Raw genomic sequence first — 69084 nt, 5'->3', positions numbered from 1 at the left:
CTATAGAGGAAAATCAAAAAAACTTTTATTTTGATGATGTACCTTTTTTACTACAGTGTTACATCGATTTGATTTCTTTTAAAGTTTTGTAAACCCACAAAACCTTTACTTTAAGTCTAAATAAATCCTGTTTCATTAAATAAATGTCTGAATGAGTTTTGTTACGGTCGGATTACTTAACTTCTCCGATGTTATAATAGCTATCTAAATACATATTATGTTACGCACGTAATTTTTATACTTGAGCACATTTATTTTTAACTCTTGCGTAAGGTTTTATTTGTGTTAATTTTTTGTATAAACATAAGCCTAATTTGATAGCAGTTTTGGCCCAGTGATAAAAGCGTGCGAATCTCAACCCTGCGAATCGCTTGCACATCATTCTATGGTGTAGGTAAACTTAGTGAGCAAATGTCTTAAATCCACAAATCGACGACATGTGTATCTATTATAGTGTAATAGTGTTGACTCAATTTCCGCTGTTAGACTTAGGTCCAATGTGCGTTATCCTGGCTAATTAAGCTAGACTAGCTCCTTGAAGAAGCTCAGAAGTTTCTTGGGCACTTGGGCTTCACGACCTCACTATTCCGATGATTTCTGTTGGTTGGGAAGCCACAGCCACAAATTCCAGGACTACCTCGGTGACTGATTCTTCTGCGCTGTAACAGCATCTGCATAAGGAACTGTCTGTGTACGCCATGTGTCAGACACAGGCTGATCACCTTGTCTATAACTTGGCTGTAATGGATGCAATGAGAGGCCAAGACTCAGGGATGTAAAGCCAATGAATATATAAATATATATATATATATATATAAATAAACTAATTACTCTTTTAAATTGATTTTTTTGTAATATACATAGTAACATACATTTAATTCTCTAATCAATATAATATATATATATATTTATATATAAAGACAAATAATAGAAATAAGAAGTATAGTTATGTGCATTTAGACATTTTTTTGCTGAAAAGCTGAAAATGTGTGTGTTACAGCTTATCGTTGATTAATCACATGTGAGCGCAGCCTTGTATTCCGGTCCAGTGAGAAAGTAGCGCTCTGGGTTGCACCGAGTAATCCAGTAAACTGTTGCATAACTTAAAGCTGTGGTACACTGAGCGTATATAATGTGTATGAACTGTCTGCATGTATCACGCAAAAACAAATGATTTCTTTTTACCTTACGATGGATAGAATAGCATCTTTGCGAAGTTTTTTTCGTATTAAATGTCGTCATGGTAACGTCAACTCAAATATTTTGTCATTTGCCTTACCTATATACATACGCGTTCAGTTTAATGATGCGGGAGAGCATTCTGGCGGTAATAGCGGGATGGCTGGATTGGTCATAGCAATGCCTTGTTTATTTTTATGATTTAATATACTTTAAAGCTAACCTACTAGTATAATATTTAAGACACACACAAAATTAACCGTGGACTTGATTAAAGAAAGTGAATTTGGATTGCCTGTGATTGGTAGTCTCTTCCTTTTGACATGTTAATTTAGCAGTTTCAAATACTACTTCGTTTTAATAATCTAAAGTTATACATCTAAGATTACAATTAATTTTGTCTAAGCCCAGTGCGTCACCAGCGCATTTACCGCTGTTTCCCCTCACACGCATAGCAACGGTAATGATTTTGAAGGTCACAACTCGATATTGGTAAAAAAGTAATGAGACCTTTAAAGCCATAAAAATCATTATCTTGTGCCGTATGTCATGTCGACGGTATCGTAAAAGAAAACGATTCTATATAATCATTCAATATGCCAATGTCGCAAGTTAAGGGTTTTTTGTTAATTTCGTTATGGTGATTTTAACTCGTGAAAGAAATCCAGTAATAACTAGAGTCTGTTTTATAGACATCTAGGCATGTAATCGGTTTTCTGCGACTAATATATATAGTCAATTTGTAGACAGTCATGCCGGATAGCACCATGAATTTTTTAAGCTAAGTTTGTAGTGACTGAATAATTTTCTGCAGCCACATTTTGTCTGCATTGGGTGGATTTTTACTACATGGTATATATATTCATAGGGCAACTAAATTAAAGGTTACATATAGGCAAATACGCCGTCATAGTTTTCAATGTTCTATGTTTTGCTGACTGATCGAGTTTATTATGCCTACCCACATTTTGTTGCTGTTTCGTTTTGTTATATTATATACCTACTCCTACCTATTTGTATTCTGTGCGGTCAAATTATTAATCTTAGTTTTATATAATATTTCTCAGTAAGCGAATTATGTATGCAATTCCGCTTTTACTGGAATAATTGCGAAAAAAAACTTTTATTTAAAGCGTAATTAGATTTAATATGTTTGGTAGTGGAATCCATGCAGCTTGCACAACTTTCGGTCGATTCCCATTTTCTACATATGAAGAGTCATGATTTAGGTATAGTTTCTACCTTTTTGCCTCACCGCTTCCGTGACTTTACAGGAACAAAGAAACTAGTTCCTGGTTTTTATGTTATAGAACAAGTCTGCAGTCTTAACTCCTGCATTCCACATCGTACCAACACTTTAATATCTTGAGCAAACAGTCAACAAGTGGCGTGTGGCTGGTTGTTCCGTTACAGGGGCTTGATTTGTGCTTACACTTATATCAAAAAAAGGTGGATAATCCACCCTGTCCCGGTTATATTTTATCGTGACTTAAGACTCTCTGTGGCATATTCAGCGTAGTCTTAGTTGTCTCTGAAGAGCAGTACCGCTACTCTTCCACTATCTCCTTTTTAATTAGTCTTTTGGTATGGAATAACTTTTTTAAATACGCACAATAACGAAACGAAACAATAGTGCAGATTTGTCTTTGATCCGCCTCATTGGCATACTCGTCACTTCTGTCTTTTATCGGGAAGCCCACAGTTAATTATAATAAGTATATGATCTAGATAGAAAACTGAAGCAAAAAAGGAACTTAATTAATGTAAAATTTGTTACGACTTTTGTTAATTGATTGTTATTTCAAACAATTGTTGTCTTCAAACAATAAACAAATACAAATTTATTTAACCGTAACGTATTAACTCATCAATTTGTTAGTTTTTATTAAAATATCAAACTGTTATGACACTTGATGATAGCTCAATTCTGAACAAAGAACACGCAAAAGGCGATATAGCCACTAAACACGCAAAAAGTTACATTGAAAAGAATTCAATGCCAGTTTTAAACAATCACATTTGATCTATAGTTAACATTTAACTTATTTTTTTAAGTATTAGGAGGCAAACGGGCAGCTGCTTACCTGATGTTAAGTGATACTGCCGCTCCTGGACACTAACATTACCAGTAGGATCGCAAGTGCGTTGCCGGCGTTTTAAGAATTGGTACGCTCTTTTCTTAGACCAGTCAATGGCATCTCCAGAAGGAGCAGGTAGTGGCAGCTGTCTTAGAGGATCGATCGAAATCATTTTTAAACATTCATTCTTAAAAGAATATTTTTTTGTAAGTTACTATGTTATGATTTAATGTATAGTAGACTTTTCGTTTGCTTTACACAACTCATCTTTCACCATACAGGGGTATCCACTTCTTCTGCCACCTTAAAATTTGGCTGACGATACCCTAGAGACCAGTCACTTCAAAGATATTGAAAATAAATGTACGTAACTCCCCAACTGGGCATGGGGCAGACTGCGTTATGCACGTACTCGGATATGATCTATTGTCTATGGTCGTTGTTTAAGGTAGATTCGACCAGCCTTTTGTTATTTCGGTAACTGACACTTTTTTAATCTTAAATTTAAGAAATGCTAATTTCCTTCCAATGTGTTCGTTCTATACAAGAAAGGCACTTAGGCAAAAAATCTTAAGTTAAAATCTTATCGTTTAACTTACGTCGACAATTCTCTGGACCATTTATAAACACACTTACATAATAAATAATCTGAGTTGATCAATACAAATATGAATCGATAAGATTGTAATACGCTAAAGTCATAAATCAATAAAGTATGTTAAATTATAAATCAAAAGTTATTACTCATTTATATTAAAATGTTTTGTCATTAATCATTGTAACCCGCTTTCGTTATATTTTTTATTATTTTTTTTAAAAGTAGATATACTACTAAAAAATGATCTAAAAAGTATGCATTAGACGGAAGGCGGAACTATAACTAAATTAACTTTGAGATCTATCTACAAATAGTCTACAATAATAACTATGTAATTACATATATAATAAATATTATAAGTGAAGCAATTAAATAAAAATACGCATTTGTTATCCTTCTCTTTTGGGTTTTTGAGGATTTTCTGATAACAAAATAAATGAAAATATTTTTTTTTATAAATATTTATTTTTAATGAATTTGTTGACATGACAATGACATCGTTGTTAGAGAATAGAATAAAAAGAGAAGTAGAAGAAATAAAATAAGGCCCATTTTCAAATCTAACTAAAGTCTATTAAAAAATCAAGCAATTAAAATCTACCTTTGAATTTGAGCCTCATAAGAAATATAATGAGTATCACAAGTACTAAGAATAGTCTAGCTTCGAATATCTAAAGTACTAATCTAATATCACAGTTGAGAAGCTCCTAATGATGATGGATGACTGGTGGCGAGTTGTGTACTACGGCGTTGAATCTGTTGACAATATAATATTTAATATTCTCTGTGAAATATTAAAAATATCATAATTTTATAATTCTTTAATGTTCTTCACGATTCTGTCATGTTAAAAAATCTAAAATCTCTCAACATAACACAATTATCTCGAATCAATATTTCTATTTGATTTTTTTTGTTTGAACATGTCCTAACTTTATTTCTAACAAATGACATTTGCAGTCCGCAATTTATCAAAATTTAAACAATTTCCTTTCAATAATAGAAGGATGCTTACGAAATTAGTCTCTATATTCGCAACGATCTCCGAAGTTGGGCAACAGTTGGAAGTGGGCCGTTGTGGACATCTACCAGGTCCAGTTAATAATACACCTGGTCTTAGTCCTACTTTCATTATTACACGTTGCTCTATTTATTTTAATTATAAACTGTGTACGCGCTCATTTAATTACAAGAAACTCTAAATATACTGTTATGTACATTATATTTACAATTATATCTGTAACTTGGGAATCTGAATCAGAATATAGCTAGAACATTTTTTAGATTCAAGACTCATTATACCATTGTAGTAATATAGCCATTCTAATACATAACCAAGTTAAATGTAACAGTTAATATCTGTATTGTAGCAGCAAATTTATTGTAAAGATAAGTATAGTGTTATAATCTTAATTGGATAAGATCTTTGTTAGTGTAGCAAATTGGTTATGCCAGATATGAAAGTAATAAACTTTCTTTTAACATTTCACAAGGTTTTGTATTTTTTTCTAAGCTTCCTGTTTATCTTTAAACCAAAACTCAAGTCAATGGGCCCTAAAGAATATGAGAAAGAAACGTATTATGTGTATCTAAGATTTGTATTTACCCATTATGATGGTCAGCGGTGTAAGTGACCTTACGGAAGGAACCATCAGGCTGCAATAGGGAGTACTCTCCCTTCACAACATCACCATCACGAGTCTCGTGCTGGGACTTGTGGTCACCGGTGTGGGGGTCTTCCACTGAGTAGGAGTATCCGTATTTTGGATGGGCCTGAAAATATAGTGATGTAATTTAAAAAGCTTATATATGATTGTTTTAAGTAGATTCCACAATTCCCAAGTCACACAAGCCATTGGTACTTAATTTAAGTATATGGTGTAGAAAGCGTTTGTATGTTACAAAATATATAGATTTTGCCAGAAGTTTAAGATAAAAAACTACATACGTATTCGTCGACATAGTGGTCTTCAACATGAGCATGTACAGGTGCAGCATGATAGGCTGGGGCAGCGTGGGCAATGGGAGCAGCGTGAACTACTGGGGCGGCATGGACGACTGCGGTAGCGTGGACTGATGGAGCTGAATGGTATGCGGGTACAGCGTGTACGGGAGCCTCGTAGTGCACTGGGGTCTCGTGCACATTGTCGTGGCGTATGATGTTCTGGGATGAGACAGCCGGGGCATGGTGCAAAAGACCAGCACTCGCAGCCACCACCACACTGCACAAGATTGTGATCTAAAAATAATTTTCAAGTTAGTTGATTCATTCACAAAGTTTCTAAAATTATTTTTTATTCAATTCTAATGTAATTGTAAATGACAATTAGCTATTTATTATATCTCAATGCCGTGGAACTACTTTTTAATTAGTTTTTTGTCTTAGCAATTTACTAAATTAAAATTTGGCGGCTCTTACTTTAGCAAACATTGTTAGACACAAATGCACAAATGATTGTAGACTGCTATTGCTGTGATTTGCACTCTTTTTATATAACAAACAAAACATAAGAGGTGTCGTGGAGGGGCGCCAGTTTCTGATGATATCCGATAGGATCAAAGTAATTGCATTGCCAATCACACTATTGGGTTGCGACATTTGATACGGCCGCTATGTATGGAAATGCGCTTTGTTGCTGATTCCATGAATATTATGCTATCTTAATCATAACATACGTACGTACTTAAGTTTTATTATAACTGTGGTAGTACAGTAATTGCTTTTATATTTTTACTTTCATCTTAGTATTGATAATACTTGTGAATCTTTCTACTAGAGTTTTTAAAATTCGACATAATGTTCTACTTTTGGAAAAGAATATTATTTGCGTTAGTTTGTTAACGTAATATTATATTTTAATAATGTGATAATGTAGTTATAAAATAATATAAGCATTGACTATAATATGACTCATAATATATGTAAACTCTAAATAAAATCCCTGTTCAGACAAATTTGCACGCCATTATGTATGGCAGAATATGCGGACTTTAGATTCCATCAACACATTTTTATACCATATTCTTGAAAATAAATTATTACTATTGTAAAAACCCTAGACCCTTAGGTCTAAAGATTCATTTTTAAGTTACAATATATATTTTTTAATAAAAGGTAAAGACGTTTAATAAGTTTGTATAAAAACAAATGACTACACAGCCAATAATATTTGTATAATAAAAATACTTTGATGAAGTTCATATTGAGATAGAAAATAATAATGAGAGTTTGAACACTTCTTTGAAATTAATGTTCTTTTTCAAGGCCAAGCAACAATTAAAAAGTTTTAGATACACACGATTGAGATAACAACCGTTACAATATTTGATAGTTATTCTAGACTGTTAGAGGACGTTGGGCAATTGTACAATTTCAATGAGTTAAGTGCAAATTTAAGGTAGCCGATTTTAAATTCAATGCGATATAAAATACTAAAACAATTAGCTTAAATGGATCAGTTAATAAATGTTCTAAACTCCATAGTTAAAAAGAAAAACAACTATTAAAGAGAATTAAGAAATGTGTCTAATGTACGTTCGTTAAAGATTCTGCACTACACGACCAAATAGGTACTATGTGGATATGTTTCCACCTAGACGCTCTTTTGATTCGTTATGCGTTAAGTCCCAGCTAATTAAGTTTTCAAGAAATTACAGTCCATACATTAGTTCAAACGCAGGATAAGATCGTAAGTCGTTCAAGTAACCACTGGCTAGACTCTGCCCATACATCCTTTACACATTTTATTAAAAGAGTGCCTTCATTATTAATTAGTAAACTATATCTGAGATACTCTCAGCGGATCTTATATAATAGCTTTAATTTATTCTAGTTACAAGAGCTGTGTACCTTATATAAACTAATAATGTAATTGTTTATTACAATATGCTTACGTTAGATTAGGAAAGTGAATGAGAAATATGCGGCTTAAATAAATATTTTACATTTAACAACTGATTTTTTTAATTTTTAAAAATAAAATTTATCGCTAAAGTGTAATTAGTAGTACGTATACCACCCTTTTGTTACGCCCTTTTTTGTAAGAGTCTTTATTTTTGTATGTTTTTATTTATGACTTACTTGACTTAATGTCTTATAACCCCTAGGTGGGGCAGAGGGCGTCCACAGTGAGTCTCCATCGCGTTCGGTCTTGAGCCTCTTGTTTCACCTCGCTCCAAGTCTTTCCGGCTCTCTTTGCCTAGTCCGCAGTATGTATGTTTTTATTTATGCTGTATTATATTTGTAATTTAGTAACTAGACAGTATTTGTGTCGATTCCCGGTAAGGCAACAATTTTAGATATATAAAGTTGATTGTTGACCCTTTACTTTGAAAAACATATAGTTATGTATCCTAAGTACATTTGTTTGGGGATTTTAAATGACACATTTTTTTAATATACACATATACATATACAAAAAACAAGTTATCAAGGTCAAAGCAATTCTAACGATTTTATGAAATACGTTTTTGATTGACGAAACCATAAGTAGGTATCGTTACAAAATAATTATATTGTGTGCGTAACATACAAGCCTTAACAATACATTACAGTTTGCATTTACAAAATTAATTACTATCTTTAATTTATTCAAGCAAAATTAAAAGCGCAACGATTTTTAAAAAGTCTATACTTCTACACACACATGTTTGCATAAAAATATGCGAAGGTTTTGCAAGAGCATATAGTATGTACATTGTATAGTCTACTTGTTTTAAATTTATGATATATTCATTTTGAGTACTTCAAAAATAAAAAAAAACATCACCAATTTTTCATCTTTTGCTGACTTAACTGTGATTGATAAATAAACTAGAATCCCAAAAATCCGTATTGGCATTTGGAATACTTTATCTTGTCAGTGAAGCTACGAAAGTTACAGATAGAGCCTGTGCAAGAAGAGAACTTCTCCGAACGAATAATTCAGATTCGTCTCTCCAGATTCCAACCACAGGATAAAAAATCTTCGTTCCTTAATTTAAAGTAAAGATAATATTCGGTATCAACAAAGTTTAATTACTATTTATGTATAATAAGTTAACACAATTTTATGAAATAAATGAAAACATAATTTGTTGTAATAAATTAAAAACCAACGTAATATATTCTTGAATGGTAATAAGACGACGCAGCATCGGAGTCATGACCTTCTGGTTCTTTAGATTCTGTTTTTAGATTGTGTTCAGCATCTAAAGGCTTTTCTAATTCAGGAATCTGGACAATATCAGGCATTACGACATCGGTGTTTGTTTCAACCATTTTGATGGGACTTTCGAGTGCTTCCATTTTGACAATTGGAAGTTCAATAGATTTAACAGATTCAGTCTGTGCTAAAGGATTGTTGATATCTTTCTCTGTTTCCTCAACATCTTCAGGTTCTTCAGAAGATTGCTCTGCTTCCGTGACTGGATTGCTTTCAATTATTTCACTTGCATTGTCAATGTTGTTTTGTTTTTGATCTTTGTTGGGAAAGAAATAATTAATTTTGATATCTTTCCCAATGGGTAGAAATTGACGAGTGTGTCCATGGGTCGAATACGCGTTGTCGCCGTGGTTTAAAACGCTTTTGCTTACAACTGCGTTGAATCTGTAATAAAATATTCAAATTGTCATATACTTTAATATAAATATATTATTTACTATTTATTTTTAAATTTAAGCGAAATATTGTGTATTAAAATTGGTAAGAGTCAAAAACGCAGGAAAAGGGTTTGGAATTAACCACTGACTTTGTGTAATGTTTTCGTTAGAATTTTCTGTTAATCATTTTGTTTTCACCTCATTGAGCGTTTAAGTTATAAACTATAATTGCGATACATTAACCTACGCAGGTTCAATATAACGAAGAAAAAATATTTACCCATTAAAATCATCAGCATCGTAGTGAACTTCTCTCAAAGACCCATCTGCTTCAACAAGACTGTATTCACCGCGCACTCTGTGACCATCGCGCTGTTCATGATGATGTTTGTGATCACCTGTCTTCTCGTCTGATACAGCATACTCGAATTCATATTTCGGGTAGGCCTAGACATATATTAATTAAACTCTTCAAACAAACGATATACCTGCTTATGTGTAGTTTAGAAAAACCAAAGTACTTAAAATATTCATCAGAAATGGTTTTATAATTGTTTCTTTATAATAGATAAACAACGAATACTTACATATGTATCATAATTATTATATACTCGTTGCGTTCTTGGTGGATGATAAGTTTTCACTGTACTCCAACTGGCTCTATCTCCAGAATGAAATGCTTTGTAAAATGGCGTTTGATCTATTACTACTGCTGATACGATGCTTGCAAAGCTTATTAAGATCAGTGCCTGGAACATAATCCACGATAAAAGAAATAATTAGAAAGATGAGAGAAGAGAGAAGGATCCTAACTTCACGTTCTTCGTGTTTTTGTACCCAATTGTGATGAATATCTCTTTAAATAATGTCGCTTTCTGTAGATATATATATATATATCTCTGTAACTCCTTAGCATTTCTGCGTTAGTTCTTTTATCTTTGGTTCAAATTAACTATGCGATAGCGATTTTATAGTAAATACTACTCACCGATGTATACATTTTGCTGGGCTTAGTGAGAACCGTCGTACACTCGAGAGAGCAAACTGCTGCTTCGATCGGCCAATTCATGTATTTTATACTTTTCTAATAGCTATTATATAAATTAACAAAAAACTTTACTTTTATATCTGATTGTGTATAGAATAACGCAGATTCAATATTTTTGATCCTTATCATTGTACAATAACTCGAACCTATTGTATCATAAAACTTTCATTACTTTCTGGGTGATGCCAAAAATGTACTGATTTTAAATCTTAACATAGATAAACAAGAATGAACAACTTGAAACTAACGTTCACATTTGTATTTAATTTTTTACAGGTATATTGCACAGACTAATAAATATTATACGTTCAAATATAAGTTAGCTTGTGTCACATTTCTCTTTAGATAACAAGAAGGCTAGTAAAAATAATGGAATGTTAAACTTTTGCATTTCAATCCGATTTTAATTCACATTAATACTGTATGAGTTTTATTTGACATTTAACGCCTTTTAAAAGATGAAAGCAAAGACTGCGTTGTACTTATGAAGATTATATAATTGATAGCATTGATGAGCAGTATTAGCCTAGTGGCTTCAGCGTGCGACTCTCATCCCTGAGGTCGGAGGTTCCACCTCCAGCTGTGCAACAATGGACTTTCTTTCTATGTGCGCATTTAAAATTCGCACGAACAGAGAAGGAAAACATCGTGAAGAAACCGGCTTGCCTAAGACCCTAAAATTCGACGGCGCGTGTCAGGCACAGGAGACTTAGGGGATTTGCTTGCAAATGATCATGAAGCAGATATAAACATTTGGGGCCCAGACCTAAAAATATAAAGGGTTGCCTGGAAGAGATTGCTTATAAGTGACAGATAGTTAACTAACGAATTGTATAATTATTGTTTATTGTGTACCAAGAAGTTTTAAATTCTCGTTATTATTATTATTAAGCGCAGGACCGAAATTGGTCGAGGAAAAATATTTGCACCAGATGTTACAGTATAGATAACCACGATACTCAGACTTGTGTTACCGACCCAGAAAGAGAGAGGTTTCAATAATAAAATAGTGTAGATATATTATTTTAAATGTATAATCCGGCGGACAGTAATAAATAACATATGTATTCATAAAACATAGGTTCGAAGAATGCCTTTCTAATATTGATGTTATGGTTTTATTATTTCTTCATTGTATAGTTAAAACATTAGTTTATCAATAAAGCAAAAACATATCAAATATATATATATATATAATTCCAGGGGAAAATAAAAGTAAAAAGAGTTACGACGCAGCTTGTAGAGCAAAAGCGGGCTAAGAGCGATGTGTGGGAGTCCCCACGGGAGTCGGTCCGAAAGAAGTTTAAGGAACTACTATTTTGACTTTAGCAAGTTTATGAGAACATTTTGTATGTGCGTTAAAATATAGATTTAAAAATAATAGTAGCTTACATAATTATACTACTTGTAATAAATACTAAATAAGCGCACCAACCACAAGGCTGCATAAAACGAGTAATTCTTTCCAAATTCATTGTATACGTTTTTTCAACAAAATCCCTAGTGAGATACAAGTGTTGTCAATAAATAATTTTAAATTGTACATTAAAGTAAAACTGCTTGCTAAGGCGTATTATAATATAAATGAATATTTAAACGACCCTAGTGCTTGGATATAAATTGCTCCAGTATAAGGAGGTAACACGACTGAATCTCTCAGCTGCATTTCCAGACTCTGGAGCGATCGTTAACATCCACTACTGTTTTAATGTAAAGTGGGAACAATCCGTGTTCCAAGTGGTATCAAATTATTTCAGTAAAATTAGTATTATTATTATTTTCTTATGTAGCCAAGTTCACATTTCAAGGATCGTCATGCTCGCTTAAATGTCATTGCTTGTGGCGGCGTCCATACGTCCGGTTGTCTCTCTCCTTAAAACATGGCGAGGGGGCAGATGGCTGGCCATGCATGATACTGGTGAACGGGTGCTACTTGTGGTGACTGGTCATACTTGAATTCGTGTATGCGGTGATGTTAGTTATTTCAACTATGTATTTGTGTATTGTTCCCACGAGAATGTAAGTGCGTGTTCCTATCTCACCATGCCTCCTGATGATGTCATGTGGATCATGGTGTTATGGTTGCAGCTCCATACAAACGTAGTGTGATACAAAAAAAATGGCGATTAAAAAGAGTGGCGGCGTTTATTGCCAGTTCTTCTCTTCCGTTTTTCTCTTGATTTGAGAACTTGCAGTAAATGTAAAATTAGAAGCATTTAATGTTTCTGTTTTATTGACGTTGATATGTGTACCTATATAAATAAATGATTTTTGACTTTGAGCTTCATTGTTTCCTAATATATCATCGTCAGAAATAAAATTAACAAGATGTTTTGAATAGGTGGCAATAATTCATAATTTTGTCGATCTAATTTGAAATTACAATAAATTGATTTTATTGAGCCTTGGTATTCTATGAAGTAAATTGTATTAATCGTATAAGTTATATTAATTTGTATCGTTCTGTAGGCCAATAATTAAATGTTATGCTGAGGAACAATATCTAATTTCATAAAATCTTATCCAAATCAGTTTTAAGGTTTCAGATAAAACGTAATTGTTTTATTAATTTTATAACTATAAACCAACTGTTGATTCATTTTTACGATGGCTCAGATAGGACAAACAAAATACATATGAGATTTAGTGACGAGTTTTAAGACGCCTAGTGAAAAATTATTAGCACATTCGGCTTACTTAAATATTGAAGTACTGAAAGTTTGAATAAAATGTTTATCGTATTTGAGATAAATTTATTTGCTACTAAATAAATAACTAATCACCATAACTGAACTAAACTTTTGGTTGGTGTTTGGTTACTAATAATTTAGTGGTAGTATTGGTGAGCGGGTGCAGCGTAGACGGGAGCTTTGAGGAGGACAGGTGCGGCCTTGACTAGGGCTGGGGCGGCGGTAGGGGCGGTGTTGTGCACGACCGCGTTGAAGCCGCTGTGGTCATCAGCGGAGTACTCTACGGTTCTGATGGAGCCATCGGCTTCGTGGAAGGAGTAGGAGCCCTTTACGACATCACCGTCGCGGACCTCTTGTTGCTGCTTGTCATCACCGGTGTGAGGGTCGGACACGGAGTAAGAGTACTCGTATTTAGGGTGAGCCTGAAACAAGCAATTTACATATATTAGTTAAGTATATTGCTAAATAATAAAAAGCAAAAATGGTATGAATGTGAATAACTTACGATTTCTTCGTGAGCGAGTACTTTAGCAACGGGAGCGGCGTAGTGCACTGGGGCAGCGTGGTAGGCAACTGGGGCAGGGGCAGCGTGGTAGGCAACTGGAGCTGGAGCAGCGTGGTAGACGGGAGCGGCATGGTAGACTGGGGCAGCCTGGTAAGCCACAGGGGCGGCAATAGCCAGCTTGGCTTGTTGCTGGTCATGACGGACAATGCTCTGGGAAGAGACGGCTGCAGCTGGAGAATAGTGAACGGCGGCTGGCAGTAGGCCAGCTGACGAGACTGTCACCAGGGCGCAGAGAGCTACAATCTGAAAATTTACATTTTATGTTTAATATATGTATAGCGTATAAAATGATAATAAAAAAAACAAATTTGTTAGATATTTATATTGCCATTAGATATTCTTTAGTAAACCTACTTTAGAGAACATGTTGATTGTTTCTGTTCAATTTGCAGAATGATTTGAATTGCTCCTGCTGTCAGCTTTTATACGAACTTAAAAGCCTATCTGTTATCAATGTTTCACCTTGCCTGCGGCGTTATTAACTTATGTATAGCACTCATGACTTTCGTTGACGTTCTTTAAGATTAAGTGTGAATGATGGGTAAATACTGAAATTATGACCTTAAATTTATATTTTGAGAGATAAATTGATCTAGTAGCTTAAGCAGGCGACTCTCATACCTGAGGTCGTACGTTCAATCCCCGTCTGAGTCTGCTCAGCTGTTTCTATGCGCATTGCAAACTCGCTTGAACGGTGAAGGAAAACATCGTGAGGAAACGGACTTCCCTTAGACCCAAAAACTCGACGGCGTGTGTAAGAAACAGGAGCCTTACAAGTTTACAGTTTGAATTTGAGTTAAGATTTTTCACGCCTCGGTACGAGAACATTAGGCCAATAACAGTTCGTTATTCTGATTTAACCTGAAAAACTATTTGATACATACACTTATCATTTACGTTTTTTAAAATGTTTGCATTAATCATGATTAGTCAACCATTATAAGAATAACATGTTGTAATCTTTCTTCCTACAGTAATAAGTGAATGTGATCTCGCCTACTAGTTTGCGAACCCATAGCATTAATGGCCGAGAGCAAGGTCAACTCTAATCATGTTAGACAACTTCCACCACTGTCATCTGAAGTAATATCAAAGTAATTTTTTCGTATATAAGATCAGTGTCAAAGAGATAGTTTATATCATAAATCAGTTGAACTTCATACCAACGAAACATGTTTTCCAAAGTAAGTATCGCAAAAGTAGGATAAAGATTTATATAATCTATAAAAGTTGTTACATATTTTATCCGTGTGTTTATTTATAGGTGGTAGTTTTCTGCGCCCTGGTGGCTGTTTCGTCAGCTGGTCTTCTTCCCGCTGCTGTTCACTACTCTTCAGCGGCGGCCGTCTCTTCCCAGAGCATTGTCCGTCATGACCAGCAACAAGCCAAGCTGGCTATTGCTGCCCCTGTCGCTTACCAGGCTGCCCCTGTCGCTTACCAGGCTGCCCCAGTCTACCATGCTCCCGCTCCCGTCTACCACTCTGCTCCAGCTCCAGTTGCCTACCACACTGCCCCTGCCCCAGTTGCTTACCATGCTGCCCCAGTTCACTACGCCGCTCCCGTTGCTAAAGTCGTCGCTCACGAAGAAATCGTAAGTTATTTACATTCAACACTTGTGTTTTTTTATAGCAATATACTTAAGTAACAAATGTAAATTGTTCGTTTCAGGCTCACCCCAAATACGAGTACTCTTACTCCGTGTCCGACCCTCACACCGGTGATGACAAGCAGCAACAGGAGGTCCGCGACGGTGATGTCGTAAAGGGCTCCTACTCTTTCCACGAAGCTGATGGCTCCATCAGAACCGTAGAGTACTCCGCTGATGACCACAGCGGCTTCAACGCGGTCGTGCACAACACCGCCCCTACCGCCGCCCCAACCCTAGTCAAGGCCGCCCCAGCCCTAGTCAAGGCCGCACCCGTCCTCCTCAAAGCTCCCGTCTACGCTGCACCCGCTCACCAATACTACCACTAAGTTCGCACTTTAATAGTGTTAAATATTGATTGAAGTTAACAATGATTATTTATTATAAAATATAAGAATATACCAAGTATTTTATGTTTTTATTTAAACATTTATTAAATTTAATTAAGATCTTCTGATAATAATAATAACACCAGCTAAAAACAAATATTGAATTTTGGGGTCTCAAACCTACGTACAAGTACAAACAGGGAAAAGAAAACAACCCGGCAGGGCTCCGGTGCCTAGGCCTCAGGGTGCCGGATGGTTACATTAAGAGTCGACTTCGACCGCCGTTATTATTCGTACCCTCAGCGAAAACTCACCTCTCGAATAGGGCACACATAAATAAATAAACAATGCAGTGCCGCTGAATGAACTGACCTCAATTCCTATACTATACTGTAAGTAATAATTAGTATTTTTGGAAACATGACACGTCCTTCCATAAAAAAATATAAAATATGTAATTAATCAAAGTATGTACCATTGCTGTCTATTCACTTATGCCATATTATATGTATTACTTTAGTGAACGACCCTGGCACTAGTCCAAACCACCAAACGCTTACAAGTAACTTTTTCGGGGTCAATTTTCGCTAGTCGTACAATTTGGCTGTTTCGGCTGGGTTCAACCATTGGTATGAGCACTTCCGATTATCTTACAGGATCCTCTTTTCTTCATAGGTAATTATTTGATTATAAATCTCTTCGTTATTTGCCGGTTGAGTAATGTAACGCAGCAGTCGACGCACGACGCAATTCGTGAGGAACCGACCTTTCAAACTTTTTCACCTCCCTGATTAGCTTCAAGCGGATTAATACACTGCAGCTAACTCATACGTAGTTTGCTATGGATTCGCTTCCACAATAGCCTTCAATTCTTTGTTATCAACTTTAGTCTACGGGCCACCTTCTGCAGGTCGATATTTCCAAAACGAAAACGTTGGAACCAAAAACGCACTGTATTTTCTTTTACAACACCGTTGCCAAACACATATTATACACTTATCCAGCCGTTTCTGCATCCCTGGTGACACGGTGAAATTCGTACTCGTAAGCAACGCGGTATTTCATGTTTTTTACTTTATAAATAGAGTAAGGAAAGGAAAAAAAATTCACGGGAAAATGAAATGACCCATGGTTAACGAAAAACAAAGCACGAGTAAAAAGTTGTAAAATTTTAATTTGGAATTCCTAACCCAAGGGGAGATATTTGAGGTCAGATAGCCAAAAATGACAATTTCATATAAGAACTTAATATTTTAATCAATTACTGTTCCACATTAAGAAAACGGAGGTCCACTTTAATCGTTGTTATTAATCTCCTGTAATTCAAAGTTCCAAATTCTATTTCGAAAGGATTTACGTAATTTACTCGATAGAGACTCGTGTCATTGACATTATTTCATTCGCAAAACTTTTAGACGAAAGTTTACTAATTTAATAAAATTATTATTTACTTCAAATTCCGAAGTCGCTCAGTGTGAAACATAAATAGTATGTTTAACGAATTCATTTTCAGTCCCGAATATTATATCTCTTAAAAATATTAAATATTTATTAACTCAATTTATGACTTATTTAACTAACTATAACATATTATCCTACACAAAAATCTGCATATATATGATACATTTAATTTAATTCTCGAATCATGAAGCTAAGGCTTTTGGGATTTTCATTCTCTTTTTTTGCTCTAGTGCAGCATATTAGCAACATATATTGTAATATCTGATGATTAATATATATGTTATCATCAACTCAAAAAAACAAAGCGCAATTTAATAGGGTATAGTTACAAAAGGAAACTATACTGTTTTGCCTTTATTGATTGTAGGTTTTTATGCGTGTACATTTTGTTAAGCTCTTATACTTAGTTTTATTTTTTAGATCTATATTGTTAATGCTATTAAGTAAAAATTAAGGTCACAGTTCAGCATTCACCCATCATTCGCACTTAAAGAATGTCAACGAAAGTCATGAGTGCTATACATTAGTTCGTACCGCCGCGGGCAAGGTGAAACATTGATAACAGATAGGCTTTTAAGTTCGTATAAAAGCAGACAGCAGGAGCAATTCAAATCATTCTGCAAATTGAACAGAAACAATCAACATGTTCTCTAAAGTAGGTTTACTAAATAATATTTAATGGCAATATAAATATCTAACAAATTTGTTTTTTTTATATTATAATTTGATACAATATACGTCGATTAAACATAAAATATAAATTTTCAGATTGTAGCTCTCTGCGCCCTGGTGACAGTCTCGTCAGCTGGCCTACTGCCAGCCGCCGTTCACTACTCTCCAGCTGCAGCAGTCTCTTCCCAGAGCATTGTCCGTCATGACCAGCAACAAGCCAAGCTGGCCATTGCTGCGCCTGTCGCTTACCAGGCCGCCCCAGTCTACCATGCCGCTCCCGCTCCCGTCTACCACTCTGCTCCAGCTCCAGTTGCCTACCACGCTGCTCCTGCCCCAGTTGCTTACCACGCTGCCCCAGTGCACTACGCCGCTCCTGTTGCTAAAGTCCTAGCTCCCGAAGAAATCGTAAGTTATTCACATTCATAACACTTTTGCTTTTAATTATACTATAATTATAAGCAATACACTTAACTAACAAATGTTAATTTCTTGTTTCAGGCTCACCCCAAATACGAGTACTCTTACTCCGTGTCCGACCCTCACACCGGTGATGACAAGCAGCAACAGGAGGTCCGCGACGGTGATGTCGTAAAGGGCTCCTACTCTTTCCATGAAGCTGATGGCTCCATCAGAACCGTAGAGTACTCCGCTGATGACCACAGCGGTTTCAACGCGGTCGTGCACAACACAGCCCCTACCGCTGCCCCAGCCCTAGTCAAGGCCGCACCTGTCCTCCTCAAAGCTCCCGTCTACGCTGCACCCGCTCACCAATACTACCACTAAGTTCGCACTTTATAAGTGTCAAACTTTGATTGGATATGACAAGATTATTTATTATAAAATATAAGAATATACCAAGTATTTTATGTTTTTATTTAAACATTTATTAAATTTAATTAAGATCTTCTGAATAATAATAATAACACCAGCTGAAAACAAATATTGAATTTTGGGGTTTCAAACCTACGTACAAGTACAAACAGGGAAAAGAAAATAACCCAGCAGCGCTCCGGTGCCTAGGCCTCAGGGTGCCGGATGGTTACATTAGGAGTCGACTTCGACCGCCGTTATTATTCGTACTCTCAGCGAAAACTCAATTCTCCAATAGGGCACACAAAACAATGCATGAAAATAAATAATTCAGTGCCGCTGAGTGAACTGACAAAAGGTCAAGAGACCTCAGTTCCTATACTCTAAGGAATAATTAGTCTTTTTATAAATTTGACACGTCCTTACATATAAAATCGGCGTTGGACTGGGAGAAACAAAAAGTAGATTTAAAAAAAATATAATGTAATATTATTAATCTAAGTATGTACAATCTATGCACTTCTGCCATCTTATAAGTATGAATTTAGTGAACGATCCTGGCACTAGTGCACTAAACTCTTACAAGTAACTTTTTCGGAGTCAATTTTCGCTTGGGGTAAGATTTAGCTGGGTCAGCCATTGCAATGAGAGCTTCCAATCATCCTACAGGACCTTCTTTTCCGCACAGGTAATGATTCGATTTAAAATCCCTTTGTTATTGTGCCGGTTGAGTAATGAAACGAAGCAGTCGACTCACGTTGGCGATTTGTTTCTCTCAATTCATGTGGAACCTATCTTTCAAGCTGGTTGCTTTAAGCGGATTAATACAGTTTTATCACTTACACTGCAGCTAACTGAGACGTGCTATGGATGCGCTTCCACAAAAGCCTTAAATTATTTGTTATCAACTCTGGTCTCCAGGTCTACGGGGTGCGTTCTGCATTCTGAATCATAATTTTAGAAAAAACAAATGCACGAGTAAATAGGTGTAAAAAATTAATTTGGGATTCCTAACCAAAGGGCAGATATTTGAGGTCAAAGGGCCAAAAACGTCAATTTCATGTGTAAGGTCCTTATATTTTAATCTATTACTATTTCCTGTTATGTTGTTTTTTTCTATGTTTGTATTTTTTGGTATGTAATATAAATATAAAATAATTGTTGCATTGGAGTAATCTGCAATGATAGCTTATTTTCTTAAAAATAAAAAAGGGTATATACCGCCACTTGTCCGTGGAATATTTTTGTACAGTTATTAGCCTGGAATGTACCCTTTTGCTAATCTGCATCAACCAGAGCATATTAATATTAACGGACGTACACTTTAATCGTCGTTGTTAATTTCCTGTAATTAAATTTACGTAATTTCCTCGATATAAACTCGTTCTATTGAGATTATTAACTCATCTTCACACAAGTTTAGACGGAAGTTTACTAATTTAATAAAATCATTATTTGCTTTATCACATTACGAAGTTCAATGAATTCATTTTCAGTCCCAAATAAATCAATTAAACATATTATGTAAAACATACATAATATGTAAATTTATTTATTCCAATTATGATATAGTTAAATTGGAATATTCCTAACCAAGTATTAGCCTATGATACATTTCTTTTAATTCACGAATATCGTGAAGCGCAGGCTTTGGGATTTTTATTCTCATTCTTCGCTCTAGTGCAGCATATTAGTTACAAATATTTTAACATGTGATATAACATATCTAGTGTCATCAAGTTAAAAACAACGCGCAGCATTTTCATAGCTTATAGTCTCAAAAAGGAACTATGGTGTATTGCCTTTAGGAGTTGGAGGTTTTTGTGTGTACATTTTGTTAAGTTCTTATACTTAGTTTTATGTTTTAGCTCTATATAGTTAATGCTATTTAGTAAAAATTAAGGTCACAGTTTCAGCATTCACCCATCATTCACACTTAATTAAAGAATGTCAACGAAAGTCATGAGAGCTATACATAAGTTAATAACGCCGCGGGCAAGGTGAAATATTGATAACAGATAGGCTTTTAAGTTCGTATAAAAGGAGATAGCAGGGGCAAATCAAATCATTCTGCAAATTGAACAGAAACAATCAACATGTTCTCTAAAGTAGGTTTACTAAAGTGTATCTAATGGCAATATAAATATCTAACAAATTTGTTTTTTTTTTTAATATTATAATTTGATACACTATACGTATATTAAATTTAAAATATAAATTTTCAGATTGTAGCACTCTGCGCCCTGGTGACAGTCTCGTCAGCTGGCCTACTGCCAGCCGCCGTTCACTACTCTCCAGCTGCAGCAGTCTCTTCCCAGAGCATTGTCCGTCATGACCAGCAACAAGCCAAGCTGGCCATTGCTGCGCCTGTCGCTTACCAGGCCGCCCCAGTCTACCATGCCGCTCCCGCTCCCGTCTACCACTCTGCTCCAGCTCCAGTTGCCTACCACGCTGCTCCTGCCCCAGTTGCTTACCACGCTGCCCCAGTGCACTACGCCGCTCCTGTTGCTAAAGTCCTAGCTCCCGAAGAAATCGTAAGTTATTCACATTCATAACACTTTTGCTTTTAATTATACTATAATTATAAGCAATATACTTAACTAACAAATGTAAATTTCTTCTTTCAGGCTCACCCCAAATACGAGTACTCTTACTCCGTGTCCGACCCTCACACCGGTGATGACAAGCAGCAACAGGAGGTCCGCGACGGTGATGTCGTAAAAGGCTCCTACTCTTTCCATGAAGCTGATGGCTCCATCAGAACCGTAGAGTACTCCGCTGATGACCACAGCGGCTTCAACGCGGTCGTCCACAACACCGCTCCTACCGCCGCCCCAACCCTAGTTAAGGCCGCACCTGTCCTCCTCAAAGCTCCCGTCTACGCTGCACCCGCTCACCAATACTACCACTAAGTTCGCACTTTATAAGAGTCAAACTTTGATTGGATATGACAAGATTATTTATTATAAAATATAAGAATATACCAAGTATTATACGTTTTTATTCGAACATTTATTAAATTAAATTATCATGTTTTATATACCTGATCGCATAAACAATATTAATTAAAACATAAGAAATAAATACTTTGAGGTCTCAAAACTACGTATAGGTAAAAACAGGGAAAGGTGGAAACCAAATGACAAAGCATGAAAATAATTATAACAGTGCCGCTGAGTGAACTGTCAAACGGCCATGTCAGTTCCTATACGTTCCTATAAGAAATAGTTATACTTTTCTATTTTTGCTTATATTTTAAAGTATTACTAAATTACACATAAATATATTAGCTATTAAAATAGTTCTACACAAAATTCTGCATATAATACATTTGCTTTACATGATAATTCATCAAGTCAAAAAACAATGCGCAACATTTTCATAACTTATAGTTACAAAAAGGAACTATGCTGTGTCGCCTTTACGAATTGGAGGTTTTTATGTGTGAACATTTTGTTCACTTCTTATATTTAGTTTTATTGTAATGAAAAATCAATATTCTTATATAATCTATATAGTTAATACCATTTAGTAATGTAAAACGACCCCTGATGTGAAGCAAGTATCAGGTGAGCCTCCTGCCCGTTTGCCCCCTATTTTATAAAAAAAAAAAAAGTAATTGAAAAGCTTAATGAATACGGGCAACTGTATTATATGACATTCGTCAATTACAATAAGGCTTTTGATTCGCTGAGTCATACCAATATCTGAAAAACTATAGAAAATCAAGTAGTAGAAAAAAAAACCATAAAGGAAATTTACAAAAAGACCAAAGCAACAGTCCAACTTGAACAAAAAGGCGAAGAATTTAGAGTTCAAAAAGCGTTAGGCAAGGAGATCCACTTTCCTCAAAACTCTTCGCAGCAGTGTTAGAAAATGTATTGAGGAACTTAGACTGGGAGCATTTTGTAATCAGTATTAACGGATTGAACCTAAATCATTTAAGATTTACTGACGTCATAGTAAGTTTTGCTGAGAAACTGAACTGCTGCTGCTAACTGCTTTCATCCTGCAGGAAAATACGTCTATCAATGAACTCAACGAAAACTAAAGTAATGGCGAATGCCATAAAAGAAATTGTAGTAATAGGACAAGAAATTGTAGAATATGTAGTTGAATATAATAAATAAATATATATAGGACAAGTTATTTCAATAAAATAATATTCTAATGAAATATAAGACTACGGGATCGATGGACAAGAAAACTTAAATTGAACTGGACAAGACATATAATGAGGACTAACAAAGAAAAATGGACTAATGATGTAATAGATTGGTATCAGAGGAACGGCAAAAGAAAAAATGGTGGAGGCAAATCAATAGATGGGAGGACGATCTACGAAAAGGATGGAGAACGTCTGCCAAGGATACAGAGACGTGGAAACAATTGGGAGGCCTATGTCGACAGACAGCATGACCAAAGTGGTTCATAATAAATTTATTGTTTTGATACGTAAATTAGATTTAGGAATACTACTGTTTTATAAGAAAAGCGTAGTTAAAATGGTCAGCGAATAAAGCGCTTTTATTATTTATTCACGCCCTTGCTTGCAGTCAAAGATTAAAAACAGGCGCTATATTGAAATATATACTATGACTACAGACGCGTTTTATTTGTGTTTAGTAGAAATGATTTTAACATCAAAATTTTAACGTTGGATAAGTACGGTTCCATTAATTGACTGCTATTTTATGTAACTGGTTAAAATATACGGAAATTTGTGAAACTAGTTTTTTAAATTTTATACATTACATTTATAGCCCTGTCCATGACCCAGAAATAAGTAAGGTCAAGTTAAGACCATGGAACTGTAAAGTTGAATATATAAATACCTAATACCAATACGTAACCCTAAGTATATAATGGCTTTTATATTACATAATGATGCTAACTGTTTAATGAGATTGAGGGCAAATATTTGTTTGTGATATTTTCTTAGACCGCTACAAATTTACGCCTTCGTCTATACTAATATTAAAAAGAGGAAATATTTGTATTTTTTGTTTAAGTAATCTCAAAAACGACACGATCAATTTCAATGTTTTTTACCTATAAAAAATGATACATTTGCTAGATGGCTTATTATGTACATTAAATTACAAAGAGGAAAGATATTTTATTATTATTTGTTTGCATTGGACAGGCTTTAAAACTACAGGAATAATTTGAAACTTTTACCGTTAGAACCGACAGCATTAATGGCCGAGAGCAAGGTCAAGCAACTGTAATCATGTTAGACAACTTCCACCACTGTCATCTGAAGTAATATCATAGTAATTTTTTTCGTATATAAGATCACTGTCAAAGAGACAATTTATATCATTAATCAGTTGAATATCATATCAACGAAACATGTTTTCCAAAGTAAGTAATGCAAAAGTGGGCTAAAGATTTATATAATCTATAAATATTGTGACATATTTCATTCGTGTGTTTATAGGTGGTAGTTCTCTGCGCTCTGGTGGCTGTGTCGTCAGCTGGTCTTCTCCCTGCTGCTGTTCACTACTCTTCAGCGGCGGCCGTCTCTTCCCAGAGCATTGTCCGTCATGACCAGCAACAAGCCAAGCTGGCTATTGCCGCCCCTGTCACTTACCAGGCTGCCCCAGTCTACCAAGCCGCTCCTGTCTACCACTCTGCTCCAGCTCCAGTTGCTTACCAGGCTGCCCCAGTCTACCAAGCCGCTCCCGTCTACCACTCTGCTCCAGCTCCAGTTGCCTACCACGCTGCCCCTGCCTCAGTTGCCTACCACGCTGCCCCTGCCCCAGTTGCTTACCACGCTGCCCCAGTGCACTACGCCGCTCCTGTTGCTAAAGTCCTAGCTCCCGAAGAAATCGTAAGTTATTCACATTCATAACACTTTTGCTTTTAATTATACTATAATTATAAGCAATATACTTAACCAACAAATGTAAATTGCTCGTTTCAGGCTCACCCCAAATACGAGTACTCTTACTCCGTGTCCGACCCTCACACCGGTGATGACAAGCAGCAACAGGAGGTCCGCGACGGTGATGTCGTAAAGGGCTCCTACTCCTTCCACGAAGCCGATGGCTCCATCAGAACCGTAGAGTACTCCGCTGATGACCACAGCGGTTTCAACGCGGTCGTGCACAACACCGCCCCTACCGCCGCCCCAACCCTAGTCAAGGCCGCACCTGTCCTCCTCAAAGCTCCCGTCTACGCTGCACCCGCTCACCAATACTACCACTAAGTTCGCACTTTATAAGTGTCAAACTTTGATTGGATTTGACAATGATTATTTATTATAAAATATAAGAATATACGAAGTATTTTATGCTTTTATTTAAACATGTATCAAACTAAATTAAGATCTTTTATAGATTCTGAATAATAATAATACCACCAGCTAAAAATAAATATTAACTTTTGAGGTCTCAAACCTACATACGGGTACAAACAGGGAAAGGAAAGCAACCCAGCAGCGCTCCGGTGCCTAGGTCTCAGAGTGCTGGATTGTTACATTAGGAGGCGACATCGACCCTGTTATTATTCGTACCCTCAGCGAAATAATCATGGAAATAAATAATGCAGTGCCGCTGAGTGAACTGACAAAAGGTCAGGAGGTTTTCTGTGTGTATGTGATATAAATGTAATTAGTTGGATAAATATGCATTGGTAGCTTAATTTCTTAAAAAAAAGGTACATACCGCCATTTGTACCGGAATATTTTTGTATAATTATTAGCTTGGAATGTACGCTTTGTTTAATCTGTCTCAACCAGAGCATAATGATAAAAACGGATAATTTCCTATAATTCAAGGTTCCAAATTCTATTTCCCAAAGATTTACGTAATTTCCTCGATAGAAACTCGTTCCATTGACATTATTAACTCATCTTCACACAAATTTTAGACGGAAGTTTGCTAATTTAATAAAACTAATATTTCCTTTATCACATTACGAAGTCACACAGTGTGAAGTTTGACCGAAAAAGTATACATAATATGTTAAATGAGTTTTTTATAAGTCCCAAATAAATCCCAAATAAGATGGTATATATATATAACTACAAAAAGAACTATGCTGTTTAGGCAGTACTTTAAATAAAAGAGAACTGATTTGGATTTTACGAATTGCTTGATGTGTTTCGAGTGCAATTTGGGTAAATTTTGATTATGTTCTTAAGTATTTCCGAACTATTTCGTAGTGTCCTTCAAGAAAAGCTTGGAACACTACCAATTCCTAAATGTCCGGCAGCGCACTCGAGCCTTGTTCCATTGAGAGGGACCATGGGCGGCGGTATCACTTAATATCAGGCGAACCTCCGGACCGTTTGAACCCTGTTCTTTAAAAAAAATGAACGGAATAAATTCCCCACAAGTTACCCACAACATAGGGGTTATCCCTAGTGTGACTAGTAATATATCAATTTTGTTACGAGATTTCTGCGATGAATAAAGTTTTTATTTAAGCGTTTCAATTACATTAGTTACAATTGTGGTCGTTCTATATTTTGGGACGACAATTTTGCAAATATGGTTACACCAATTTATTTTTCAGACGCAAGTATCCTTTAATAACAAATGTTTCAGTGGTTGTTAGAATCAAGATTAAAGGCTTTTCCTGCCATCTAAACACTAATACAAATAGCCTTCTTCTGTGTTCAGTGAATTATGAAGTTTTCATTAGAATAAAGTTAACCAACTCAATGATTTTAAATGACGTTTTTAGGTTAAATTTTGGTAAATAAAACGATAATGAAACAATGAAAATGCAATAGAATTTATTAGTATTAAATATAATGCGTTTATCAAGTGTTGATATAATATTATAATTTATATATCATTCCTTCTATCAAAGATAGGAGAATCTTCTACAGTAATTACGTTAGCATCTGGCGGACGCAAGGTCGTTGATACTTCTATTCACACAGAGTACAGTGCACACAGTGGAAGAAGAGTGCATGGACAACACCTTTTCCATGTTTTTGAAGTATCAAATGAAGCTAAAAATGTTTTTCCTCTTTAAACCTTGTTAAACCTTTTTTGTTCAGATACTTATTCACTTAAAAACATTTATATTTCTATCTTCTTTGTCAAAGGTCTCCCCCAAATCCCGCCACTCCTCCTGTACAGTGCCACTCTCTGCCATGTACCAACTGCTGTTGCCTTAATATTATCTATCCACCTTCTAATTTGTCTTCCTCTTTTTCGTTTATTCTACTTTGGGCACCATTTTACTACATTCGTTCTCCACTTTCCTGTTCCTCTTGCCATGTGTCCATTTACGCTTATTTATTTTGATTGTAACATTTACTTTAGTCGTTCTTCTTAAATCTGTAAACTTTATTTTATCTATTCTTTTCTTATCAAATTTATTAATTACAAATATCGAGATATTTTCATTTTCTAAATGTATGATATTGGAAAGTTCAAGGTCACATTTATACGAAATCAACTAATCTGAGTTTGATTTATGTTGACTAATGCGTCACGCGTAGGCATGTCAATGAAAGTAATCCATGTAATACATTCCATTGGAGTACCCTCAGGCAAGGTAACACAAGAAGCCAGCCTATAAAATATGATCGACATTTCAAAAAAATATCATTCATCTAACGGAACAAAAACAATTAACATGTTCTCCAAAGTAAGTTTAAAAATAATTAAAAAAAAATTTTTTGTTATTAGATAGTAAGTGTTAACGGTTACATTCTTTCAGTTGGTAGCTCTCTTCGCTTTGGTAACGGTGTCGTCAGCTGGTTTACTGCCAGCTGCCGTTCACTACTCCTCCGCTGCGGCCGTCTCTTCCCAGAGCATTGTGCGTCATGACCAGCAACAAGCCAAGCTGGCCATTGCTGCGCCTGTCGCTTACCAGGCCGCCCCAGTCTACCACGCCGCTCCCGCTCCCGTCTACCACTCTGCTCCAGCTCCAGTTGCCTACCACGCTGCCCCTGCCCCAGTTGCCTACCACGCTGCCCCTGCCCCAGTTGCTTACCACGCTGCCCCAGTGCACTACGCCGCTCCCGTTGCTAAAGTACTCGCTCACGAAGAAATCGTAAGTTATTCACATTCATACCACTTTTGCTTTTTATTATTTAGCAATATACTTAACTAATATATGTAAATTGCTTGTTTCAGGCTCACCCCAAATACGAGTACTCTTACTCCGTGTCCGACCCTCACACCGGTGATGACAAGCAGCAACAGGAGGTCCGCGACGGTGATGTCGTAAAAGGCTCCTACTCTTTCCACGAAGCTGATGGCTCCATCAGAACCGTAGAGTACTCCGCTGATGACCACAGCGGCTTCAACGCGGTCGTGCACAACACCGCCCCTACCGCCGCCCCAGCCCTAGTCAAGGCCGCACCTGTCCTCCTCAAAGCTCCCGTCTACGCTGCACCCGCTCACCAATACTACCACTAAGAACTTACTATTAGTAGTAGCTCTGACCAAATGATTATTAACTATTTATTTAAAATAATAAAGAAATAATTAATTTCAATGTACAATATCATTTTATTTTCGAAGTAAATATACAAGACAACCCAGTAAGTAAATATAAACTATAAATTTTAGCTATTTGCGACATTAAGCATTGAAAGAGTTTCCTCCAAAGTCTGGCTAAATGATACCAATACAATAAATAGATATAATGAATATAATTGATACATGATAACAATCTAAAGTTAGATGACAAGCCTCCAAAGCTCAAATTGCACACTTCTCTGATTATCTGAAGGTTGATCTACATTTAAAAAACCAGTAGATGATAATGGCGCAATTATTAATATTGTTTGTCATATTATAATCTAGTTGTCTATTGATAGAATAGAATCATTATACATACTCTTAAGATATATTGTAAAATAAATAATAATTTGATTAATGGCATTTATATAATGTATGTAATTTGGTTTACAATGTTAATATGGTTGTGGAGAATGACAATTATTTTTATTAGAATGTGAAGCTAAGAAAGTTTTGTGCAAATTTTTCTCGTGTAGCGAAGGTATTTTACGTAACAACAATTCGTTGATATGAGGTAATGCCTTATGCGGAATAAACGCAAAGTTGTATGCGCGTGCGACGTTTAGATGAAGACGAGGCGTTTTAACAACAAGATATGGTTGAATACCTTTTGATTCCAAGTCTAAAAGGTTCTTGGGATATCTGAAATGAATAGAAAATAAGATATAAAATACCTATTATAGTCGTATTAAAATAAAATTAAATATAATAAAGGCATTAAAATTTTATTTTTTCTAGCCAGTAAAAAAAATGTTGCATATGTTTGGGTTCTAAAATTGGCGTAACTTTAAATTGTAAATTGGCGTTGAGAAAATCACCTTGTATCGCTTTCTTTGATGTTATTTCTGTTTAATCGGCCTTCTTCATTATATTTGAAATCCGGTTTATCCTTTTGAATGGTAATCACATTGTGCTGAATATTGTTACTTTTAAATGGAATTCCGGCATTTTCTCTCTCTATGTTATATTCTAGAATATGGGGTAAGTGGTTTTTCACCTGAAAAATTTATTTGTAAAGGCATTAATCGGATAGTACTAAAAATAATTATTGATTTAAGACCTGAAACTCCAAATGGAACTCCGGACTTATTTCAATTAGCATTGTCTAGGTGACCTAACATTTTCTTATAATACCGAATACGTAGGTGAACTTTGTATCAACTACGTATTTGTTTTTGTCAAAACTTGCTACATTTTCTTTAGAACAAAGATTGAACCTCAAATTACAGCTACGAATCAGAGATTTTTGCATAACTACGACAACTAAGGTACAATTGGGAAATTCTATTGTCGGTTGTTACAGTATTTTTTTTACTTTTTATTTATGTTTTCCACCGTTAAAACCTTTCGTGAAATACCACATTATTTCAAGATAAAATTTAGCTTAAGCGGTCCAGACATTCTCGGGGTTAGCAAGACAAATGTTATCCACACTATTTTATATTACATTAAAACTTTACAGAGTTCAGTACCTTGACATTTTGTTCCGTTCTACTTTCCTTTTCCAGAATTCTTTGTAACTCTAAATTATAACCTGGTACGAAAGACGGAGGTTTTTTTGGGCCAAAATACTCATTATAACGTGGTTCCAAATGGGAAATGTCCTCTTCATCATTTTGAATATTTTTATCATATTTAATTGTTGCTGTATAGTCATAGTTATTTTCTGGGGTATTTAGGAGCAAAGGAGCGTATTGCATTTTTTCATTGTTAGCTTTTGGTTGCCTTAAAGATCGGTAAACGGTAATCTTATTTGGAAAAGGATATCTAGTATAAGCCTCAGGAGAACTTTGATCAGCTTTCACTAGATGTACGGTTGTGAGTATAATCTGAAAATAATACATTTTTCAAACCTATATAAACAAAAGTCACCGAAATATACGAAATGTACATGCATAATTACCTAGTGGATAATTGTTTTCATTATTATCAAGACGAGGTAAAACAATTGTTAGAATTTTGAGAAGGCCTTCACTCCATCGGAGGCTGTGTTCCAATGTGAAGCATAATGACATGGACTTAATGTAATCCTTATAACTAAGTAATCGAATACAGGATATTTTTATTTTTTATAGTATAAACAATGATTGAGTAAAGCAGATAGAGTAGGTTTTTGATATGTGTATTGACAAAAAAGTGGTCCATTATAGGAGAAGGCTAAGGCTACTGCCCAATTCACGTATGCTAGTAAATAAGTAATAACAACTTTAACCTCGTTTGATTTTTAATTCAGCAAATGCGTTTAAAAAAATGTGCGTAATTAACACTCACTTTCATGACAACATCGCAAGGACACTGGCATGTTTTAGAAACAAAAATTGATTAGCATCAGGCATAGAAAGCTGATCACCTACTTGCCTATAACGAAGCATGCCAAGCCATAGCGCCGTAGCGGCCCAAAATTATAAATAGTTTCACAAGCACTTACTATCACGAACATGATGATATTTATGGTTTAATTTTCTTATAACACGTTCATAAGTGTGTCACAGATTTACTTAAAATTTTCTTACAAAATAAATATATTTAGACCACTGTAACGTCAGAATGAATGGATACTAATGATTGACACGAGATGAGCTCAGTTTGTTTAATTTCATACTATAATAGACTATTGTCTAATACATTTCCATACATAAGCATTGGTTCTATTATAATTGGATAATGTATGTATTACGTATTTAATAACAAAATTGCATAAAACTTTGTGATAAAAAAAGTTCGTAAAAATAGTGTCGCTACAACTCTTGGTTTTGGCCTCAGCAATAGCGATAATGTTCCCTACGTGTTTAAATGCAAGTTCAATATAGTCTACTCAATATTCGTAGACCTGATGTCCAAGCCTAGGAATGCATTTGTAATTACATAGTAAGTGGTCGTATTTTTATATCTGTTTTGTGATCATTAAAGTCAAATCATTTATTTCAATTAGGCCTATTAAAAAGACACTTTTGAACGTCGCATGTACCTAGAATAAAAAACTAATATACTAAAATATTTGTGAATGGTGTTAAAAAAACAATGTAGTAGATAACTAAATTATTATGTAGATACATGGTGCTCAGATATTTACAAATCGAGCGAGTGAGCTCAGGGATGTGACGGTGACACTGGTCATCGATCAGTTATGAATAAAATAAATATACAATATAAATTTCAGAATATTGTATAAATGTTTAATTAAGAAACACTTTTCCGATACACTAGTAAGGTAGATAGTACTGTACAATGATTTCAAGAAAACACTTTTTACCGGATTGAAGCTATGTATTATTATAAACTTATAAATTTTTACATAATTTAAAATTTTCCCGACGTTTCTGTAGAATGATGAATGCAATGTGCAATGTTACTGTGGATGTTGAGCAAATCCAGGAGGAAGAACCGACGGGCAAGGTGAATGTCCTTAAAGTGGATGAGAGAGAAAGAATCCCTTCCAGAACATACACATATATTTGTAATATAATATTGTGTATGTCAGTGAACTCTTCTAAAACGGCTGAACCGATTTGAATGAACTTTTTTGTATGTGTTTGGGTGGCGCCCTGGATGTTTTGGATTCACAAATCAGACCGGCAGATGGCGCTGCAGTCAGTATCTAAATCTAAATCTGCATACTATAACATATAAATCTTATATGCATGCGCATTTTTAAATGGAGTAGAGAATGATTTACATTATTAGATTGTTTTTATGTGTACAGGACGTTTGTCCGATCCGCTATTCTTGCATAAAATAATAACATAACTATATATACCATGATTACTTCATTTTGATACTCGAAACGTAAGCTCGACGCTTCCACTACAATCTACCGAAATATATTAGAATAATATGACCAAATATACACAAAGTAAATCTTACAATTTATTACATAAGAGTTTAGATCAAAAACATCTGCAAAAAACTTCTCGCTCATGACTCATCTTCATACGAGGCAATGACCTTTCTATCGATTGAGATGGGTTAGTGACTTCTGCTTCACTGACCTTACACAACATTATTACTTCCTATTGTACGAGGAACTGGTTTGATAGTGTATTGACTAATTCATTATAATCCATACGCTTTTAAAATATTGCAAATTTTTACATTATACAATATTAGGTCAACTGATTAGTCAGGAATCTTGCTAAGAAATTCAGGAAGCCACCAAGCCTTCCTTAGCCTTAACTTATATTTAATACAAAAAGGCCGTTTTGGACTTAAAAGTTGTTGACAAGTGTATTACATATTTATTAAATAACTAACTAAAATATTTTTAAATAGCTTTAAGAATATTATTTATGGTTACAAAACGTGATAGAAGTATATTTGTCCCAAGTTCTTCGTACACAAAGGAACCAGTGACTTCTCAATAACATTAAGATAAAATAAAAATAAAAATCAATGCATTAAGGACGGGGTAAAATTATACCTAATTACTGTCGTAGTTAATGGAAAAAACTGTCTTGTATGTAATGCTAAAAGCCAGTCTGCAATTTGTTATTGAAATTACTTAGAGTTTGAATTCTCAATTATACTATACAAAAGCCAAACATGGAATCTATGCAAAAAGACACGAACATGTGGGTGTGATGCAGGTATTTTTTTATTATACTCGAGAAAATAGAGAGGTCTGGTTAGACCTAATATTTAACGAAAGGAAAATCATGCCTAAATGCCAGTACATTACCCTATACTAAACATGTATTTTGTCTCAACATCTCGTAAGCCACTTTTTCTCTATGAATCTTGCCACTTTTGATGGGACTCAAGACAAGATTTCAATAAGAGATACTATTCGGAATTCAGGCCTATCATTGGAATAGTGAAAGTACACGCCCAAAGGACTTTTAAACATGTACCAACAGTTAAAAATAATTTGCACTGGTTTTGTTCCACCCAAAAACCTGACCTGCTGACCTCGACAAATCAATTGCTTACAAGATTTAGTATTTAAGCAAGTAGTTACAGTTCCAATGCATCAGTGAATACACAAAACATCAATAAACATGTTCTCTAAAGTGAGTGAACATTTATTATTATATATATAATATAAATATATATTAAAAAACATTTATAAAATATAATAAAAAAATCTCAATCTTTGTGCTTGTCTATAAATAACATATTTTTAATTCTCTCCCCAGATTATTGCTTTGAGCGCCGTATTGGCGGTGTCCAGCGCCGGACTTTTGGCCGCTCCAACAGTTCACTACTCTCCAGCTTCCGCAGTCTCCTCACAGAGCATCGTGCGCCACGAGCAACCAATCGCCGTAGCCGCTCCCGTCGCATACCAGTCTGCTCCACTCGCATACGCGTCTCCCGCTCGCTACTCCGCTGCTGTCTCATCTCAAAACATCGTCCGCCACCAACAGCCCATTGCCTACAACGCAGGTCGTCTCTCCTATGCCACACCTCTCTCTTACGCTGCTCCCGCTCGTTACTCATCTGCTGCCGCAGTCTCCTCTCAGAACATCGTTAGTCACGGACAGGCTATTGCTCCCGCCCGTTTGGCCTACCAAGCAGCCCCTGCTCTAGTCGCTCCCGTCGAACACGCTGCTCCCCTTGTCCACGCTGCTCCAGCACACGCTATCATCGCCCAACATGAGGAATACGACGCAAACCCCAGCTACGACTTCGCCTACTCCGTAGCCGATGGCCACACCGGTGACAACAAGTCCCAGCATGAAAGCCGAAATGGAGACGTCGTTAACGGTGAATACTCTCTGGTTGAAGCCGATGGTTCAGTCCGTCGCGTTCAATACACTGCTGACCCACACAACGGTTTCAACGCCGTGGTCAGCAACTCTGCGCCAGCCCACAGCGCTGCACCCGCCTACGGCCATGCTGCCGTTCTCGCCCATTGATTAGTTTTATAACAATAGAATAAGATCGATGTTAAAAGTTATATTTATTCTAAATAAATGCAATATACTCTAATTTGTTATGTATTAATAACATAAAAACCAGCTGGTTTTATACACAGTATTGTTTAAAGAATCAAGAAGTTTAATAATTATTAAGTTCAATACAATCTATTAACTATTCTATTAAAAGTAGAATATTTCACATGTTTAGAGACTAAAATATAAATATACTTATCAACCTCCCTACCTTTCAGATTCCCGTTTTTGGTATGTAATCATTTACATTAAATAATAGGTTGGGGAAAAGGTTTCTTCGCATTTTTTTAAAAAATTCACATCAATTTTAATGTAGTTTATTTATAAATAGATTGATAGACTTATATTTAACAAAGTATACAGGTAACATTTTATTTGATAACTTTTTACCATCTTGTAGGTAGGGCATGATCCTATTGCTATTGAAATGTTGGGGCTTCTGATCAAAATACCTCCACAATTGGTTTTGGCAGTCCTCTCGTGATGTTAACCTGACACTGCCTTAAGAATTCTGAAGATACCAAAAGAGGTGAAAATCTGAAGGTTAAGCTCTCTTAATTTTTTCTGAGTAGCTCAATTTGTGAGGTTTAGCGTTATCATGATGAAATTTTTTCGGATTGAAAACTTGAAAACAAATTTGTGCTACTCTCACAGATACTGCACTAGGTCGTTGCGTTGTTTTGCATTTTTACCTTTTTTGTAGTATAATTTTAAAATGTATCGAATTTCTTCATTAGATTTGATCATGTTGACTGTACAAAAAATAAATAAAAATGACACATTTTCCGAATTTGAATTATCTTTTTTAAAATTTAAAGTTTTAATGATAAAAATAAAATAAATAATTATATCAAAATCAGCCAGATACAAATAGTATAGCCACAGAGATTTTATTACAAGTTTATACATACTATAATGTAAAAAGACTTTTTCCCCAACCTAATATATATTTGCGGGACTGAAGCACAACAAACCTCTTAATCATTAATTACATATTACTGTAAATTTTTTATCATGACGTTAGTGTCGCGAAAAAATTTACTTTTACCATTAGATGTACACAACACACCTTAGTATCTGTAAGGGAATATATTAGTTTAACTTTTGCCAACTAAAAATTATACTACGTTAGTAGACTGGAATAAATTTTACTTATTGAACTAAAACGAAGTTTTAGTCTCGTCTCGAACGGCTAAAAATTAAAATGTGCTTCAAAAGCAAGAGCTGCGATTCAAAAGTCATGTCTTTATTGAAATTTTTAATAAGGTAGAGCTGCAGCGCGTTTGCGACTTTTACCTTTGAGGTCGTAGGTTTCCTGTCTGTACAGCTATGGATTATGTGCGCATTTAAGAATCGCACAAGGAAAATATGGTGAGGAAACCGACTTGCCTTAGAATTAAAAAAAGTCGACAGTGCGTGTCAGGCACAGATTACGAAGCAGATGCAGAAATCTGGGGCCTATAAAGGTTAAGGGTTTGCGCCAATGTTTTATTTTAATTATTTCTTACGACTCAAATAGTTTTACAATACTAAGAAAATACCCTATATTAAAATTTTAAAGCATTTATAACGTAAGCGGTCTGGTAACATTATATTAAGTTAGAAAATAATTATAAAATATTTCATTTTCAAACAAAAACATTCTGTAGACAAAAATATTAAATTACGAGTTAAATAATTTACGTGTCTTCAGTCCAGGTTTTCGGTTCGAATGTTACATGGCACTAAATTATCATGGATGATGATCGTGCCTGTCAAGGGGCGGTGGAAGCGATCTAGAATGTCTAGTGGACGACATCATATCGAACGGTCTTATGGCGCGGCAAACCGATGCACGCGATGGCTCTGTGGAGACTAGACTGCAAAGTATAAAGTGAGGGTAGGCGTGAAACTAGGAAGAGACAAGGAACAATAGTTGTAAAAATCTCTTATTTATTAATTATAAAAGAACGTACACAAAATTATTCAACATATAATTCTTAAGATATCCTATAGGAACCGCTACTCAGCTTCAAAATTGTTCAAAGAAACAAAACATTTAACTGTTAGACAATTAAACTTAATAGCAATATGCAGACTTTTTTGAAAACATTCACCCGACACACCACATCAAACACAACGCAAACCTATATATAAGAAACCCAAAAAACGCACTGTCTTCGCCCAACGTTTTCTCTCCTTCCGAGGCCCTTTTTTCTTTAACCACTTCCTTAAAAACTAAATTATCACCAACTTTTCAAAACTAACATTACATACTTTAGTAAGATTTTTAAATCTCAAGGAATATCTTGTCAAGCTGTCCTATGCTGCAACAGAAAATATTCTTATCGTGCAAAAATTGTTTAAATATAAATTTGTGTTGATAAAGGTAAATACAGTTTATATGTTAGAAGGAAGAGACTGGCTGCTCACAACACAGGGAATCCTAGTGTGGGGGCCAGTACTTCACCTAAATCTCCTGGATATTGTGTTTTATAAAGTTTCATTCAATTATATTGGAGGTATGCTAATACAATATCATAGCCATGATACAAGAGCTAAATCCACAAGAGGACAGGAAAATGGTAGAACTTAGAACTGCGCGGTCCCAATTTGAATGAGTGTAATAATAAAGATGATTAATTCTAAACGATTTATATTAATCAATATAATCTCCACTTATAGTCCAAGTCTAGATGCAGTATTTTTCAAAGGCGGTCACTCAATCTCTTTTATTTGAGCAATAGTTTCAGAAGTCAACACTTCCACCGCGTCGTGGACGATGTCTTAGACGCCTTGTACAAGCCATTTAATATTTTATTGGGCCTGAGATAAGCCTTTATTAAATAAATGTTTTGACGCTTTTCATACTCTGTTTAAAATCCACTGCTAAAATGTGTCTCAGTTTTGCAGGAAGTTTTTAATGTCGATTGATTTTTGTGTATAAAATACATACTATCCGATGTAACATACACACTGTATTGACGCATCGCGTAGAACTATAACAGGCCACCAGGTTCTTTCTGGGACTACTTAACAGTTGGACTGAAGAATCTCATAGGCTAACATACTTTTTTAGATAGATTTAAATTTCAATATTCTATAAGTATTACATAGCTATTAATTGCTAGCAATATCTATGTAGACTTTACATCAAAGTGAAATCCACTTGAACCTCAATAAGTCCAACTATAAATAATAAACGCTCACAAAAAAAATATCAATAATAAATCCTTACAGTCAAAAGTCAAGTTTACATGGAACATAATCAAAAGTAGAACAAAAAACATGTCGACCTTAGAGTTCAAACGACACTTCGGTATAAAAGTTGATTATTGCAAATTATAATTATCATTCGAACAAAAACCTTACAAACAACATGTTCTCCAAAGTAAGTTTTTTTAACTGATATTTAAATTGATAGAGTTTTTATTCAAAGTTTTATTAAAACGTTAATTAATTTTTATAATATAAATTTCTGATCACTCGACTTTTATAGTAGTACTATTTTCATTAAAAACTAATATTGTTTTAATATTTCAGATTGTCGGCATCAGCGCTGTTTTGGCGGTGGCCTCTGCTGGCCTCCTCCCAGCTGCCCACTACTCACCAGCGTCCGCAGTATCTTCTCAAAGTATTGTCCGCCATGAGCAGCCAATTGCTGTGGCTTCACCTTACTACCAATCTGCTCCTTTGGCATACTCTGCACCCAGCCAATACTCCTCTGCCGTTTCCTCCCAAAACATTGTCCGTCACGCTGCCCCTGTAGCTATCAGTCACGCCGCTCCTATTGTCCACGCCGCCCCATTAGTCCATGCTGCTCCAGCCCGCGCTATCATCGCCCAACACGAGGAATACGACGCACACCCCAGCTACGACTTCGCCTACTCCGTAGCCGACGGCCACACCGGTGACAACAAGTCCCAGCACGAGAGCCGCGACGGAGATGTTGTACGTGGTGAATACTCCCTGGTTGAAGCTGACGGCTCAATCCGCCGCGTAGAGTACTCCGCTGATGACCACAACGGCTTCAACGCTATAGTCAGCAACTCTGCACCCGCTCACGCCGCCCCCGCATACGCCCCAGCTGCTGTTCTCGCCCACCATTAAACATGAATAATTGACAATAATAGGATCGTACATTAAGTTATTTATTGTGAATAAATGAACTAGTTTTACTGACTGATATTTCTGAATTTTCATTACCTTATAGGAAAAGTATTTTTTGAGCTTTAAATAAAGGACATGCATGAGTTCGAAACACATAATTTTCAATCATCATTATTAACTCTGCCCTATTAGAATAAAAAAAGTATTTAAATAAATTACAATAAATTGTGAAATATTTTCTATTTGAGTGTGAAAATTCCAAGAAATTAATATTTTTGAGTACATTCAAGAATTTGTCTTATATAAGAAATATAATTCTTACTTCAGTAATCTCAAGAAAGAATGTGGAAAGGTTGCTTGATAAATAAATTCAATTTTGTTTAATACATTACTTCCTTGAAACCTTGCATGATCTACTACTAACTACTAGTAAATCTATTACGAGTTTGAACTATTTATTTGATTAGTTTTATTAGTTCTCGAGGGTTTTTTTTAAAAATATTTGGTATTTTTAGTGGCGTCAGTATTTAGGCATTGACCACTGTGGTGACGTAATTTTTTACATCAGTTCTTGTCTTCGTTCGTTACAAACAATTTATGAGCCGAACTTACTCATTTTGGCGGCAGAGGGTGTCCACAATGCTTCGCCATTTCGTTCTTTCTTGAGCCGTGCACCTAACTTCGGACCACGTCAACCCTATGGCTCGGCACAACTGAGCGCTGCCAGGATTACTTAAGGGCCGTTTTTTTTTTCAGAATGGAATCTCGCTGTTGGCCTTAAGGGCCTTTACAGCTCAGCTCGCGCTGTTTTGGCGAGCGTAGCTCGGCCAGAATGGCGTTTTATCCCGCGGCTAGCGCAAGGGCGTCTCCTGTGAGACTCGAACCTCGGCTTGGGCCGTCGCGGGGCGGTCAATCGCCTGAAGGGCAGGACGGAAGCTCACTGGAGTGAGTGAAGTGCGAAGTAATGGTCCTCGCCTTCCCCGGTGAAGGCGGTTTTTTACCCTAATCTGTGAATTTCTATTTTTATTATTGGCCGCGCGGGCGGCATTTAATTTATTGTTTGCTACAGTAATTGGATCGTCCAGATCCGTTAGAATGTGTCGGGGCCTCCTACGAGCCCTTTTTTGTCGGGAAGGGGTAATAGTTTATGCTATTACGCACCAGCGGATTGGGATGGTGTTTAGCCTTGTCAAAGTGGCGTGCGGACGCCAACTTCATCCATTGGGCTATGGTAGGGAGCTCCAGGTCGTGGTGGAGATCGACGTTTCTCACATAGAAGGGCGCACCGGTCGCGATTCTCATGAATCGCGACTGACGCACCTGTAGCCGGTGAATATAGGAGGGGGCACAATGTGCAAATACGCTAGCGTAGCGTATGTCATGCACGGTCGGATCCAGGCCTTGTACAGGGTCACCTTGTGTCTGAGAGACATGTGACTCCTTTTATTTAGCAGGAAATGGAGGCGAGAGAGGACAAAATAGGCCTTCTTGCGAACGGCGGCTATGTGCTTACGGAAAGACATGCCGCTATCGAGCGTGACTCCTAGATATTTAACGGACTTTTGCCATGGGATGGCTTGCCCGTATAGGGTTACCTCTGTCTTGAGGTGAAATTTATCCCTAGCGTTAGCACCGGGGTTGCCCCTGGCAAAGAGAACTGCTACGCTTTTCTCGGGATTTATTTGGAAGCCCCATTTCCGAAACCATTCGCTTAACGACGTGGTAGCGGTCTAGAGTCTGTCCACGATGACACCTCTATCTTTGTGAGTGGTATAGAGAGCGGTGTCATCGGCATAGAGGGCTAGCTCCACATTTAGAGGATATCGCCGGTATACAGCGTGAACAGAAGGGGCGAGAGGACCGAGCCCTGAGGGACTCCGGCCATGATGGGGCAAGGAGACGATAACGTTCCTTCTACGCGATAGCGCATCGAGCGGTCGGACAAGAAGTCGTGTACGATACGCACGAGTCTTAGTGGCACATTAAGGTGGTAGAGCTTGTAAACCAAGCCGTTGTGCCAGATCTTGTCGAAAGCTTTCGCTATGTCGAAGAAGAGCGCACCCGTGGCTCTCGGTTTCAGGGAGCTATTCATCCCGGAGAGGATGTGCTCCGTGATTCGATGGACTTGATGAACGCACGAGTGGGCCGGCCTGAAGCCAAACTGCTCATCGGGAATGAGCCCCTTCTAGGGCAAAGTCTAGGAGGCGCTTTTTAAGTACCTTCTCGTAAAGTTTGCTAAGCGTATTGAGAAGGCTGATAGGGCGGTAACTGGTGGGGTTGTTACGGGGTTTGCCTGGTTTGTGAATACCAATGACAATGGCCTCTTTCCACTGCGCCGGGAAGGTGCAGTTTTCAAGGAGGCAATTGAAAATAGACACTAGTAGGCATATCAGATGGGGCGGGAGGCACCGGAGGACCTTGTTCGAGATGGCGTCGAGACCTGGAGATTTACGAGGCAGTGAACTCTTTATTAGAGTTTTGACCTCGGCGATCGACGTAGGAGGGAGCAGCTCGGGAGGGAGGGGCAGTGCTACGATGTGTTCGACCTCGCGGTTCACGTGTTCGACGTGCGCCGGGTCGCTATGGTACGAGATACGCGGTGCACTGCTCCACTAGGTTGACGGCTAATTACTCGGTTTTTCGTCGTCGTCGAATGCGTCAGGCAGATTTGGACGCTTGAGAGGGGGCATGGACGCTACCATGTCGGTTTTTAGGGAACGCGCGAGAGACCAATAGGCCGTGTGCGAAGGTGACAATTCGCTGGTGAGACGGTCCCAGCGTTCGTTTCTAATTTCCCGCATGCGCTCTATGACTCGGCACTGCGAGGCGCGGAGTGCTCTGCGGTTTTCGTCAGTTTCGACAGTTCATAAATTAGTTATTTGTTTAAACTAGACGTAATATATTTATGAGCTTAGTTAGTGAGATTATCTATTAAATTTATTTATTTCATTCATAACACTCACACTTTACAAGCAAATTCGCAGTCAGCCTTCAGTGCTTTAATGTGGGTCAAATCAATTTTAGGTGCGGATTTTGTTGAGCCGTGGAGACGGTAAAGCTTGTCTAAGTCTTACATTAAAATTAAAAGAGATAAATATTAGGAAAATATTTTTTTAGAATATGGCGTTTTGAAACTCTTAGAAATGATAAAAGGAGTGTTTTTTAAATAAATCCTTGAACCTGATTGCCAAACCTGTCTCCGAACTTTCACTAATGTAAGAATTTTTGCATTCAACCCAATAAATTATGCTGATACTTTATACCTCGTTGACCTTGGAAATCTTGAAACTTTAGTATAAAACTTGCACTAAGTCCTTTAATGAATCAGTATCAACAATTCTGTCTTTCAACATGTTCTCTAAAGTAAGTCTAACTGTTAAATTATTGCTATTTTTTTTAATAAAAAAAATGCATATTAATAAATGTTTACTTTTTTAGGTACTTGCTTTAAGCGCGGTGTTAGCGGTGGCCAGCGCTGGTCTCCTGGCTACTCCCGCAGTTCACTACTCTCCAGCTTCCGCGGTCTCCTCACAGAGCATCGTGCGCCATGAACAGCCAATCGCCGTAGCTGCTCCCGTCGCATACCAATCTGCTCCAGTCGCATACGCCTCTCCCGCTCGCTATTCGGCCGCTGTCTCCTCACAAAACATCGTCCGCCACCAACAGCCTATCGCCGTAGCTGCTCCCATTGCCTACAACGCCGCTCCTCTCTCTTATGCCACACCTCTTTCTTACGCTGCTCCCGCTCGTTACTCATCTGCTGCTGCAGTTTCCTCCCAAAACATCGTTCGTCACGGACAGGCTATTGCTCCCGCACGTCTGGCCTACCAAGCTGCTGCTCTAGTCGCTCCCGTCGTCCACGCTGCTCCCCTTGTCCACGCTGCTCCAGCCCGCGCCATTATCGCCCAACACGAGGAATACGACGCACACCCCAGCTACGACTTCGCTTACTCCGTAGCCGACGGCCACACCGGTGACAACAAGTCCCAGCACGAGAGCCGCGACGGAGATGTTGTACGTGGTGAATACTCCCTGGTTGAAGCTGACGGCTCAATCCGCCGCGTAGAGTACTCCGCTGATGCACACAACGGCTTCAACGCCGTCGTCAGCAACTCTGCACCCGCTCACGCCGCCCCTGCATACGCCCCAGCTGCTGTTCTCGCCCACCATTGAATTTGAAACATTGTTCTTTAATTTGAAAGAAAATTTATTTATTCTTAGTTCTAAATAAATGTAATTCAAGTACATGACTACTTCTCTAATTAAATACTCCATTTTGTGTATTCAGTAATGCATTACAAACTATTATATTTCAATGTTTTTAATTTAACTGTTCGAAATACTTCCATTTTGTATTATATTCCATAATTAGACACGGCCAATCGCCATAGCTTTTGGTGTATCTTTAGGATAGATCCATTCGTGGTACTTCTTTTGATTGTTGCAACTTTGTTATTATTAATACAAATCATAAAACGCTTTCATAAAACGCCACCGAACCGTTTCGGGCGATTTATATATTCATATCATATTATATTCTTATGAGAAAACAAATAGTTATTGGGTCATTGCGTTCTTGATGTACGGAAAGAGTTGAAAAAATATAGAACATTCATTCTAATATGAAATATCTGCGTTTTACATTCTCCTACTTAAAAGAGCGCCATTAAAATTATTACATGTAGCACTCGAGCGGCACTAATGCGACATCCAATCTAGTATTAAATAAATAGTCATTTTATAGCAAAAAAGTTTTTGAGCCCTATAATATGGAGAAGGAAGGAAGAATGTGAATTGGTAGAAGGTGCGTTATATTTTTAAAGAACCTGTAAGATATTTACCTAGTTTCGCCAATATCGTTGAGGGTTCATGCAAGCGAAAGGGTCAAAAAATTTAATAAAAAATAAAGTTAATAAACAATTTTACTATTTAATAAAACAATAAAGAAAACAAAAAAATATGACGTAGTTGAAACAATAAACTGCAACTGAAATGAGATCAGGCTTTAGCTTCCGTTTCCTGTGGCTTTGTGCGACTAACCACAGCGTTGAAACCTTTCACGGGGTCAGCGATGTACTCAACTCTTCGTAGAGTTCCGTCAGACTCCAGTAGTGAGTATTCGCCGCGGACAACATCACCTTCCCGGCTCTCTTGGTGTTGCTTGTTGTCTCCAGTTTGGTTGTCCATGACGGAATAGGCAAACAGGTAGTGAGGTATTTCCTAAAACGTATTTATTTTACACATGTCAATATTGTTTATACAATACAACGTCATTTTAATTTATTGATGTAGGTTACAAAAAAATCATAATCGTACACTTCATACTACAAAAATCACAATCTTGGTCATTGGCCTTTAAATTACTGTTTTTTGGAATATATTGAAATATTATAACAATATTTAAACCATAGAAGCTTGAAAAAAGGTTATTGTAATAGGAATACAAGGACGAAAGTTTTAAAATCTTGCAAAAATCAATACCTCGATTTCCGGTTTCGCTTCGATAATAGCCTCTGGGATCACGTGCTGATGTGATCGTAATACAGGTTCTACATACACTACTGGCTCGTTAACGGCCAGATCTTCAAATCCAGGCGCGTATTGGAGTGGGGCCAAGGTGTACGGGTAGTTAGTTGGGGCATATTGGTATTGCTGGGGCAGATTGGGGTACAGATTGGCTGGATAGTTAAAGGGGTATTGATAATTTAAGGGAATAGATGGGTTGGCGATTAAATTAGCCAACTCTGGTTGAAATGGGTTCAGTGCGACTGAAGGGTGGCGGTGTCCTGTATGTATGACTCCTGCGTTTGCGAAAGCCACTACAGCACAGACAGAAAGTACCTGAAAAGAAAATAATTTTAAAAACTGAGCGAGTTGGTCCAGTAAAACATTATGATTTTCGAACATGTGTTGTTATTAAATTATTTTTATTTGTATGAAGAAGATGTGAATGAATACAAGTATTTAGTTAAATGGTGACATGTGACAGACCAATTGAAAACATCAAAGAAAACACAAGGCAAGGAATTAATATGTATAACAGTGATACTAACTTTAGAAATCATATTGATGGGTTTGAACGAAACACAAATTACAACTGATGACATTTGAAAATATCTTACAGTTTAAATAGTATGAATTTCCAGCATAACACAATAGGCTAGTCCATCCCTTTGTTTAAGATAAAATACGCTACAAATATTACTTCATACACATGTGTGTATATACATAATTAGTGTTCTGAAAACGTCAAAGTATTATTGAATTCTTTTGTAACTATTGTCTGAAAGTATAAAAACTGAATTCGTTCCACAACGAATGGGTGAAACGTAGCAAATATTCGGGTGATATTTTGTAATATACTGAAGAACAAATTTACACGGAAGAACATATGTATAAAATTGCATATCCAAATTAAAATATAAAAAATAAATAGGATGGTCGTAAATACGTTTTTTGAATAAAATATTTTACATTTAAATTTAAAAGGCTTAATTTATATATTTTTTCTAAAAGAAATATTAATCAAAATTTGTGTCGTTTTTGTTGTTAAAATGTATGTTGTATATTGTTATGTAAATTTATATTGATTGTTAAAAAGTTGATAGATTATATAAAAATTATATTCATTGTGTATTTTATTAAATTACTAAAATATTGTGAAAGTAGTAATTGATTATAAGAGTGTTTATGAATGTTATTTGTGTAATTTAACAAATTCTTTATATTTGTTATAATAATATATTCATTAAAATATTTGTAAGCTTTGTTGATTTTATAATAATTGATAAAGGTAAGATCCTTATTTTTAACTTGTGTAGTGTATGAATAACCCATGTATCTTTTAAGGTCATATTTTATGTAACACGTGTAACCTAATTATAAAACCTATTTAATCAATGTTTAACATTAATAAAAGGCAGTCTTAATTATGATCTCGTTGTTTTCGTTCGTCTCCTAATACATCCCGTACATGGCGACCCTGCCAGGATACTTGAACAGTGTTTTACCTGAAGTAATCTAAGAAAATCTCTAAAAGTATTTTGAGGCATTTAAAAGGTACAAAATATATAAAATTAGTACATAATACCTTTATTGTTTACCGAAGTTTATTTATGTTAAGATCTAGTTTTATTTCATCAATTAGATTATTAATTATCTATTTATATATTAATAAATAGATAATATACTTATGTTTTGTTTGTTAGTCTGTGGAAAAGACGCTAGTTTGTCTATGTATGTATCAGTCATTTTTAATTTGAATACGAAGTTTTTGTTGTGAGTACATTTTGGATTGATTATAAAAGAAATAGGATAAAAGTGATTTTCAACTAAAATAAAAAACTCTAAATGTTGTTTCTTAAAATAAATATTTTTGCAACACATTTGAGTTTAACTCCCTTACATATATAAAATCGATGAAAGTTCACAATTTGAGAGCAATTTGACAAAGAGAGTGCTATTACACTAATTTAGTTTTTATGAATATATGTGCTTAGATATAATACGTTTTATCAATAAAAAATTAATGTTGTGTTATTGGCAGGAAGTATATTCACATGGTAAATGTGGTTAATATGGCAGTCTAAATACTATTCCCATAATTCATATCACATCACACATGTGGTGTTTTATATGAAACATACTTGAATTTTAATTATACAAATGATTTTCTATTTCTGGTAACTTCTTAGGTATTAACTATTTTATTATGTTTGCAGTAAACTGCGCCATTAACATTTCTGAGACAGTCGGTTATGTCTTCCTAGTTCACAAAACTCTTCTATAAGTGACAATATCTCGAGGGTATCTAATGATTTATCCACTTTTTCTTGCCCAATTTTAGGAATATATGTGATTACACAGGAAACTTGTGGTAGGGATACCTTTAATAGATATTCACTGGAATCACAAATCAATTTATATTTATTGTATATACAATCTTATATAGAAAAGAAATTGCTGTGGTGGAAACACAAACTGGACACAGTTTTTCTGTCCAGGACGTCAAACATATTAAATTAACTTATATAACAAGACCAGTGCTATATACACTATAATATTATAACCAATAAACCATAAGAATTGTATGTAAAACACCACAATTATATATACATCACATATACATCTTAGTCCGATACCAGTTCTCTCATTACCAATAATTATTACTAATTTGATTAATACTAAAAATTTATAGAATGTAAGGATATACATACTATGTAAGAAAGACATTCGAGTAAAGAAAACTGATAGTATTTGCTACTCAAGTGATACTGGCAGTTCCCGCTTATTATTTAATATAAATCTGATTTAATTAACTATGTTAATACATAATTATTAATTTACAATGTCTTGCTAAAAATATTGGTCTTGTCACGCGATTTAATTGCCCGTCAGATGACAATTCAATCCGTTTTGAATAAGGCAGAGTTCTGATTTGTTGATCATCGATACTCTTCAGTAAATGCGTTGTAATTACGAAAGGAAACCATTCCAAGGAACTTAGTTCTAAGATTTAAACATTAAAGGTTTTTTAAATAAACATAGAGAATGTACTAGTACCATGCCTAATAAGTAATAGAAGAGTTCAGTTTATTTAAATATATTTTAATTATATTAAATATTTAAATTATAATATATCACACGAACACACTTGGAAGTTATTAATTTCTTTAATTTTTTAATGGTGAGCAAGTACAGCAGCCGGGGCGTAGGTGTGGGCGGCATGAGCGGGTGCAGAGTTGCTGACGACGGCGTTGAAACCATTGTGGTCATCAGCGGAGTACTCTACGCGGCGGATTGAGCCGTCAGCTTCAACCAGGGAGTATTCTCCACGTACAACATCTCCGTCGCGGCTCTCGTGCTGGGACTTGTTGTCACCGGTGTGGCCGTCGGCTACGGAGTAGGCGAAGTCATAGCTGGGGTGTGCGTCGTATTCCTCATGTTGGGCGATGATGGCGCGCGCTGGAGCAGCGTGGACAAGGGGAGCAGCGTGGACAACTGGAGCGACTACAGCAGGGGCTGCTTGGTAGGAAAGACGGGCGGGAGCAATAGCCTGTCCGTGACTAACGATGTTCTGAGAGGAGACTGCAGCGGCAGATGAGTAACGAGCGGGAGCAGCGTAAGAGAGAGGTGTGGCATAAGAGAGAGGAGCGGCGTTGTAGGCGATGGGCTGTTGGTGGCGGACGATGTTTTGAGATGAGACAGCAGCGGAGTAACGAGCGGGAGTGGCGTATGCCAGCTGAGCAGATTGGTATGCAACGGGAGCGGCTACGGCGATTGGCTGCTCATGGCGGACAATGCTTTGTGAAGACACTGCGGATGCTGGAGAGTAGTGGGCAGCCGGGAGGAGGCCGGCTGATGCTACTGCTAAAACAGCGCTGATACCAAAAACCTGAAAGAATAAATGTTAATTGTAATTATTGCAATTTTTAACGTTAACAGTTTCTTTCATATGAATATCGTACTTACTTTGGAGAACATGTTGTCAATTTGGTTGTTTTATGAATCCTGATTAACATGTACAATTTTTTTCTTTTATACAGCCATATTCATAGTACTTTAAGGTCGACAAGTTTACGATCTACTTTTGATTTCATAATGATAATGCCTTTATGTTACTTTCAGCTGATGAATAATCGCATACCAGATAGGCGTATTATGTAACCTTCTCACCTCGTTCAACTCAAATTTAGTGTGTATTCATACAATTAAAATATGTATAATGATGTTTTGCGTTATTTCCATTTATAGATTTCATTGTTATATAGCATATAAATACAATAGAACATAATGTTTTATTAAATCTTATGAACATATCAAAGTACTATTTGTATCTTTATATGCGTATATATAATTCAGCTGTACGTGTGTATATCTTTGAACTTCCTTAAACGGCTGAACCGATTTGAATTATTTTTTTTGTACGCGTTTGGGCGGCGCCCTAGATGGCTTTGATCCACAAATCAGCCCGGCATATGGCGCTGCAATCGCTATGTTAGTTATTTATCTATACTCCAAATAAATAGCTGGAATGTATATAAATCTTTTGTGAATGTGCTCGTAATTTAACTCTTAAACGGCTGTACAGATTTTGTTGAAATTTTTTGTGTGGTCAAGTGGAGAGTCGAGAATTAATTAGATACATTATTAGATTTTTGTTTGTATGTACAAGAGAACGTTTGTTGGATCCGCTAGTAGATACATTATATTTATTGTTCGGATATATTGTCATCGTCTTTAATATAAATCAAAAGCATCCCAGAAATGTCAGTAGAACCAACAGATCTTACCATGTGCACAATTACATATTTATTATATTATTTTTTACCACAAAAAACATAATAAATAGAACAAAAATAGAGTAGATTACATTAAAAGGTATGAAGAAAATCTGAGAAAACCGACATTATAAAGAAGTTATCAAACATATGCAGAAATCTACGGCTTATTAAAGGTGGTAGAGAAATACAAGATATTAGTTTACCCACTGACTTACATTCTTCATTAAACACCAAGTATTCAATGAATGTTAAGTACGGAACAATCTAAAATTCACATGTGGAGTGAGCCTGATCATGCGGATGTCGAACAAGCCCCCCTAGACAAACGGCTTTAGAGGTATGTAGAATAATAGACAACGTATGCTTGACATTTGTTTATGCTATATTAACCTAACGTTTGGAACAAATAATCCTTATAGACTTAATAAGTTTTCATTTTGCTAAGTGTGTAAGGATGTTCAGTAAGAAAGAAAAATTACATTTCTATTACGTTTTTGTTTGGTCGAAAACGAAACAGTGATTTTATCACATACTTGTGTCGTGGTCCGATTTCATAAACGTCATCATGGTTCATGGTACCCCGACGTACATGTATTTATTATCTGTATCTTAGTACATTTATACAACGTAAAATTATGTTTCAATGTAAAATTATGAGATTGCTTACAACAGGTTATAGGAAATCTTCATTCTTCATATCTAAAATGTATACAAATCATAAGTGGTCTATGCTATTAAGTACGTACTTAACCGATTTGTAATATCATTGTAATCTATAAAAAATACGTAACAATAATTACTTAAGTGACGATAAAAGTAAATATTTTTATTTATTGAAGCAATTACTAAATACGCTGAAAAGTAGTATTTGTAACTAAGCTTAATAAAATATCAGCAATTTTTAGCTAAATATTTGTTTTGATTAAAAGAATATTCATTACATATCTATAAAATGTTCCATTCAGAAAAGTAATCCAGTTCTGTTGCAGTTTTCAGATGTAACCAGACATAGTCCATGAAAGCTCTGATCGGCATTGCTGCATCGTAGTTATTCGGTAGTAAATTTATTATGCCTCTATAACGTAGGGATTTACATAACGAAAGAGTTGTCTAATAAAAGGATAGGTGTGTCCATATACTCCAAAATAAGTTCTTATTGTTTAATCTTGTCATATATTATTCTGTAGCCGCCGTCAAATGTTATTATCAAATGTATTAGTTACAAGACACGTCATGCTTCTGATTTAAACTTTATACGGTCAACTTTATGTGTAAAATTTTTGTTTAGAATATGGTAATATAACACAAAGTACTAGAATTTTTATAAATATACCAATTGCAAATACTAAAAAACACTAGAAAAACTAAATTGACTTATTGCTTTGATTAGAGCTAGTATTTTTATTTTAATGTGCTAAGTACAAGTAAAAAGCATTCCAAAAAATCTATAAAAACTGTGAAGATTTTAAAACTTATCAGCAGTGAAAAGACGTTTAATCTTGTATTTATATGTTATTCAAGATGTTGCGTTGCTTTTTTTCTCTTACACATCCTCCGGTTCTCATCATCCTCAGGTTCCCTCTGTGAAATAAGTACAGAACAGAGCATCATGTATGATATGGTACCTGGTTGCCACACCAGTACTTATAACTCATCACTATCTACCAAGATATACTAAAATAAGCGAACGATCAACAGACAAAAGAAAACTACTGTGAAGTAAACATATCACTATTTTTGTCGCGTCACCGCCGTCACCTGACACCTCAAAGTTATTAAGTGATATCCAAGACGAGTTATGTTTTTGGATGGTTTTATTTTTGTAAATTTATGATTGATTGATTGTAAAATTTAATACAGAATTATTGTAATCCTGAAGAAATGGCTTTCTAAATTTAAATCTGTATTGAACCATAAATATAATACGAAATTTTCCTTTTTGGATGTAGAAATTAGAGGCCATATAGGATTGTTACAACATGTTTTTAATAAATAAATGCTTACATTTAATAAGCTAAAGTTTCAGTCTAGAGATTACTTAGTGTGCGAGGATTTGCTGAGTGTGAGCGGGTGCAGAGTTGCTGACGATAGCGTTGAAGCCGTTGTGGTCATCAGCGGAGTACTCTACGCGGCGGATTGAGCCGTCAGCTTCAACCAGGGAGTATTCACCACGTACAACATCTCCGTCGCGGCTCTCGTGCTGGGACTTGTTGTCACCGGTGTGGCCGTCGGCTACGGAGTAGGCGAAGTCGTAGCTGGGGTGTGCGTCGTATTCCTCGTGTTGGGCTATGATGGCGCGGGCTGGGGCAGCGTGGATAAGGGGAGCAGCGTGGACGACGGGAGCGACTATAGCAGGGGCTGCTTGGTAGGCCAGACGGGCGGGAGCAATAGCCTGTCCGTGACTAACGATGTTCTGAGAGGAGACTGCAGCGGCAGATGAGTAACGAGCGGGAGCAGCGTAAGAGAGAGGTGTGGCATAGGAGAGACGACCTGCGTTGTAGGCGATGGGCTGTTGGTGGCGGACGATGTTTTGAGATGAGACAGCGGAGGAGTAACGGGCGGGAGAGCCGTATGCCAGCTGAGCAGATTGGTATGCAACGGGAGCAGCTACGGCGATTGGCTGCTCATGGCGCACGATGCTCTGTGAGGAGACCGCGGAAGCTGGAGAGTAGTGAACTGCGGGAGTAGCCAGGAGACCAGCGCTGGCCACCGCTAACACCGCGCTTAAAGCAAGAACCTTAAAAAGAAAATCTTTATTAGATAGTTATTTGTTTTTTCTTTACTAATTACAAACAATTTTACTGTGGCACTTACTTTAGAGAACATGTTGAAAGAAAGAGTTGCTTGATACTGATTAATTAAAGGACCCGGAGCAAGTTTTATACTAAAGCTTTACATTTTACAAGGTTGACATGATATTGAGTTTGAAATATAAAATATTGCTATCAGCAATTGCTATCGCAAAACTTTCGCGACAGGTTTCGGTAGCAAGTTCAATGACTATTACAAATTTATATTTTTAGCAAATCCAGTCTGTTTTTTTATGGTACACCTTTGGAGTGTATTATTTCTAAATAGATTTTGATTAATTAATATAATTCTTGGATCAAGTTTGCAGCCTGTTGCTTGCATATAATTCTTATAGCCTAGATCCTATTACACTAACATATTACCATCACTCTTTTTTATACTTACTGATTACATTACAGCATAGACCGTTCACATCAATCTAAGCTCAAAGTGATTAAAGCGGTGTCTATAATGAATATCAAAGATTTTAATTTATTTTTACCCTTTGCTACTTACACATCCACAATTTACTTTTAACAATATACGAAAATTTAATATTTTTGTTTGCTACAACCAATATTTTTTTACAATATTATTAAAAAGGGTTTACCGTAAATAATGTAGGATCTGCTAGATTATTGGATAATATTTTGCATCCAATACTTTATATTGCTATCAATGCGGCAATTTTATTATTATTACGGCGTTGGGGCGTGACGAACACATCGCCCACTGGTGAAATGTCCAGTGACAAAGTTTATTTCACCCTGTTTTCGCTGTCCACTACATTTGCAAACTATGAAACTGGCCTTGTAATTCCTTACCGAGACACAGATATCTTCCCCTTCGAGCGTGCCTGATGGCATCCCCCGATACCCCGAAGTGCTAGAGGACCGCTTCAATACATCAATTCGATTACCCCCTGTTCTTAAAAAAAAATGTGTGTGTGTGTCAGATACGACGCACGATTGCAGTTTACTCCTTACGAACGATAATTATGATATATATCGAATAGAAAAAAAGGGTAAATGAACGCATCTGCTAAAATGATAAGAGAAACAAACATATATGTGTAATTATTCGGATTATTTATATTACTTCAATAAAGCGTATTACATAAAGTATGTTACAAAACAATCTAAATAATAATAATAATAACAATAATAATTGTGTTCAATTTATACAAATCCAATTTCAGAGAGAGAATGAGATGGAATTATTCTTTTACACGTTCAATCCTACAGAGATATATGTTTCTCTCTTTCTACGTAACGCCTCAACTTTTCGTGTTACACTTGATTTTACTCCTCATAAAATTTTCGTACCGGGCCTTATAACTCAAATCGTTTCTTAAGGAGTAAACTCCAAAAATCTAGGTCTCGTTTGAATGACAATCGTAGTACGCTGTGCTAAGAAAGCGATCAGTAATGAGATTCAGAATTCCTATTTAAGAATTCCTTGATATATAGATCTTATTGGTTGTAATCTAATCTACTAGGCAAGTAGGTGATCAGCCTCCTGAGCCTGACACACGCCTGACACTTCTGGGTCTAAGACATGTCGGGTTCTCACGATGTTTTCCTTCACCGTTTGAGCGAATGTTAAATGCGTACATAGAAAGAAATACCATTGGCGCACAGCTGGGGATCGAAGCTCCGGCCTCAGGCATGAGAGTCGCATGCTGAAGACATGAAACGGATTCAGAAATCTCAGGCCCAGACCTTTATTTATTTTTAATTGGATGTCATATAATTTTCACACTATATTCATGATTTCAGTTGGATCGAAAATTAAATAAAGATTAAATTAATGCGTTATAAAAAATTGCACTGAAGAACGCATTGTCGCCTTGGGAAGACAATAATTTTATAAGTAAGTAGCTAAAAACTACATTTTTTTTTCAAATATTCAAAGCGTAATAGCTGTTAGACTTTTAAACTGATTCCGATACTAAATTAATCGAAGAAAATTCAGTAAATATATTACTGATGGCGCATCATGCCATAAAATATATCTTTACTTATAAGTAATGTAACATGTGTGTTATGTAACAAAAATGTAAAATACTGTATGAGCAGAAGCTTAGCTAGTTATACCACAGGCCTATTCAAAAATCTGCGAACCTGTAAAATCTTGGATATGTATGTTATAATGGAAGCTGAAAGCGGTGGAGTCTAGGGCGATCCGATTAATGCTTATCCTTCGCTAAACACTGGTGAGTATTTGGGAAATATAAAGATATAAATATTAAAAATATTTTTAGCTATGAAATTATTTTCAGAACTAAATTTAGCTTATAGTAAGTATATTTATAGAATTTGTACTTTACGAACATGTACGTTGCGCAGGGAATAAAAATGTTTTATTTTCATCAACTAGTTTGTTTATTTACAATAAATAACTTATAATGTATGATCCCATTCTTAGATTTTTTGGGTTGATGTTTAATGGTGGGCGAGAACAGCAGCTGGGGCGTATGCGGGGGTGGCGTGAGCGGGTGCAGAGTTGCTGACGACGGCGTTGAAGCCGTTGTGTGCATCAGCGGTGTACTCTACGCGGCGGATTGAGCCGTCAGCTTCAACCAGGGAGTATTCACCACGTACAACATCTCCGTCGCGGCTCTCGTGCTGGGACTTGTTGTCACCGGTGTGGCCGTCGGCTACGGAGTAGGCGAAGTCGTAGCTGGGGTGTGCGTCGTATTCCTCGTGTTGGGCGATGATGGCGCGGGCTGGGGCAGCGTGGATAAGGGGAGCAGCGTGGACGACGGGAGCGACTAGAGCAGGGGCAGCTTGGTAGGCCAGACGTGCGGGAGCAATAGCCTGTCCGTGACGAACGATGTTTTGGGAGGAAACTGCAGCGGCAGATGAGTAACGAGCGGGAGCAGCGTAAGAGAGAGGTGTGGCATAAGAGAGACGACCTGCGTTGTAGGCGATGGGCTGTTGGTGGCGCACGATGTTTTGAGATGAGACAGCGGAGGAGTAACGGGCGGGAGAGCCGTATGCCAGCTGAGCAGATTGGTATGCAACGGGAGAGGCTACCGCGATTGGCTGCTCATGGCGTACGATGCTCTGTGAGGAGACCGCGGCAGCTGGAGAGTAGTGAACTGCGGGAGTAGCCAGGAGACCAGCGCTGGCCACCGCTAACACCGCGCTTAAAGCAAGAACCTTAAAAAGTAAACATTTATTAATATGCATTTTTTTTATTAAAAAAATTAGCAATAATTTAACAGTTAGACTTACTTTAGAGAACATGTTGAAGGAAAGAGTTGCTTGATACTGATTAATTAAAGGACCCGGAGCAAGCTTTATACTAAAGCTTTACATTTTACAAGGTTGACATGATATTAAGTTTGAAATATAAAATATTGCTATCAGCGAAAGTTTTGCGACAGGTTTCGGTAGCAAGTTCAATGACTATTACAAATTTATATTTTTAGCAAATCCAGTCTGTTTCTTTATGGTACACCTTTGGAGTGTATTATTTCTAAATAGATTTTGATTAATTAATATAATTATTGGATCAAGTTTGCAGCCTGTTGCTTGCATATAATTCTTATAGCCTAGATCCTATTACACTAACATATTACCGTCACTCTTTTTTATACTTACTGATTACATTCAAATTACAGCATGGACCGTTCACATCAATCTAAGCTCAAAGTGATTAAAGCGGTATCTATAATGAATATCAAAGATTTTAATTAATTTTTACCCTTTGCTACTTACATATCCACAATTTACTTTTATCAATATACGAAAATTTAATATTTTTGTTTGCTACAACCAATATTTTTTTACAATATTATTAAAAAGGGTTTACCGTAAATAATGTAGGATCTGCTAGAGTATTGGATAATATTTTGCATCCAATACTTTATATTGCTATCAATGCGACAATTTTATTATTATTAAGGCGTTGGGGCGTGACGACCCCATCGCCCACTGGTGAAATGACCTGTGACAAAGTTTATTTCACCCTTTTTTCGCTGTCCACTACCATTTGCAAACTATGAAGCCTTGTAATTCCTCACCGAGACTCAGATATCTTCCCCTTAAAGAGGGCCTGATGGCATCCCCCCGAAGCGCCTTCTCCGATACTTGCACTGCCCCGAAGTGAGAACCGCTTCAATACATCAAATTCCTAAAAATGGCGATCGCTCTGATCCGTCCAACTATCACCCAGTAGTTATAAGCTCCTTGTTTTCCAAAATAATGGAAACCATTATTGATACATTTATAAGGACAGCCAGCTCCTCCATAGCAGCCCGTCTAAAGGACCAACGGACCAGGTTCCGACCTTAAACCCGTCGATCAGGAACAAGTTTGTATCTGAAGTCGAAACTCTGCAACGTAAAGTCTGGATGGGGGTCGACTTAATCTAGTCCAATTTAACCCTAAGAAGACACAAGTCCGTCGTTCAACAGGTGAGCATTATTTTAGGCACTAATGCACAACCTACTAAAGTATTATTATACACCAATTCTAAATCCTTCAAAAAGGAGCGAACCAATTCTTAAAAGGCTGGCATCGTATTTGCGTGGGTACTCACAATTTGAATGTCCCATGGACAGTATCGCTTAACATCAGATGAGCCGCCGGCTCGATTACGCCCTGTTCTTAAAAAAAAATGTGTGTGTGTCAGCTACGACGCACGATTGCAGTTTACTCCTTACGAACGATAATTATGATATATATCGAATAAAAAAAGGGTAAATGAACACATCTGCTAAAATGATAAGAGAAACAAACATATATCTGTAATTATTCTAATTATTTATATTACTTCAATAAAGGGTATTACATAAAGTATGTTACAAAACAATATAAATAATAATAATAACAATAATAATTGTGTTCAATTTATACAAATCCAATTTTAGATAGAGAATGAGATGGAATCATTCTTTTACACGTTCAATCCTACAGATATATATGTTTCGCTCTTTCTACGTAACGTCTCAACTTTTCGTGTTACACTTGATTTTACTCCTCATAAAATTTTCGTACCGGGCCTTATAACTCAAATCGTTTCTTAAGGAGTAAACTCCAAAAATCTAGGTCTCGTTTGAATGACAATCGTAGTACGCTGTGCTAGGAAAGCGATCAGTAATGAGATTCAGTATTCCTATTTAACAATTCCTTGATATATAGATCTTATTGGTTGTAATCTAATCTACTAGGTAAGTAGGTGATCAGCCTCCTGAGCCTGACACACGCCTGACACTTCTGGGTCTAAGAAATGTCGGGTTCTCACGATCTTTTCCTTCACCGTTTGAGCGAATGTTAAATGCGTACAAAGAAAGAAATACCATTGGCGCACAGCTGGGTATCGAAGCTCCGGCCTCAGGCATGAGAGTCGCATGCTGAAGACATGAAACGGATTCAGAAATCTCAGGCCCAGACCTAAAGGGGTTGTAGTGACACGTTTTTATTTATTTTTAATTGGATGTAATATAATTTTCACACTATATTCATGTACATGTCGTTCTTGATTTTAGTTGGATCGAAAATTAAATAAAGATTAAATTAATGCGTTATAAAAAATTGCATTGAAGAACGCATTGTCGCCTTGGGAAGACAATAATTTTATAAGTAAGTAGCTGTTAGACTTAAACTGATTCCTATACTAAATTAATCGAAGAAAATTCAGTAAAAATATTACTGATGGCGCATCATGCCATAAAATATATCTTTACTTATAAGTAATGTAACATGTATGTTATGTAACAAAAGTGTTAAATACTTTATGAGCAGAAGCTTAAACTGTAAAATCTTGGATATGTATGTTATAATGTAGCTGGAAGCGGAGGGGTCTAGGGCGATCCGATTAATGCTTATCCTTCGTTAAATACTGGTGAGTATTTGGGAAATATATAGATATAAATATTAAAAATATTTTTAGCTATGAAATTATTTTCAGAACTAAATTTAGCTTATAGTAAGTATTTTTATAGAATTTGTACTTTACGAACATTGTACGTTGCGCAGGGAATAAAAATGTTTTATTTTCATCAACTAGTTTGTTTATTTACAATAAATAACTTATAATGTATGATCCCATTCTTAGATTTTTTGGGTTGATGTTTAATGGTGGGCGAGAACAGCAGCTGGGGCGTATGCGGGGGCGGCGTGAGCGGGTGCAGAGTTGCTGACGATAGCGTTGAAGCCGTTGTGGTCATCAGCGGAGTACTCTACGCGGCGGATTGAGCCGTCAGCTTCAACCAGGGAGTATTCACCACGTACAACATCTCCGTCGCGGCTCTCGTGCTGGGACTTGTTGTCACCGGTGTGGCCGTCGGCTACGGAGTAGGCGAAGTCGTAGCTGGGGTGTGCGTCGTATTCCTCGTGTTGGGCGATGATGGCGCGGGCTGGGGCAGCGTGGATAAGGGGAGCAGCGTGGACGACGGGAGCGACTATAGCAGGGGCTGCTTGGTAGGCCAGACGGGCGGGAGCAATAGCCTGTCCGTGACTAACGATGTTCTGAGAGGAGACTGCAGCGGCAGATGAGTAACGAGCGGGAGCAGCGTAAGAGAGAGGTGTGGCATAGGAGAGACGACCTGCGTTGTAGGCGATGGGCTGTTGGTGGCGCACGATGTTTTGAGATGAGACAGCGGAGGAGTAACGGGCGGGAGAGCCGTATGCCAGCTGAGCAGATTGGTATGCAACGGGAGAGGCTACCGCGATGGGCTGCTCATGGCGTACGATGCTCTGTGAGGAGACCGCGGCAGCTGGAGAGTAGTGAACTGCTGGAGTAGCCAGGAGACCAGCGCTGGCCACAGCTAACACCGCGCTAAAAGCAAGAACCTTAAAGAGAAAATCTTTATTAGTTAATTATTTGTTTTTTTCTTCACTACTTACAAATAATTTTACTGTGGCACTTACTTTAGAGAACATGTTGAAGGAAAGAGTTGCTTGATACTGATTAATTAAAGGACCCGGGGCAAGCTTTATACTAAGGCGTTAAATTTTCCAAGGTTGTCGAGGTACAAAATAGCATAGGTAATTTACTGGCAAAATTTTTATCGTTCAGTGAAAGTTTGGGAACAAGTTTGGCTAGCAAGTTCAATGACTACTACAAAATTACCCTTTTTCGTTTTATTATATCTCTTCTCTCAATATCGATGTTTTATTTAGATTAAAAATATGTAGATATGTCCATAGTATTATTATTATTGTTATATATAGTATATTATCATTATTATATCGCATCATCAGACATAATTAAAAAAATAAGAATTTTGGGTAAGAAATATCCTTTAAAGATTTGGAAGTTTTCCACTCCGGCTTGTTTTTTTATATAAAATGCTTCTCATTAAAGTCATAATAATAAAACTTTACAGATATGATAATGTCATTATATATAGAAAGCTTTAAAAATTATATTAATTTTAATAAATTTTGTAAAATTGATTAAAAAAATATATAGTACAAAAAATATAACAAAAATAATTTAATCGGTCAGTTATAATAAAATAAAACGACTGCAGGTTTGGAAATATAGGGACCTGTTCCATAGAAAACCTACAAATTAACTACATTTTGCATATTATATTAAATCAAATATGAATTGTTCTTTTACTTAGTAGCACAAACACACCAACAATATTCAAGTTGAACAGTCTATATTCTTTCTATGTGGATTATGGACACTTGACTAATTAGTAACTTGTAGTAGTAGTATCAGGAGAATCGCGGCAGCTGTGTGAGAAAGGCGCAATTATGTTTACGCATTTATTATTCTCGTTTCTTTCTCTCTCGGGGGTAACCGCTGGAAAACTTTATTGCATATACAATCTCACTTTAATAAGAATTGGAGTAAGGACCTTGTATTTCTAGGGGAATCCGTCTATATGGATTGAATATATCGCTTATAAGCGATTCCCCGATGGACAGACTAACTAAACATAACTTTATTAACCATTTGCTATATACGCCACCATACTGACATGATAATTATCTAAAAAGTATTGAAACCTGGTAGATATTGTAACAAATATTCTAAAGAAGTAAATTTCATTTACGCAAACTGCAGTTGTCCTGGCCGTGATAACTAACCTTGGTCAAAAATGCATCTGTCAATAGGTCTCATGAACGATGCTTCGAGGATATACAAAGTTGACCATTTATCATAGTCTCTATATCTTCAAGCGTTAGATGCTAAATATTGTTCTGGCTCCATTACATTTTTTTTCATAAAAGATTAGTAAAATATAATATAAACAATAACTGAATATACATAATACGCGCATAAGGCTGTTGTAGTACTTAAAGAAAAATGTCAACTCTTGAGCACAAGTGATCTCGCATCTGGTTTAACCAAGCCTCACTTTGACGGGCATAGAAGGTTAATCATAAAAGGGGTCTTCGACTTTCCACGCTTGGGTAGAATGGCGTGCCAAGATACAAACCTTTATCCTACGAAGTTCTTGATGGGGATTTTAGGGTATGACTCACCAGAACTTCGCGGGGAGTTAGCTTTGAACAAATTTGATTTAAGGATCATCAATAATGAAACGGAAAGCGCATACTTGCTAGGAGAGAGTATGAGACTTACGTTCCGGAAAATCATCACCGCCGCTGCCGGAAACAACATTTTGGCTCTCAACCTATTCGACTCACACTTAACAACTCCCATTCCCCGTTCTTCCTTACTGCTTACCTCTTCGCCAAAGAGATACCAATTTGTCAAGCGTATGGGGGGGGGGGGTGTTATATCAGTGATGGTAATAGAATCATTTAAAATGTACTTAGAAAATATTAATGGCACTTTTCGCCGTGAAAAAACATTTTTTGTACCAGCTGCCTACTGAAGTATTTTGGGTCCAATGGTATTTTGGACTATAAGTCAGAGTCCTTAAAAAAGGTGTTCCAAATCTTAAAAGGTTGGCACGTTCTGGCGAGGTTTCTGGCAGTGTTAGTGTCCATTGGTCCTGTATCACTTACCATCAGATAAGCCTACTGCAAAAGCAAGTTATGTCTTAACAATGAAATAATATTTCCAGTACTAAGTTGTATTTTAGTGTTGAGTCTTATATTCACACTTTTTAATCTTCACATTGGTGTCGAGGCAATACGGCATCGATATTTGGTAAAGAAGCTACTGTTGTTGTCTTTGGCATATTTTTCTTAAATTGATTTAAGTCGACGCTTTGTACAGTTTGTACAGTATAAGTTGTAAAAGATATGTTACATTATGACACTCAACCTATTAATGTTATTGCCCATGGTTGCATAAACATGCTTTTGTTTATAAAATACAACATTAGGTATAACAATATACTCGCGGTGTAATTTTGATAGACAATAGTGAAAGAAAAAACAGAAAATTTACTTTGATCAACTAGGGTGTTTATTTACAATAAATAACTTAATATGTATTGATTCCATTCTTAAATTTTTTGGTTGATGTTTAATGGTGAGCTAGAACGGCAGTCGGGGCGTAAGCGGGGGCGGCGCGAGCGTGAGCGGGTGCAGAGTTGCTGACGATGGCGTTGAAACCATTGTGGTCATCAGCGGAGTATTCCACGCGGCGGATTGAGCCGTCAGCTTCAACCAGGGAGTATTCACCACGTACAACATCTCCGTCACGGCTCTCGTGCTGGGACTTGTTGTCACCGGTGTGGCCGTCGGCTACGGAGTAGGCGAAGTCGTAGCTGGGGTGTGCGTCGTATTCCTCGTGTTGGGCGATGATAGCGCGGGCTGGAGCAGCATGGACTAATGGGGCGGCGTGGACAATAGGAGCGGCGTGACTGATAGCTACAGGGGCAGCGTGACGGACAATGTTTTGGGAGGAAACGGCAGAGGAGTATTGGCTGGGTGCAGAGTATGCCAAAGGAGCAGATTGGTAGTAAGGTGAAGCCACAGCAATTGGCTGCTCATGGCGGACAATGCTTTGTGATGATACAGCGGACGCTGGTGAGTAGTGGGCAGCGGGGAGGAGGCCGGCAGAGGCCACCGCCAAAACAGCGCTGATACCGAAAATCTGAAAAGAATATATATAATTACTAAGGAAATTATGCAATTGAATAGTTTGCTTCAGCTTCTGTTATTAAAATATTGATTGAGGAGAGAGGGGAGATACCATTAAGATATAAAAAAATGATTTGCTTAGTTGCTTTAAATAAAATCTATTGTATGAAACCCGTCTTGAAAACTTACTTTAGAGAACATGTTGTCTGTACGGTTGTAATTCGAATGATGATTATCAGTTGCAAAAATCAACTTATATAGCATGCCATTTGAACTTTGAGGTCGACAAGTTTTGAACTACTTTGATTTCATTCTTATGAAATTAACTTCTCAGTTAACGTGATTTTTCTGTGAAAGTATGTAGACCGACGTAATGAATGTCAAGTGACGTTCAATTGTTATCTAGAGAAATGTGTGTATCTAGTTTATATTTGATATGGTTATTATGAAAGGAGAATCAAACTCGTAATAACATCACGGAATTGCTTTTGGATTTTTGACTAAACGTTTTTAATATGTAGTATTGTCTTTTATTAACATAACATTTACACATTTTAAGAAATCAACTTATAATTATTTTACATAATTTTAAAATTTTCAGACATTTCGCATGCTTTACAGCGTGCGAGGTCACGGTGACCACGTTATCAAGTTTATAATAATACATAGCTTCAATCCGTTAAAAAAGTGTTTTCTTTTTGATATGTATTCGTAAAGTTATTGCAATATTCATAAGAGTTGAGCTATAGCTTTATTTGCAGTTTATATTAATATAATAGCTGTTTTCAGCTATCCTCCTTCAGGGGTCCTCTTCTAAGATCTATTTAATGACTTAATGTGTGTGTTAATTCATTATAGCAATAAATCGTGAATACTAAAAGCTTATATTCTAAGGAATGACTAATAAAGTGTTACATATTATGTGAGTTTCAATAATTCATAAATTATTATTGCTAATAACGCTGACCTTGTTCTTACGTAGCGTAATCTAAAGTCATCCGGTTTTTTCATATCTTTTTGTAAAGAGTAATTATTACTTTTTATGAATATCGAATAACACGTAAATAAAGAGTATTTACAACATTCATAACTTGTACGGTAATAATTTCGTTAATGTGTCTTTTAAAATAAATTATAATAATAATTAAAAATAGAAAACTAACACATGTCTGCCAACTTAAATCTTCAAATACCGCCTGTGTACTTAAAGAGGTCCCAAAAGTCTATAACCACGCACAATATTTTGTGGAAATAATAAATTATGGCTGGTATATTAACGAAAGCAAGAGCGCGCCAAAGTAAAAAAAAACGACCTGCACTTTTTTGACAATTGCCAAAGTGTTCAAGGCTACTTACTTCAATGCCACAGAGACACTTATTGGGAGTACACATGGGCACCATCTCAAGTGAAGCCTGAAGGCAAATCGAAGTGTTTCAAAGTTCAAAAGGGAGGCAGTGTTAAGCGAAGAATAAGCATCAAGCCTAGATCCCATTGCTATACTTCCGCGGTCTGTAATTGAGGTGTAACCTAGTAAGTTTTGGAATTTAGAGTTAAAAAGAGGGTCATGATCAGACGTAACGTCTAGGCCAGATGCTAACTACACATTTCTCGCATCTGTTATAACCGCAATCTCATAGTTTGTTAATATCTATCCTACCACACTGCCAGATTTTTAGAAGATGAGAGAAATGCTGCAACAGCTGCACTTGCTATCTTCCGTACTCCTAATCCGCGAATGCGAATAAGGAGCGATTTTGAAAATGGTGTAAAATAGATTTCTCCCCTTAAACTCCAAAATATATTTTCCAATACGGCTGTTAAAAGTTTTGAAGAGAGTGGGTCTCCATCTTGATTATGATTTCTATATACTTACTACCAGAAGTAGCTATATTTTAGAGAACCGAAAACCCTATTGTATTCTACGAATGCCATATAGTATTTATGACCATCATTGTTTAGCTATACGATTATTTTTTTTACACCGAAATTATGATCAATGGTACAATAGTCAACATGCAACCCTGCTTGTTCTCTAGGTTGGTTTTCATCCAACTGTTTTAAAAATTGTTCAAGTATCATTCTTGAAAAGACTTTGTCAACATTGGCTATCTATGGTTTGTAGTTATTTTGAATTTTTTTGTGTGTATAATTTTCTCGCTTCCCTATATAGTTTTCACTTTTATATTTGGTATCCATTGTGAGTGGCCTTAAAGTTGTTTCAATGCTTTTATATTTATTACAGTATTCTGTAGTAGTCAGTTTTTTGTGTTTTCATATTGATGCTTGGATTTACTACTGATAATTGCGATGTCCCTACGATTATCTTTCAATTTTTCAAACATTTGAATTCTATTTTCCATTAATACTATCATTTTTTCGCCTAGTTCGTTTTATTTGTTAGTGCTTTCTCTAAGTAATGAAATTTTTCATAATTAAGTAGAATTGTTATAATTATATATGAGTATTAGAAGCCATCACACTCACCTTCATGATAAGTATTGTGTGATCTATAATAAAAATATAACTTGTAGAGTTAAGTGCTTTTATTTATTAAAAATAGAAGTCTTATAAACGATCCTATACTACTCTAAAATAGGTCTGATCAGTGGTGGGCGAGAACAGCAGCTGGGGCGTATGCGCGGGCGGCGTGAGCGGGTGCAGAGTTGCTGACGACGGCGTTGAAGCCGTTGTGTGCATCAGCGGTGTACTCTACGCGGCGGATTGAGCCGTCAGCTTCAACCAGGGAGTATTCTCCACGTACAACATCTCCGTCACGGCTCTCGTGCTGGGACTTGTTGTCACCGGTGTGGCCGTCGGCTACGGAGTAAGCAAAGTCGTAGCTGGGGTGTGCGTCGTATTCCTCGTGTTGGGCGATGATGTCGTGGGCTGGAGCAGCGTGGACAACGGGAGCGATTACAGCAGGGGCAGCTTGGAAGCCAGACGGGCGGGAGCAATAGCCTGTCCGTGACTAACGATGTTCTGAGAGGAGACGGCGGATGAGTAACGAGCGGGAGCGGTGTAAGAGAGAGGTGAGGCATAAGAGGCAGCGTTGTAGGCAATAGGGGCAGCTACAGCGATCGGCTGTTGGTGGCGGACGATGTTCTGTGAGGAGACAGCTGCGGCAGCTGAGTACCGACCGGGAGTGGCGTATGCAACTGGAGCAGATTGGTATGCGACGGGAGCAGCTACGGCGATCGGCTGTTGGTGGCGGACTATATTTTGTGACGAGACAGCGGCGGCAGCGGAGTAGCGAGCTGGAGAGGAGTATGCGAGTTGAGCAGATTGGTATGCGACGGGAGCGGCTACGGAGATTGGCTGCTCATGGCGCACGATGCTCTGTGATGAGACAGCGGAAGCTGGAGAGTAGTGAACTGCGGGAGCAGCCAGGAGACCAGCACTGGATACCGCCAACACGGCGCTCAAGGCGATAATCTGGAAAAATAAATATATTTAATAATATATTGAAATCCTTTTCTTGATATTTATGATCATATAATTAAATACTTACTTTGGAGTACATATTGATTGAACGATTTTAAAAGAGCCACTGATAATTTTCAAGTTTCAAACCTGGTTTTTATAGCTGCTCAATTTTGATATTTACCTACACCAACTGGCTTGTCGTCCTTGTACTTTTTGCACTTACTTTTCGCTAGTTACTTTCTCAACTGGGTCTGGGTCTTGGGTCCCCCAAATAGAGTAGACATATTGTTCTGTTTATTAATTTTCATTCATGAAGAAAGGATGCTAATAAAAATAATAATTGAACTATTCATTAGAAACATTTATAAATATTTTTTCCTCGACATTTGAATAGCAAATAAAACATTTAATTATTATATATATATATATATATATATGTATTTCCCAATCCTAACTTAAATTATATATAATAAAAAACAATTATACTAAAGATATAGCCAAAAAAGGAACACATAATATTCAAAAAGGTTCAAACATTTACGAAAGCAAAGATCATCAGGAAAGAAGATCAATAAAAATTATCAAATAAATTTAACTGAGAAATAACTAATTCGGCTGTGTTGTGTGATGTATGTCATGATGTAGGTTATGTAGTGCTAAAGATGTTCTTAATAAGCTTTTTAAGCATATTCCGCGATAGCTTAAACAAGTAAAGGCTTAAATAATGATCGTTGTATATCCGGCCTGCGCGATACAAAACTGAGGTTTTGCATACTTGTTCCAGGAAGAAATGCTATCATGTTGAATAAGACTATTTTCGTTTCTATTCATTCATCATGTAAAAAAAGCGAGAAGTACTTATATCTATAAGAATACTTAAAGTTTCAGTCATCCAACAACTAAGAGCCTTGAATAATTTTACGTATAATAATTTATTTTTAGCCATGGTTTTACTGACCGCAATAGCTTTTGGGAGAAAGGTGATTCAGATATAATTTGATCTGGCATACCACCGATTTAACATTCAAGGATTTTCATTAAAAACGATCCGATATATTACATACAGAACACATTGACATATACAACACCTTTGCATAGATTTGAATGATTGATGTCCATTGTAACTGTAAAAAGTCTCCGTGGTAATGAACAATCCTCTCGGAGCCATCAGGCTGATGCAGAGCGTAGACTTTACAACGTCTCCATCTCGAGATTTCCTATCTCACGTGTGATGGTCTTCCACTTTGTAATCGAATTCATACTTAGGATGAGTCTGTGAATACAAAATACATTGTATATACACTATAAATTATTAACAAAAAAATTGTTTGTCGTAATTATTTTATTTCCATCTAATTCCAACAATTGCCAGGCTAAATTAAATGAAAATCTAATATGGTCGTCATCAGATCTTCGGGGCAACAAAGAAGTTGAGGCTACAAATTATTTTCCAAATATATTAAATTAACAATTCTTTCAGTCGAGTTTTTCAATTAATAATTTATTGTTAATCGAGTAAATTATTTAAGTATTTATTAAATGTATAAAAATATAAATGCAGATCAATTATTTTTGTTAATATTTAAGGACATAATTATGATTGTCAAAGGTAAAGGTAAAACAGCGAAAAAAAAATCGTTTACCAGTGGAATTTAAAACATTTTTTTTCCGAAGTCCAACATGGGGTTCCAATTTTGTGGCCCCGTGTGTTTAGCCCCGGTTGCCCTCCCTAAATCCGGCCTTTGTCATAATAAAATTGGTGCAAATATACTAAAGGGTCTAAATATGTACATATTAATATGACATCCTTTACTTTTTGCACAAAGTCCAGCAATTATAGCGACACTTTACTAAACGGTAATATTTTTTTACAATATCAGCTTTTTTCGTTATATTGTCATTGTTGGCAAATGTTTTTTACGTTATTAACCAAATTGTAACTAAAAGTTTAAATAATTAAACTTAAATGGTAATCCATGTGACCGTGACCGTGATGACCATGAACATGTACTATTTCAGGATGACCGTCGTGCTTCAGGAAATGCAGAAAGGAAAAGGCAGGCCCATGGCATTGAGCGTATTGGAATATTACAACCATAAGATACGAACCTTAAAAAGATATATGTATCATTGAAATTTCAATTTATAATAATATTTATTCAGGAAATCGAAATAACGTGAAGCCCGTAACAGGACAACAGAGTGTCATTATTGGACGTCAATAATACAAAAAACCATCCGTATCAGCTCGACGTCCATCGTTCCACAAATGAGCGTTTTTATACACCAGAACTGTATACTATTTGCTGACTACACTTATAATAAAAAGTCAAGTCAAGATTTAAAAAACAACTTAATTAAATCTCTAGACGACGCCATCAACTGGATGAAATCAAATAATCTACAAATAAACATGACCAAAACTAACATAATTCATTTTCAAATATATAACTCAAAAACACAAATAGTTTTACAATATAAAATCAATAAATTAGACATAATGAGTGTGTATTTTTATAAGTTTTGTAGTTGGAAAGCACATATCGAAAAATGACTTGAGTATAATAGACGTTTATGTGGTACAACATTTAAGGGAAACTATTAACCATGATATTGTTACGAGCTAGGGGATCGGATAGAAAATGCCGTGGACTTATTCAAAGGTTTATTTCTTGATAAATCAATGAGGAATTTATGGGCACAAATTAATTGCAGAGATGCACTAATAACACACAAAAACACACTCACTAATTACTTCACTTATGCACACTTCACACAGTACTTTATCACTTATATTCACTTTATTCGCACTTTATCGCTTCGGTGTTTCGCTCTTGTTATCGCATTCAAAACTAAAGTGTGTCTAGTCGCGATTCGGCTCGCTTATATATCCCTGGGAATAATTCTAAACAATATTCGAGAACTTTCTAGGCGGGCTTGCTACTGAGTAGCGATTGCACAATTCTAGAACGTCCGCACTCTTTGTCTCTTTCGCACGTTGCTCCGTCCTTGTCGTACGGCGTTCTAGAGTGCTCGTCTAGTTTCGAGAAAGTTCTGATCTTCTCTCTCTCTCTCTCTCTCGTATCATTTCGTCCTTGTCTCACACCTAGAAAGTTCGGTCTAGAATATTCCTTCACCAAAGGGGTATAACTAGGCCTGAAAACGCCTGAAAACGGAAACGAAAACTACACCACTCTACTACACATGTTTTGAAACCGACTGAAAAAAGGTTTCAGCTTCCTGAAAACTAGGGTAACATTATGGAAATTACAATTTTCTAATCTGTACGATTGACCCTCTCCTGAAACGGTCAGAAATCATATTACAGCCTGCTGAAAAGTTTTCTGACTAGTGGAAAAATCTAGAAACATTGCAGTCGACCCATCTTCGTAACAATATCATATTAGCTGCTTATAATGTATGTCTCTTTAAGTATAGAAGAGAATGTATATGGTAAGTATATGGAATTATAGTTTGGGGTAATTCCGTCGAAATAAAAAAGGTATTTAAGGTTCAAAATAAATGCTTTAGAGTAATTTGTTATTGAGAATAATATTAGAGTAATTAGAGCTCAAAATTGTATCTCTTCCCTGTATGTATATTTTAGAAATGTCCTTATTCGTTCACGAAAACTTACATATATTTAAAAATCGACGTAAGTTACTACTTTGGGAAAAACTTATTACTCAGTAAATGATTATTTGCTCGAAACATTATAATTCATATTATTTTGATAACGTCTAATGATGAATGAATATATAAATAATTTATGAATTGACTAATTGATATGACTCATAATGTAAGATGTAAAATTTCTATTAAGACAAATTTGCACGACATTATGTGTGGCAGAATATGCAAACTTTCGATTGTACCACCATATTATTTTTGTACCATATTCTTGCAATAAACTATTTCCGAACTAATTCGACTTCGGATCCTGCAAGAATAGAGCGTACCAATTCTTGAAAGACCGGCAACGCACTTGCGAGCCTTCTGACATTGTGAGTGTCCATGTATATTGTGAGTATCACTTAACATCAGATGAGCCTTCTACCCGATTGCCTCTTATTACATAAGGAAGGACAAGAGGCAGACATATTTATATTTATAAGGTCAACAACCTTCAGTTTGTACCAACCACAAAGAATTGTCCTTTCATCAGGGATAGGTGGAAGGTATTCGTATGTGAATCACTTAGCTATTTAGATAAACGCTGCAAAAATAAATTTAAAATAAAAAGGATTTCTAACTACATACCTATAGATATACTTACTCTGGAACTCATTGTGCTTAAGTTAATGTCGCTAAATTCGGTGACTAAGTGATGTGTATCAAAAATAGTTCATTTATTTATTTAAATGGCCAATTTCTAACTAAAAATAATATAATACTAAACATTATACAATTAAGTTAGTCCAACTATCCACTAATCTTTACCAAGTATATTTTCATGTCTTTTATATGCAATAACGAGGGGAACTAACCGCAA

The 69084-nt window shown here is 36.4% G+C and overlaps 17 protein-coding genes across 17 annotated transcripts; 8 read left to right on the top strand and 9 right to left on the bottom strand.

The window, feature by feature from the left end:
• Positions 1 to 4377: 4377 nt before the first annotated feature.
• On the bottom strand, positions 4378 to 14105 carry LOC123708425. The gene is made up of 9 exons (XM_045659122.1): positions 14094 to 14105; positions 13653 to 13982; positions 13324 to 13596; positions 9717 to 9883; positions 8982 to 9269; positions 6275 to 6392; positions 5804 to 6094; positions 5462 to 5628; positions 4378 to 4611 (listed from the first exon to the last, which is right to left on the bottom strand). The coding sequence occupies exons 1-9, from the start codon at positions 14103 to 14105 to the stop codon at positions 4563 to 4565; spliced, it is 1695 nt and encodes a 564-aa protein (XP_045515078.1). The 3' UTR covers positions 4378 to 4562.
• An 801-nt stretch (positions 14106 to 14906) lies between these two features.
• Positions 14907 to 15713, top strand: LOC123708152 (cuticle protein 8-like). Its single transcript, XM_045658691.1, has 3 exons — positions 14907 to 14923; positions 15004 to 15330; positions 15408 to 15713. Exons 1-3 carry the CDS (start codon positions 14912 to 14914, stop codon positions 15711 to 15713), a joined length of 645 nt encoding a protein of 214 aa, XP_045514647.1. The 5' UTR covers positions 14907 to 14911.
• Positions 15714 to 17809: 2096 nt separating this feature from the next.
• Positions 17810 to 18652, top strand: LOC123708155 (cuticle protein 8-like). The gene is made up of 3 exons (XM_045658693.1): positions 17810 to 17829; positions 17943 to 18251; positions 18345 to 18652. The coding sequence occupies exons 1-3, from the start codon at positions 17818 to 17820 to the stop codon at positions 18627 to 18629; spliced, it is 606 nt and encodes a 201-aa protein (XP_045514649.1). The 5' UTR covers positions 17810 to 17817; the 3' UTR covers positions 18630 to 18652.
• A 2085-nt stretch (positions 18653 to 20737) lies between these two features.
• LOC123708424 (cuticle protein 8-like) lies at positions 20738 to 21568 on the top strand. Its single transcript, XM_045659120.1, has 3 exons — positions 20738 to 20764; positions 20882 to 21190; positions 21284 to 21568. Exons 1-3 carry the CDS (start codon positions 20753 to 20755, stop codon positions 21566 to 21568), a joined length of 606 nt encoding a protein of 201 aa, XP_045515076.1. The 5' UTR covers positions 20738 to 20752.
• A 2426-nt stretch (positions 21569 to 23994) lies between these two features.
• Positions 23995 to 24949, top strand: LOC123708150 (cuticle protein 8-like). The gene is made up of 3 exons (XM_045658689.1): positions 23995 to 24023; positions 24100 to 24492; positions 24586 to 24949. Exons 1-3 carry the CDS (start codon positions 24012 to 24014, stop codon positions 24868 to 24870), a joined length of 690 nt encoding a protein of 229 aa, XP_045514645.1. The 5' UTR covers positions 23995 to 24011; the 3' UTR covers positions 24871 to 24949.
• Positions 24950 to 27245: 2296 nt separating this feature from the next.
• LOC123708423 (cuticle protein 8-like) lies at positions 27246 to 28045 on the top strand. The gene is made up of 3 exons (XM_045659119.1): positions 27246 to 27269; positions 27342 to 27677; positions 27761 to 28045. The coding sequence occupies exons 1-3, from the start codon at positions 27258 to 27260 to the stop codon at positions 28043 to 28045; spliced, it is 633 nt and encodes a 210-aa protein (XP_045515075.1). The 5' UTR covers positions 27246 to 27257.
• A 345-nt stretch (positions 28046 to 28390) lies between these two features.
• On the bottom strand, positions 28391 to 30705 carry LOC123708146. The gene is made up of 4 exons (XM_045658685.1): positions 30579 to 30705; positions 29623 to 29979; positions 28969 to 29147; positions 28391 to 28792 (listed from the first exon to the last, which is right to left on the bottom strand). The coding sequence occupies exons 1-4, from the start codon at positions 30588 to 30590 to the stop codon at positions 28546 to 28548; spliced, it is 795 nt and encodes a 264-aa protein (XP_045514641.1). The 5' UTR covers positions 30591 to 30705; the 3' UTR covers positions 28391 to 28545.
• A 2439-nt stretch (positions 30706 to 33144) lies between these two features.
• Positions 33145 to 34002, top strand: LOC123708162 (cuticle protein 7-like). Its single transcript, XM_045658702.1, has 3 exons — positions 33145 to 33156; positions 33283 to 33429; positions 33688 to 34002. Exons 1-3 carry the CDS (start codon positions 33145 to 33147, stop codon positions 34000 to 34002), a joined length of 474 nt encoding a protein of 157 aa, XP_045514658.1.
• A 3394-nt stretch (positions 34003 to 37396) lies between these two features.
• On the top strand, positions 37397 to 38127 carry LOC123708161 (cuticle protein 7-like). The gene is made up of 3 exons (XM_045658701.1): positions 37397 to 37408; positions 37561 to 37682; positions 37770 to 38127. The coding sequence occupies exons 1-3, from the start codon at positions 37397 to 37399 to the stop codon at positions 38125 to 38127; spliced, it is 492 nt and encodes a 163-aa protein (XP_045514657.1).
• Positions 38128 to 41467: 3340 nt separating this feature from the next.
• Positions 41468 to 42300, top strand: LOC123708147 (cuticle protein 21-like). Its single transcript, XM_045658686.1, has 2 exons — positions 41468 to 41490; positions 41566 to 42300. Exons 1-2 carry the CDS (start codon positions 41479 to 41481, stop codon positions 42298 to 42300), a joined length of 747 nt encoding a protein of 248 aa, XP_045514642.1. The 5' UTR covers positions 41468 to 41478.
• Positions 42301 to 43039: 739 nt separating this feature from the next.
• LOC123708156 (cuticle protein 21-like) lies at positions 43040 to 44219 on the bottom strand. The gene is made up of 3 exons (XM_045658694.1): positions 44181 to 44219; positions 43609 to 43968; positions 43040 to 43347 (listed from the first exon to the last, which is right to left on the bottom strand). Exons 1-3 carry the CDS (start codon positions 44190 to 44192, stop codon positions 43126 to 43128), a joined length of 594 nt encoding a protein of 197 aa, XP_045514650.1. The 5' UTR covers positions 44193 to 44219; the 3' UTR covers positions 43040 to 43125.
• A 2520-nt stretch (positions 44220 to 46739) lies between these two features.
• Positions 46740 to 48394, bottom strand: LOC123708148 (cuticle protein 21-like). The gene is made up of 2 exons (XM_045658687.1): positions 47599 to 48394; positions 46740 to 47521 (listed from the first exon to the last, which is right to left on the bottom strand). Exons 1-2 carry the CDS (start codon positions 47608 to 47610, stop codon positions 46808 to 46810), a joined length of 726 nt encoding a protein of 241 aa, XP_045514643.1. The 5' UTR covers positions 47611 to 48394; the 3' UTR covers positions 46740 to 46807.
• A 2054-nt stretch (positions 48395 to 50448) lies between these two features.
• On the bottom strand, positions 50449 to 51236 carry LOC123708422 (cuticle protein 21-like). Its single transcript, XM_045659118.1, has 2 exons — positions 51225 to 51236; positions 50449 to 51147 (listed from the first exon to the last, which is right to left on the bottom strand). Exons 1-2 carry the CDS (start codon positions 51234 to 51236, stop codon positions 50449 to 50451), a joined length of 711 nt encoding a protein of 236 aa, XP_045515074.1.
• A 2408-nt stretch (positions 51237 to 53644) lies between these two features.
• Positions 53645 to 54394, bottom strand: LOC123708421 (cuticle protein 7-like). Its single transcript, XM_045659117.1, has 2 exons — positions 54316 to 54394; positions 53645 to 54072 (listed from the first exon to the last, which is right to left on the bottom strand). Exons 1-2 carry the CDS (start codon positions 54392 to 54394, stop codon positions 53645 to 53647), a joined length of 507 nt encoding a protein of 168 aa, XP_045515073.1.
• A 2889-nt stretch (positions 54395 to 57283) lies between these two features.
• Positions 57284 to 58093, bottom strand: LOC123708149 (cuticle protein 21-like). Its single transcript, XM_045658688.1, has 2 exons — positions 58082 to 58093; positions 57284 to 58003 (listed from the first exon to the last, which is right to left on the bottom strand). Exons 1-2 carry the CDS (start codon positions 58091 to 58093, stop codon positions 57284 to 57286), a joined length of 732 nt encoding a protein of 243 aa, XP_045514644.1.
• Positions 58094 to 60608: 2515 nt separating this feature from the next.
• LOC123708159 (cuticle protein 7-like) lies at positions 60609 to 61369 on the bottom strand. Its single transcript, XM_045658698.1, has 3 exons — positions 61358 to 61369; positions 61060 to 61181; positions 60609 to 60972 (listed from the first exon to the last, which is right to left on the bottom strand). The coding sequence occupies exons 1-3, from the start codon at positions 61367 to 61369 to the stop codon at positions 60609 to 60611; spliced, it is 498 nt and encodes a 165-aa protein (XP_045514654.1).
• A 2402-nt stretch (positions 61370 to 63771) lies between these two features.
• Positions 63772 to 68880, bottom strand: LOC123708420 (cuticle protein 7-like). The gene is made up of 4 exons (XM_045659116.1): positions 68853 to 68880; positions 65681 to 65781; positions 64445 to 64601; positions 63772 to 64079 (listed from the first exon to the last, which is right to left on the bottom strand). Exons 1-4 carry the CDS (start codon positions 68878 to 68880, stop codon positions 63772 to 63774), a joined length of 594 nt encoding a protein of 197 aa, XP_045515072.1.
• Between the last annotated feature and the right edge of the window lie 204 nt (positions 68881 to 69084).

The sequence above is a fragment of the Pieris brassicae genome, chromosome 4, assembly GCF_905147105.1.
Source record: "Pieris brassicae chromosome 4, ilPieBrab1.1, whole genome shotgun sequence".
In the NCBI taxonomy this organism is placed as follows: domain Eukaryota; kingdom Metazoa; phylum Arthropoda; class Insecta; order Lepidoptera; family Pieridae; genus Pieris; species Pieris brassicae.
The sequence above is the reverse complement of the archived record's forward strand: the minus strand, read 5'-3'. Positions and strand labels throughout refer to the sequence as shown.

Excerpts from the sequence above, each read along its gene's own strand:
- LOC123708423 (XM_045659119.1), top strand. Across the intron at positions 27,678-27,760 it reads TACTCGCTCACGAAGAAATC|GCTCACCCCAAATACGAGTA; the intron begins GTAAGTTATTCA and ends TGCTTGTTTCAG.
- LOC123708425 (XM_045659122.1), bottom strand. Across the intron at positions 9,270-9,716 it reads GATGCTGATGATTTTAATGG|CAATCCAGTCACGGAAGCAG; the intron begins GTAAATATTTTT and ends AATAATTGAAAG. Across the intron at positions 6,393-8,981 it reads CATGACTCCGATGCTGCGTC|AAACTGGCGCCCCTCCACGA; the intron begins GTCTTATTACCA and ends GGATATCATCAG.
- LOC123708152 (XM_045658691.1), top strand. Across the intron at positions 15,331-15,407 it reads TCGTCGCTCACGAAGAAATC|GCTCACCCCAAATACGAGTA; the intron begins GTAAGTTATTTA and ends TGTTCGTTTCAG.
- LOC123708156 (XM_045658694.1), bottom strand. Across the intron at positions 43,348-43,608 it reads AAGCGAAACCGGAAATCGAG|GAAATACCTCACTACCTGTT; the intron begins GTATTGATTTTT and ends AATACGTTTTAG.
- LOC123708159 (XM_045658698.1), bottom strand. Across the intron at positions 60,973-61,059 it reads CATGAGCAGCCAATTGCTGT|TCACGCTGCCCCTGTAGCTA; the intron begins GGCTTCACCTTA and ends AAACATTGTCCG.
- LOC123708146 (XM_045658685.1), bottom strand. Across the intron at positions 29,148-29,622 it reads GAACGGAACAAAATGTCAAG|GTGAAAAACCACTTACCCCA; the intron begins GTACTGAACTCT and ends TAAATTTTTCAG. Across the intron at positions 28,793-28,968 it reads ATCAAAGAAAGCGATACAAG|ATATCCCAAGAACCTTTTAG; the intron begins GTGATTTTCTCA and ends TATTCATTTCAG.
- LOC123708155 (XM_045658693.1), top strand. Across the intron at positions 18,252-18,344 it reads TCCTAGCTCCCGAAGAAATC|GCTCACCCCAAATACGAGTA; the intron begins GTAAGTTATTCA and ends TTCTTGTTTCAG.
- LOC123708420 (XM_045659116.1), bottom strand. The coding sequence starts at position 68,880 with ATGAGTTCCAGAGTAAGTATATCTATAG. Across the intron at positions 65,782-68,852 it reads CAGAGTAAGTATATCTATAG|TCTACGCTCTGCATCAGCCT; the intron begins GTATGTAGTTAG and ends GACGTTGTAAAG. Across the intron at positions 64,080-64,444 it reads CGTCGCATACCAATCTGCTC|CTCCCGTTGTCCACGCTGCT; the intron begins AACTCGCATACT and ends CTGCTGTAATCG.
- LOC123708424 (XM_045659120.1), top strand. Across the intron at positions 21,191-21,283 it reads TCCTAGCTCCCGAAGAAATC|GCTCACCCCAAATACGAGTA; the intron begins GTAAGTTATTCA and ends TTCTTCTTTCAG.
- LOC123708162 (XM_045658702.1), top strand. Across the intron at positions 33,430-33,687 it reads TAGCCGCTCCCGTCGCATAC|CACGCTGCTCCCCTTGTCCA; the intron begins CAGTCTGCTCCA and ends GCTCCCGTCGAA.
- LOC123708421 (XM_045659117.1), bottom strand. The coding sequence starts at position 54,394 with ATGCATATTAATAAATGTTTACTTTTTAAGGTTCTTGCTTTAAGCGCG. Across the intron at positions 54,073-54,315 it reads GGCCAGCGCTGGTCTCCTGG|GTTACTCATCTGCCGCTGCA; the intron begins CTACTCCCGCAG and ends CTGCTCCCGCTC.
- LOC123708150 (XM_045658689.1), top strand. Across the intron at positions 24,493-24,585 it reads TCCTAGCTCCCGAAGAAATC|GCTCACCCCAAATACGAGTA; the intron begins GTAAGTTATTCA and ends TGCTCGTTTCAG.
- LOC123708161 (XM_045658701.1), top strand. Across the intron at positions 37,683-37,769 it reads CATGAGCAGCCAATTGCTGT|TCACGCTGCCCCTGTAGCTA; the intron begins GGCTTCACCTTA and ends AAACATTGTCCG.